Genomic DNA, 72089 nt, shown 5'->3' with positions numbered 1-72089 from the left:
CTTCCACCGTGCCGCATCAAGTCTGCCACTGCCTCCATGACGCACCGAGACGTCTCTTCCTTTTCCGTTATGCGCTGCGGCTCGTCATTCACCACATTGGTCTCCAACAGGTTAGTAGACGGTTAGGGTAGTTATAAGTAAGTTTAATTTTTTCGAATTGAAATTGGGTTTGAATGTAAAGAGGATGTTTATTTTAATTAATAGGCGGATAGTTCTTTTTACAGTAAATTGGATGTTGCATTTTATCATTTTATCGTGAAGAAATGGTCTACAAATGATCTCGGATGTTACTTTTTAGCTTAGATTGATGCTTTATTTGTTCCTGTATATGGATGTTTCCCAAAATTAATTTTTCAAGTTCTTAAAGGTAAATGGATGTTGCTTTTTTGGATGTCTCTCTTAAATCGTTGTAGAAGTTTGTGTTGATTATATGATTTGAACCGACTGCTGCATGTTACTGGTTCTGCCTGAATTGTTGAATTCTACATTGACATATTCTCCTGGTTTCTGTTTTATGTGGTTTGGGAGTTAGGAAAAAGATTAGTTTAAATTTGCTTGAATTGAAGTTGGGTTTGAGTGTAGTTATTTAAACATGGTGCAAGGGTGGAATTTTTCCTAATTTGTTAAATGTTTCTTATCAACTAAAACGGATGTTCATTTTAATTAATAGATGGATGGTTCTTTTCAAATTAAATTGGACGTTGCATTTTATCGTGAATAGATGGAATTTATTTGATTCTGCATGCTGTATGTTTATGTTTTGATGCTATTTTACAGGACTCCATTGTAAAAGAATCATTGGTTATGCAACTATCATACTATCCATAACCGGATATTACAAGCAGGGAGCATGGTAAATCAGCTACAAGCAACAAGTTTCGCTTCACCGATCCAGAATACTGATGAATGATGATCAAGTAGCAAGTGGCTCTTTTATTGTGAACTTGATATATTCATTGCAGAAATAGTATCACAAAATCAAAGAACATGCAAAAATCTACCCTTATGTATGGGCTTCCTATATTGTTGTATATGGTGACTTTAGTCTATGGACTGCATATAGATGGAGAAAGCTTCTAAAAACTAAGGACAGAGTAAGAAAGTTTCAAGAAAAACTATGGAAGCTTGTTGAAACTGAAGAATCTGATCCTTTTACTTCTAAGAATCTCCTCATTTGTCTCTTTTCTGATTTTTTTTTTGGAGTTTGTGCATGTTGGCTTTGAGTTTTAATTATTGTATCTCTGTGCATGTGTTTGAACAATTGTAGATTAGATGCATACTTTTCAGTTTTAAAGCCAAACCAATGGAAGTGATTGTATTTTTCATTGAGTTCAAGAGGAAAGATGAAGAATAAAGAAAATCCTTTTATTTAGATACTAGAAGCCAATTAGTATAGCATGAAGAAATCACTTTTTTTTTTGTTATGATTTTAGTCAATCTCTTGGCTTTTATTTTTTTGATTTGGATGATAATTTCATAACTCAAAAGAATGACTGTCTAGACCCGACTAAAAAATTTAAGATGTTCAAACAAGAAATGCAAAATTAAAATGTTATTTGTGTGGAAGTTGCAAATTACTCTGTCTATTTAAGGTACTAATGTTTGGTATAATATATCTTTAAGTTTAAAAATAAGATATTGTTGTTCCTTTTCTTATTTTTTTTCCTTCCTTAAATTTTTTTAATCAAGCAACAGGATAAATTCAAATTTTTTTCCTTCTTTTGTGATATTTATAATCACTATCAAATGAATCATCTCTACAATAAAATAATTTATGTTAGATACCTAATTATTTTTACAAAGATATAAGTGGATGTTACTTTTATCAAGTATCAAGATGTTCATTTTTCATACTAAATAGATGTTACTTTAATAAAAGTCATGTGAATAAAAAAAAAATATCCTATATAAGTAACTATAAATTTGTTATCATGCTAAGATACAATGAAAGGAATCATAATATTCATTCAACTTATCTATACAATTTGCAACACTGTTAATATAGGAATTCAACATGATCAAAATTAATAAAAAAATCATTCACTTAACATTAAAAAAAACATCTATTTGTTTAACAAAAGAAACATCTAATTGTAATTTTTTAAATTGATAATTAATTTTGACTCATTCAGTTCCAAAAATCTCATATCCCCTTTCTAATTTCTTGCTCTTCCACACCTTTGCAGGTTCCAAAAGCAAGTGATGCTTACAATTTTTACAATCTACAACTAAATTTGTCTTTAAATCAATATATTTAAAGACTCCTTCATCCAAGGATAGGTTTTTTTTACTTCTATCACAGCCATCCATCTTCTTTTTCTGAAGTTTATCTCTGGCCAATTATCTAAATTACTTGCTAACGAGCATAGAAAATATGTATCCCTCATGAATTGTGGGTTGTCCTTTGCTCTTATAAATCTATTTTTTCAATTTACTCTGCAAAGAGAACAACCAAATCAAAATAAAAACACATAATGCCATTCCTAAAAAACATAAAAAATGTATTAAAAAAGAACATCCAAAAAATATATAAATAAATATCAATTATTCAATTTTTCACACTCATCTTTAATTTACAATGGCAGATTTCACCCTAGTCTAATTATATTCCATCAATTAATCAATTTTCACCTAACCCATGACAATGAACATAAGCCTATTATCTATATGTGTTATGCATAGCAAGTTGATTGGTCCATTATTTAAGAGTGTATCTAAGTATATTGGGAGAATGAGAGTTGATGACTATAGTGACCAAACATGAACTTACTCTTTGCAAAGAATTAGATCTTCGCATATATGCTTCTGTTCCTTCCTAAAAGTTGCTTATCTTCCTTTTTAAATTTCTAGAATAATTCATACCAAATTCAACAAATAAAAATATGGAAACCAAGTAAGCACTAGCAATAGTTATGAAATCAAAGAAACCTGCTTATAGAAGACAAGAAAAATAACATGCAAAATTATGAAGTAGCAGTAAATAGCTAGACAGAAACCTTCAATCAGCAACAACGGGGCAATGATTCTTGCAGTGGACCAAGGAAATTTGGTGATGATTCTTGCAGTAAACTACCTATCGGCACGAAATTTGGCGCACCAAGAAGACAACGATACAGTAGTCATGGAGGCGAGACTGGTGGCGCACTGGAGCAGCGACGAATCGGCGCTTTGGACAAGAAAGAAGACCGACGAGATGAGAGGGAATGGTGATGAGGAGGGGCAGTGATCCTGGATGACGAAGCGGCGATGCGATGATGAATCGAAAGAGAGGGGACAATAGAACTTCTTCTGATTTCCTTCGCGGAGGTGAAGAAGTGGCTGTGGGATGTCGCCTAACGGTGCGGTGTTCAGTGTCGGGGCGGCTGCACCAACTGGAGAGGAGTGTAGACAGCGTCACTATGAAAATGGGAGAAGGAGAATGATTTTTGTGGGTAACTATAGGAGTAGGAGCGGGAGAGAAGGGGGGAGCGTTTTTACACTTTTTTTTATTAGGATTAGGTTAATTAGCTTTTAATTATTCAAATTTTGAATTTTAAAAAATTTAATAAATTATTAAATAAAATTGTTTAAAAAATTGGCTGGTTTATCTTGGTTCCTTATACTTTTCCTTTTTAAATTTAATACATGTAGCAATTAATAGTCCAAAGAGGAGTCCACACTGGTTTAGATTTGTCCATACTTCATACTCCCACCTAAAAGAAGTAATAAGTAGTAACTACAATACAATCACTTCATGAGAATTCCAATTTTTTTATTAATATTTATCTACGTTTAATTTTTACTCAACTTTTTTCCTGAAGTATTGGGACGCTTTGCACGATTCGACCATTGGGAAGGGTGACAAAGAATGCATCTTCTCTGTGTGATTTGGCTACACTTTCCACTCTCTCAATCCTCATCAAGCTAGCTACAGTCATCCCATCACTAACTTTATGCGAATCACATGGAAATAACGGGTTACAACCTTCAAATGCCCAATCCTCCTAATAAATGTTTTATTGCATAAACATTGGAAATAACATTAAATCCGAACGAAGGTCTGGCCATTTGCAGGCTATTACTAATGCATAATTGCATTAATTCTTTACGATATAGTTACATGCACATTTAAATACATAAACCACTAAAGCATGCATGCATATTTTTTTATTTATATATAACACTATATAACTGTACATTTGCATAGAATTAATAAAAAAACTGTCCATATGCATAACATTTTATACGTATTGACAAAAGTATATCATTGATAAAATTAACGTGACTGATGTCTTGACAACTTTAATAGTTTTTAGCATTTATTTTAGTAACTAATAGTAGGTTTTTTAGGGTTTAATTGAAATTTTACACAATTAAATTATTTCAATTGGAATTGTTTAAGAGTTGCTGTGTGTTTATGATATTTTTAAAAAAATTAGGTGAAAAAAGTAATCAAGTAAGGTGGACATCCAACGCTTATACACTCGCGCCCAGCACCCATGGAACAACGAAAGAGTCGGCGCCCAGCACCCAAGAAGAAAGAAAGAGTGGGCGCCCAACGTCCAACATCCAACGCTCACTGCTCAAAATTTTTTCACTTTCAAAATCCCAGCGCCAAGCACCCAACCTTGGCATCTAGCGCCTTCGAAGAAAAACAAAGACTAGCTAGCACTCAATGCCCATGACCAGACACATAACAAAAACCTGGCGCCTAGCACCACGGGTTAGTGTCCAGTGCCCAGTGCCCATGAAGAACTAAGGAGGGGTCCCTAGCATCGCACGCCTACCGTCCATGCAAAATCAAGACCCAGTATTCTTTCAAAGATATTTGATTCGGTCCAGACACACTCCAAAATTTTAAGATTTGATTGTACTTAATTTAAATTTAAGATACTGGTAGGTTTATCTTATCCTTTTAGAAAAGATAAGATTAGATTTAGTTTAATTTTAAAATTTTAGGTTAGGATCTAGATTATAAATAAGCTTGGGAGGATCTATCTAGGATTATCCAGCATTCATCGACATATTTCATCTTTTGTTTTCGGTTGTTTTCATGAGTCACTAATTCTTTTGTGTTAGAGTTAGGAGTTCTGTTTAGTTTTATGAATTGCTTATTGATTGTTCTTTTATTTTGATTAATATATTGATACTTTTTAATAATTTTGGGTTTCGTTTTATTCTAAATGATTAGAAGTATTATAAAATATTATAAGTCTGTCTTGGATTCCTTTATTATCTTGGAAAAGTTAGTGTTGAGATTAGTTTGAAACTCATTCTTATAACTTTTCATTTGATTAGGAATAGCTTTGAATGTTATGTGACATTAAATTAAAATTGAGCTTTAACCACTTTCTGCTAACAAATTGACCAAGGAATTGGCGATTAGATAGGATAAAGAGAAATTGATTCGCCAAGGGAATGAGATTTGATTATAAAATATTTGTCGTGAAAATATCTTTGCATGAATCAAGATAATAAATATGAACATTTTCTTTCCTGAGAATTAAACATCTCTGAAACCTTAACATCTTCATTCATTATCTATTTTTCTCATTATTCATAAGCTTTGCATAACAAACTGTTATTGTTTCAAGTTCAATTCATTCTCTTACAAAAGCTTTGTGAATCTAATTAGTAGTTCAATTAAACACTGTTTACTCAATCCTTTAATGGTTGTGGAAACGATACCTACATACCGTGATATTACTTGGAGCGATTTGGTGAACTTGCAAACCCACCATCAATGACCTAGAGTTAGGGTTAACACTTTAGGATTATGGTTACGCATTGACTTTTAATATTTTTGAGTTTTAACTTTTATGGTTAACTTTAACGACTTTAAAATATAGTTTTTAATCTTAAGATTTAAGGTTCAGTTCTTAATGTTAGAGTTTAAAACTATGAAAAAATATTTATGTTTTAGGATTTCGGTTAGGGTTAAGGTTTACATTTCAACTTTAGTATCAACTGTGGTTAAGAGTTCAAAGAGTTGTATCAAGGGGATGCTTAGGATTAAGTATTAACGGCTTAAAGTACATCATATGAATTTTTGAATTTTGACGCCAAAGCTGTGAGTGAAAAGAGACTGCTACAACTCAATGAATTTGATAAGTTCAGGAGTCAAGCATATGACAATACTCATCTATACAAGGAGAGAACCAAAATTTGACATGACAAAAAAATCATCTCAAGAGATTTGAACAGTCAATATTTTTCGTTAACAACATGTTCACGTGGCATTATCATATGTCAGAACATAGTTTGACCATATGTAATAAGTGATAACGTATTAGTTAGAGACACATAGCATGTTGACGCAGACGATGGTCCCACGTTGCATAACATGGTATGTCCGTGTGTCGCTTTGGTGGCATGTATCGTAACATTATTTGTCCATGTGTCAATAACATGTTATTATAGACGAGTCAAATTGGCCCTTAAATTTTACAAGGCGACTTAATTTAGTCCCTAAAATTAAAAGTCACAAAATAAATTAATCCATAGACCAATCTTTTTTCACCATTAGTGGTTAAATGGAGAAGCAATATTATCAAAAGTAATGTCACAAAGGAAAAAAATCGCAGTATGAAAACTTTTCAAAAGAAAAATAGCATCGCAAAAGAAATGAGAAAAGAGAATAGTGATAATGTTGTTGTTGGTACTAATGGTGGTAGAATAAATAATGATAATGACAATATATAATTGAACAATTAAAGTAGTAGAAGTAAACGTTATAATGATAATAATGAGAAAGGTAGAAGTAGTGGTAATAGTTAGTCACTTAGTCCTATTGTTAGAAAGAATTTTGTGGAGGTTTTAAACTCTACAAATTACAAATAAAATTCTTCACAAAATTAATTTCTATTTTTATTTAATGGATTTTTTAACAGAGAATTCATATTATGCTAAAATAATATTGTAAGGGGCGAATTGAAGTATTTTTTTTTTTAACATGAATTGACTTGTCTTTTGAAAAAATAGATAGGGTTGAGTTTTTATTATTCAATCTTTTTTTTTCATGAATTCAAAATTCTTAATATTTTGTGAAAAAAATATTCTTAATATTTTTAAATATATTAGTTTTTTTCTATTGATTACGTATTGTTTAAATTTATAAATATTTTTAAGTCTTAAATTTTGATCATATAAAATCTTTATATTAATTTAATATTAAAAAATTTGACAATATATGATAATGTTAGTTCAATGAAAAAATTATATAATTGACTACATATTTTTTATTTTGACACAAAATATGTATATTTTATAGAAAATAACAACTCAACAAAACTTACTTTAAGTTTTATTTAATTTATTAAGGATCATTACCACTAATTAATTAATAAAAATATGACATATATAAAAATTATTAAAACAAAATTTTTGAAAAATAGTTAAAGAGAGTGACTAAATTTATTTTTAATATAGATATTAGAGTACTACTACACATATAACTCTTTTTGATATATAAGTGATATAAGTCACTTACATAATGCGTGCGTGAAATCACGTTGTTCCTCTCTGTATCTCGCGTTCCTCCTCTTCCTCTTCTTCTCCTTTTTCTTTGCGTTTCTCCTCATTTTTCTTCACATATTTCATCTTTATCGTCGTTTTTTTATTATTGTTGTTATTGGTGTATTTTTTCCCTCCTCTTTTTTTTATTAATTTTACAACATTATGTATTTTTTTCTTCTTTGTTTGATTTTTTCCTCCCAAGAAGAATTATGAAAATATGAAATAAGAAGATGTGAAAGAAGAAAAAGTAGCAGAAGATGAGGAGGAGGAAGAGGAAGAGTTTTGAATTATGTAGAACTTATCAGCACACATACATCGAAAAATCTTAAACAATACACTCGAATATCTTCATGTTACACCCAAATATTTTCATGTTACACCCAAATTTGCTGCAAATATAGAAAAATATTTTCTCTAATGCTGTTTTTTTTTCTTCTTTTTTTTTCTTATTTCTTTCTTTCTTGTAGTTGAATGAATGTAAGTTCATCCTCTTCTAAGTAATTTTGCAGTATTATGTGTTTCTTCTTCTTCTTTGTTTGATTTTTTTGTTTTTATTATTGTTAAAAGAGTAAAACAAGAAAAAACTTGAGAAGATAAAACAAGAAAAAAAAGAAGATGATGATGATGATGATGATGAAAAAGAAGAAGAAGAAACAATAGAAGATAAGGAGGAGGGAGAAAAAGAGTTTTAAATTATGCAAAACTTATTAGCACACATACATCGAAAATTCTTAAACAATACACTCAAATATATTTATGTTACACCCAAATATCTTCGTATTATGCCCAAATTTGCTGCAAATACAGAAAAATATTTTCTTTAGTGCAGAACTTTTACATTACATTCAATTCAAACAATCAACGATGAAACATTATTCACTTATAGAATCATAAACTCCTAACGAAAAAATTAACTAGAATCGAACCACATCTCAGTCACTTGATTGGATTCAAAACAATAATCAATTTTGTTCTGGTTTAATTGACAATCTAAACTTGAATTATTCATTATCTTCAATAATTAGATAACTAATGATGGAGGAGAAGGAGGAAAAGGAAGGAGGAGGAAGAGGAGAAAGAAGTGGTGGTGGTGGTGTTGGTGACGACGATAATGAAAGAGAAAAATAACGAAGAAGAAAAAGAACGTGCAGTAATGGCACGAAGAAGAACATGCGTACGTGAATATAAATGACTTTATATATATATATATATATATATATATATATATATATATATATATATATATATATAACTTATATGAGGAGAATACTTATAGATATTAATACCCTCTATTCTTTTGTCATCACTATCATATTACTTTAAACTTACCTTGATTTAATTGGTGGTCATGTATATTGATTGAAGTGGCATTCAATAGTTTTATATTTGGACAACAATGAAAAATTATTTAGTTAGACGAAAAAGGAAAATAGTAGTTATATAGGAAAAAAAATTTTTCAATATTTTTTAATATATAAATTATTTTATTATTTTTGTTAATAAAATAATCTGTTTTCTCCTAAATTTTTTTAAATAGTTTTCTATCATGTAATGAAAAATATTATTTAAGCTACTTGTGAAAAACAGATGGAAATTAATATTTAAAAAAATAAAAGAATTAATTTGGTGACCACATTGATTCACAACTTTTAATTTTAAAAACTAAATTGAGTTACTTATTAAAATTGAGAGACTAAAATGAGCCATTTGCAAATTGCAGTGAAGTCATAGAAGTGACACATGGACAAATTATGTTGCGACATATAAACAAACGTGTTATGCCACATGACATCACTGTCTACCTCGACATATCACGTATAACTAACTAATACATCATCATTCTATTACATGTGGTCGAATAATGTTCTAACACATGACACTCACAATACATTGCAAAAAATAGTTGAGGGATTACCATGAGCATAGTTATCAAATCCGGCTCGACCCGTCTGGTTCGACGAGAAATCCGGTCACCTGGTCAATTAGCTGGGTCGAGCCACTCGTTGAACCATCATTGCACCAGACCTGGAGAAACTCCGGTTGACTTGTCCATTTTTGTTGAGAATCGGTGACTCGGCCTATTTATAAAACCTAGACCGGATCATGTGTTTTATTTAAAATAAAAAATAGTGAACGGCGTCGTTTCAGTGATTTATAGACTCACACTGAACATCTCTCTCTCTCTCTCTCTCTCTCTCTCTCTAACTCTCTCTTCTTCACTTACACTCACCAGCGTCTCATCGTGGTTCGTGTGTCGCTCTGCCTTCCCTTCGCTCGTTGTCGCTGGCAACAGAAGCAATGCAACCAGCAGCTGGCCCTTGCCGTCTTCTTCCTTTGTCGCCTTCCCCAGGCTCGTCATCTTTTGGCTTCGGGGCCTTGCCATTGCTTCTTTTTGCCAGTCTTGTCGCTGAGTCTCTGTGAACCATAGTGGCTGGTAAGTCCTCTTAACCCTTATTCTCTTTTTTTAGTTTTTTTCCTATTCTAATTGGATTAGTAAAATACTTTTTTTCCTTTTTCTAAATTCTATGTTTATTTTTTTTCTTTTGCTTTGAAAGGAGTTAGATTTTGTTATATATGAGGCTACAAAGTATGGTATAAAGCTAATATTGATTAAGTATGGACTAATTTCTAAATTCAATAAATTAGTTGAATTTATAAATAGTTGCATTTTTATGGACTGTTCTCTTATATTACTTGAATTTATGTAGACTCAATGATATTACAAGTCCTTGTTTTTAATAAAGAGATTTTAGATGTTTACTTTCTAATCTTTTACAATAATTTTTTAATGGTGAATTACTCATGGTGTTGACTTGGATGTCTAAATCTGAGTCTTGGTCTACCTTTAAAAAGAGCCAAGTTGTAATATTATTTTTGAACAATCTTATGTGAAACATGTCCCCGGACAACAAAAGACAATAGAAAATATAATGGGTAATGACTTGGGATTAAAAATATCAAACAGATAAGGTTAATAAAGGGTATATAACAAGTTTTATAAATTAGTTGAATTTATGTTTCGCTATAGATGATTTTAGTATTGGATTGTTTTAATTAGTTTGTTAATCTTTTTTAGAGTTGTTAATCAAGATGAAGACAATGTTGGTTAGGTTCTAAATTTGTCCGATAAAAATATAGATGTTGACTTCGGGATCACTTCTTAAACTTGGTTATCGATTGTGTTATCTTTTGCTCTCTTATTCATATAAATTAAAAAAATACTTCATATTAGTGATTAGTTTATTGTCTATTTTTATATCATTAGTTATGTCTAGATATTGATACTTAATTATTATTAATGTGTTTATAAAAATATGTATTTTAATTTTTAATTTTATTTTTTATAATTTTATATTTTTATTTAAATGTGACTAGATCAATTGGTTCAATTTGTGATTTACCGGTTGAATCAATAATCCAATAATCTAATTATATGACCGAATCAATTATCAATTTGATTCTGATAACTATGATTATATGAGTGCGTTTGTCTAAAATCAGCCCAACTCTTTTGAGCTTATCTAATGCACCATTAAATTTGAAGCGTTATATTAGATTGATAAACAATCTAATGGTTTATATTTAAATTATTATTAATTTATTAAAAATTACACTTAAAGATAATAACTCTTTTGAAATTTTAAGATTGCCCAATATAAAATTTGAGAACCAAGCCCCTGTTTGCTGCAGCGATGAGCCCCCGCCTCTTTCTCCGCCCACTTCCTGTGTCTTCTTCGTCAAATGATGAACCTCCGTTTCTTTTTCTACCCCCTCTCTGTCTGCCTTCTTCCTCTTCGCGATGTCCCTCCGCTTCTTCTTCTACCCAGTGTCCTCTGCCTTCTTCCACAACGAAAATTAGTAGGATTTTGGTCAAACTCTGTTGGTCGTCTTTCATTTTTCTTCTCAAATTTTCTAAACCTTTTTAGGGTTTTGGTCAAAAGAGGTTGACCTTTAATCGAGCCTCAAGTTGGGAGCAAGTTCTATATCGGTCGAAAAATTAGTAATGGATCATTTGGAGAGATCTATCTCGGGAGCTTTATCTCCTCTATCTTTTTATTTTTTGTGCATAATTGAACTTCTAATTTCTAAATTTTTTTATTAAGTTTTTTAGATTAATTTATTTTAAAAGTTTTCGTGTAGGTACCAATATTCAGACAAATGAAGAGGTTGTGATTAAGCTTGTGAGTACTCTGATCTACCTGTGTTAATTTTAAAAACACAATAGTAATAATCAGGAGGGGAAGCTGCGTTGTCAAAGGGGACGAAAAGGGCGGTGGAGGAACCAGTGGACAAGGCCACTCTTCAAAAGTAGAGACGCATTATCAAGAATCGTGAGTCTGCTGCTAGGTCCAAGGAACGCAAACAGGTACTTTCTCCCTTTTTCAAATATTTTTTAATAAAGTTTCAAGAGGTTGCACAACTTTGTGATGCTTTGAAAGATGGGATAGACCCTTTAGAGCACCAAGTTAGGGAAGTGTTTCATAGAATTGTGAGAAGCAGAACAGAAGCGATTGATTCTCTTGGAAAGCAAAACCTTGTTGATTAACTTTTTTATGCATACCCTTTAGTTTTCATTGTTGGATTTTGCTTCCTTAGAAGCTGAGAATGGATATTAGAATTGAAAATTAAGCCAACAATAAAAAACTAAGGGGGAGGATTCTTGTATCTAAGAACTGTGTAAATGTATAAAGCTTAGATTATTTGATGTGGATCCCTTGTGATCTATGCTATTTATTGTCCTCTCCTTGGTTATTTTTTTTTTGTCTTGTGATGTTGCTATTGTATAATCAATTTTCTTTGCAACTTGCTGCATCGTCATTGTAGTAGATTTTGTTAATCGATGTGTGCTAGACACATTTTCCTCTTGGTTCATATGTTCATATGCTTACAATACGCGTTCTTTAATTGTAAGATGAATTGAAGTTGATCAAAACTCAGGAATCACTCTTCTATTCAAGTCAGCAAGTATGCAACAAAACAAACAATCTTTTGTTTCTATTTATCTTTCTCTTATGTGTTATCATTTCTATATTGAGAATGACATTTGATCATTTTTGTTTGTGCAGGTTAGCAGTTGTGGCTATGATAGCACCAGTGATCAACTATAATTGGGCTTCACTGCCTGAGAGTGTGGTGAGATAGGACTACAGAAAGTTACTAATCCAATGGGCACTTTGGCTTGCAAAATATTCTCCAAGACTATTGCGCAGGGATATGAAGACAAGGTTTTTCCCTCTCAAATCCAGAGATTTGGTTCACGATGTACAACCTCCTCCAACACGCAAAGAAGATTCTGCATTATGGGTACTAAGCTGGTTGCATATGGAATATTCGTTCAATCCTAAGATACCACCGAAGGTGACAACGTCAATAATTTTATTTCCTACGTGTTTTAAAAATTTTGTAAGACCTTGTTATTTTCTACTCGTTGGGCTCTCTAGTGACCTCTTGATTTTGGATTTGCTTTTTCTCTTTCTTTTGGTTCTTTTAGATTTCTGAAAATCTGGTGCTAATCACAACTATCATAGACTTGGTTTTGCCGAAATACCCCTTCTCCGCCCTTTTCAACACTATAGAATAAGTTTTGATCCCTTGCTGCTAGTGTTTTCAGGTAAGCCATTGCAAAGGTTAAATCATCATTCTTTGTTTCGCAACTTGATTGTGCATATCTTTAATTGAAAAATTAACATTTTCATACCCACCACACTGGCTAGTTGATGACCCAAACATGTTTGGTATGCTGATCCCCACCTCTTTCATATGGTTCATTTGACTAATGTCAGGCTAAGTCATTTTCTTATGGTATCTTAACATTCTTGCTAACTTTGGAATAACAAGCTCATGGTTGTGTTCATCACAAAATTTTCTCACTAGCTAACTCTCAGTTACCGACTCGAAGAAAACATGAAGTTTACTCATACAACTACATCTTGTCTCTAACTTTTCCAACAACTATTCTACTCCTACTCTTTCGCACACTAAAGCCCCTTGTATTGGCATATGAATTATAAAATTCGAATGCTAAGCTAAGATCAGCAAAGTGCAATTGATAAATATTTTTCATAGATAGACTTGAGAAATTGATCTTACCAATATCTTCCCAAGAGCTTATACGATATTGATCCATATCCATCACATCAGAAGTTGCGTCTTCATCCACATGATCACTAACATTATGCGCATTTTCATCCATTGTGTGTCTTTGACTATTTGATGATTCCTGTAATTTATGGTGACTAACGTTAATTACCCAGCAAAATAGGACAAATTAGGTACAATTTATAATCAAATAAGCAAAACTAACCATTAATAGAAGAAAGTAAAATGAGGAAGTATATGCAGAAATGGAATGATTATCAGAGATAGCTACTACCACTTCTTAATTTCATAATGCCACTACTAGATATAAAAATGTAGCCTAGCTCCAGAGCCAGAACTAAAGATTGTAGATCGCATAAAGGCAGAGAAGGCAAATGCAAAACACATGTGAAGAGCAAAAGAGGGAATATGAAGTGGCAGTATTTTGAGTGACAGAGTGGGCAACTGGGCATATTTCATAGGCAAAATAGAAAAGGATTAATTTTTCAGAAATAGAAATTAAAATTGTAAACCTACCATAGCTGCAATGCAAAATACAAATGAACTACACAATTCTCATAGCATTATTTGTAAAATCTATGAAGCCTCATACCTCACTATGTTAGATACCAATAGAACAATAATGGAGAATTATAATTGCTACATATAATTACCAAATTGGCATGAATCTTAGCTACACCAACATGCTTGTAGCACACCACTTCATTCTTATGTCATGGATCACCACAATAAGCAGCTATAGGGAACTACTTTCATATCATAAATAACTATGTTAGTGTTGCATACGGCATATTGCTCTATGAAATTGAAAGTTAGGGTTTTCTCTATTACTCTATTTCATGTCACTTTGTCCTTCCAACATGAATATAGCATACAATTCCCGAATCAGAACAAATAAACAGAACAAAAAATTGAATGAAATCAATAAAAGAAAGGAATACAACAAATTCATACAAGAGAGTGGAGGAATACAACAAGAACATAAAAGAAACATAAAAAAAATAAAATCAATGAGGCAACTTCATTCCTGAGTCTGAGGCTCCATTGTTACTTTGGAAGTGGAGGATGAAGGGGGAGACGGAGCACAACGGCGCTGACAACCACTCGACGAGAGAAGAGAGAAGAGAAAAGAGAAGACGGGGAGGAAGAGCCTACGAACGACGCTGGGAGATAGATTGGACGGCAACGACGGCTCAACTAGACGGTGAAGGCTAAGACCAGAGGAGAGTAGAGTAGGTGATGGTGAGTCAACAGAAAAAGAAATTAGGAATTCGAGTGATTTTGGAGTTTTTTTCCTGTGTAGTGAGTTTCGGGGTGGGACTAAATTTGGAGTGTGGTGAATTTAGGATTTTATTAGTTGAATTTAAAAAATATTTATGGTAAACATAAAAAATAATAATTATTATTAAATCTCTATGTAAGATATATTTATAATTTATATTTTGTCTACTAAAAAAGTTCAAAAAAACTTAAATTTACTAAAAACAATCATGAGTAACCTATATCAATTTTAAAGACTAAATTGAATAAATTAAAACTTGAGGAAGACCCATTACCCAAATGCCTATTAAGTTCTAAATTGTTGTGATAAGATTTGTTACGTGGATGCCCATTTATGAAGGGCGGTATAGTATTCTCAAGGAAGAATGCTTTTAATAAGCATTTGAAAATCTATCCTATGTACATCTATAAATAGAGGTTCAAGCCTCTGGATGTTACACACAACAATAATAAACAAATACTCTCTCTTTTCTTTCTTACACTACAAAGCAATATAAAAATGTTCTCTTTCTTTCTCTTACTATAAACAAATACAATTCTCTCTCTTTTTACTTTTAATACTTCTTTCTATCTTTATATATATTTATGCAATTATCTATCTCTTTACTTTTTATACTCTTTTCTATCTTTATATATATATATACACATTACAACATATAATATTATTATATATACAAATCATTATTGAGCTAATTATTTTAATGCTAGAGTCTTATATTAATACATCTTTATTTTATATTTAATATATCTTTTATTTATTTCACAACACGTTATCAGCACGAGACTCTGATCAAATTTTTAGGAAGACTCAGGTAACAAATTTTCATTATGTCAAAACTCTCTCATCTTGAATTCAATGCTCTTGATATATCTGGAAACAATTATTTATCATGGATACTAGATGCTGAAATCCATCTTGATTCAATGGATCTTGGAGATACCATTAAGGCTGAAAATAATGCATCCCAGAAGGATAAAGCTAAAGCCATGATTTTTCTTCGTCGTCATCTTGACGAAGGATTGAAAAATGAATATCTTACATTAAAAGATCCTGCAGATCTTTGGAAAGACCTTGAAGAAAGGTATAATCATCAGAAAACGGTGATACTTCCTCAAGCCCGATATGAATGGACGCATTTGCATTTACAAGATTTTAAATCTATAAATGAATATAATTTTGCAATGTTTCGAATCACCTCACGAATGAAATTGTGTGGGAAAAAATAACTGATTATGATATGTTGGAGAAAACTTTCTCAACCTTCCATGCCTCGAATGTGCTCCTGCAACAGCAGTATCGATAGAAAGGGTTTAAAAAATATTCTGAGTTAATTTCTTGCCTTCTTGTTGCTGAACGCAACAATGAGTTGTTATTGAAAAATCATGAAGCGCGCCCAGCTGGCGCTGCCCCATTTCCTGAAGTAAATGTGGCAAATTACCCCAGAAGAGGTAAATGGCAAGGTTTTAATAATAAGAAAAATTATGGAAGGAAAAAGAATTATGTTCAAAAGAGAGGATCTCACCAGAAGTGGGATAAAGAAAGGAATATCGGGCAGAATAAATCAATAGAGGATAAGTGTTTCCGTTGTGGTGGAAAGGGCCATTGGTCACGTACCTGTCGTACCCTAAGGCACCTAGTCGATCTTTACCAGGCATCTTTGAAAAAGGATGACAAAGGAAAGGAAACAAATTTTGTTTCAAATGATGCTGAGAACTCCACCACTTATTATGATGTATCTAATTTCTTTGAGGATCCTGAAGGAAATATTAGTCATTTGATCAATGATGGAATAGTTTAATATGTGGGATTGTGAAGTATCTATGTAAATAAATAATGTAAAGAACTTATTGTTAAGTTTTATTTTCTATGTATTTAATTTTCAAATGTGATGTACATAAATAATGAAATATTAATGTTTATGAATTTTAAAATTATTAAATGTGTCAAATTTTAAAATAAAATTTTAGTATATGACATTATTTTATGTACAGTGTTTCTTAGAAAAATAATTCTGATCAAATATTCAATTTAACTGTGCATACTACTCATTTTATTATTATTTGTTTTTGAAGAGAATGGCAAGGATATGTAATGAAGATGTATGCCTTGCGGATAGTGCAAGTTCGCACACTATTCTCAAAAGTGATATATATTTTACCCATCTTGTGCCAAAAGAGGAATATGTTAATTCTATTATTGGCTCAGGCAATGTGATAGAAGGCTCCGGAAGAGCTATAATTTTGTTTTCTGGAGGAACAAAATTTATAATAAATAATGCACTATTATCTACCAAGTCTCTGAGGAACTTGTTGAGTTTCAAAGATATTCGCCAAAATGGATATCATGTTGAGACGATGAATGAGAAAAATCATGAGTATTTATGTATCACAACTCATGATTCAAATAAGAAAGTTATATTAGAAAAATTACCCTCACTTTCATCTGGGTTGTATTATACCAAGATTAGTGCAATTGAATCACATGCCATTGTAAACCAGAAGTTTACTAACTCAAATGAGTTCATAACTTGGCACGACCGATTGGTTCATCCGAGAACAACCATGATGAGGAGAATTATTGAAAACTCTCATGGACATTCACTAAAGAACCAGAAGATTCTTAAAATTAGTGAATTTTGTTGTGCTGCATGTTTTCAGGGAAAGTTAATTTTAAGGCCATCACCAGTAAAGGTTGGATTTGAGTCCCCTGAATTCCTAGAAAGGATTCAAGATGATATATGTGGACCTATTCATCCACCATGTGGATCTTTTAGATATTTTATGGTCCTAATAGACGCATCTTCGAGATGGTCACATGTGTGCTTATTATCTTCTCGCAACCTGGCGTTTGCAAGATTACTGGCTCAAATTATTCGATTAAAAGCACAATTTTCAGAAAATTCAATCAAAGCAATTCGTCTTGATAATGCTGGTGAATTTACTTACCAAGCCTTTGATGCTTATTGTATGGCTAATGGAATAAGTGTTGAACATCCAGTAGCTTATGTTCACACACAAAATGGATTAGCAGAATCACTTATTAAATGCCTCCAATTAATTGCTAGACCCTTGCTTATGAGAACAAATCTCCCAACCTCGGTTTGGGGGCATGCTATTTTACATGCCGCAGCACTTATTCGTTTGAGGCCAACGAGTTACCATCAGTTCTCTCCTATGCAACTAGCTTTTGGCCAGCAGCCAAATGTTTTCTATTTAAGAATATTTGGGTGTGCGATATATGTTCCCATTGCACCACCTAATCGCACCAAAATGGGACCCCAAAGAAAATTGGGAATATATGTTGGATATGATTCTCCCTCTATAGTGAGGTATCTTGAGATACAAACTGGAGATGTATTTAAAGCCCGGTTTGCGGATTGTCATTTTGATGAATCAAAATTTCCAACATTAGGGGGAGAGAATAAGCTTCCTGAAAAGGAACTTAACTGGAATGCATCATCGTTGATACATTTAGATCCTCGATCAGGACAATGTGAACTGGAAGTTCAAAAGATTATACATTTGCAAAGAATAGCAAATGAATTGCCTGATGCATTTTTCGATACAAAGAGGATAACCAAATCTTATATGCCAGCGGAAAATGTCCCAATTCGAATTGATGTCCCAGTAGGACAAGTAGCCACTGAAGCAAATTCACGCCAGAAGCGTGGCAGGCCTGTCGGTTTCAAAGACAAAAATCCTCGAAAGAAAAAAGAGGTAAATAATATTCCTGTTGAAAAAGACATAGTAGAGACACCTGCAGTTGTCCAAAATTCTGATATAATGCCAGAAGACGTTCAGGTACCTGAAAATTGTGAAAATGACGAGATCTCAATAAATTATGTCTTTACAGGAGATAAATGGGACCGAAATAAGACAATTTTCAATGAAATATTTGCATATAATGTGGCATTAAATATCATGCATGAAAGTAAGGATCTTGAGCCAAGATCAGTCGAAGAATGTCGACAAAGGAATGATTGGCCAAAATGGAAAGAAGCCATGAAGGCTGAATTAGACTCACTTGCAAAACGTGAAGTCTTTGAACCTGTAGTCCGTACACCTGAAGATGTAAAACCTGTTGGATATAAGTGGGTATTTGTGAGAAAACGAAATGAGAAAAATGAAGTTGTGCGCTATAAAGCCCGACTTGTGGCACAAGGTTTTTCACAAAGGCCTGGTATAGATTATGAAGAAACGTATTCCCCTGTAGTGGATGCGATAACATTGCGTTATTTGGTCAGTTTAGCTGCATATCATAAACTGCATATGCATTTAATAGATGTGGTAACAGCCTATTTATACGGCTCATTAGATCGGGATATCTATATGAAAGTCCCTGAAGGATTAAAGATATCTAAACCATCCAATGAATATTCGCAAGGGTTATACTTAATTAAATTGCAAAGATCTTTATATGGTCTAAAGCAATCTGGACGAATGTGGTATAATCGTCTTACTGAGTATCTGGCCAAAAACGGATTCAAGAATGATGATATCTGCCCGTGTGTTTTCATAAAGAAAACTCCATCTGGGTTCATCATAATTGTTGTGTATGTTGATGATTTAAATATCATTGGGACTCCTGAAGAGATTCCAACAATTATAAAAACTCTAAAAGAAGAGTTTGAGATGAAAGATCTTGGAAAGACTAAATTTTGTCTCGGCCTGCAGATCGAGCATATAAAAAATGGGATCTTTATTCATCAAACAACATATACAGAAAAGATCTTGAAAAGATTTTATATGGATAAGTCACATCCATTAAGTGCCCCAATGATCGTAAGATCTTAGGATGTGAAAAAGGATCAATTCCGTCCTAAAGAAGAAAATGAAGATATCCTTAGTCCTGAAGTACCATATCTTAGTGCCATTGGAGCACTAATGTATCTTGCTAATAATACACGACCTGACATATCATTCGCGGTGAATTTACTAGCAAGATATAGTTCCTCTCCAACCAGAAGACATTGGAGTGGAATCAAGCAAATCTTTCGATATCTTCATGGAACGGTTGATATGGGATTATTTTATCCCTATGGATCCAAGTCACAACTAGTTGGCTATGCAGATGCTGGCTACTTGTCTGATCCACATAAAGGGAGATCTCAAACAGGATATTTGTTTACATATGGTGGAACAGCTATATCATGGAGGTCCACGAAACAGACGATTGCTGCAACCTCCTCTAATCATGTTGAAATACTTGCGATACATGAAGCTAGTCGCGAGTGTTTTTGGCTCAGGAGTTTGATCCAATATATCCTGTCATCATGTGGACTGATTGATCATAAGATAGCTCCAACTGTCCTGTTTGAAGATAATACAGCATGCATTGCTCAACTTAAGAGTGGATACATCAAAGGTGATAGAACAAAGCATATCTCTCCCAAATTCTTCTTCACTCATGATCTTCAAAATCAAGGGACAATTGATATTCAACAGATCCGTTCAAGTGATAATCTGGCAGATTTGCTTATAAAGTCACTCCCAAAATCCTCCTTTGAAAGATTGGTAAATGAGATTGGGATGCGCCGATTTCGAGACATTAAATGATGTCGGCAAAAGGGGGGAGACTGTACTCTTTTCCCTTGGTCAGATTTTTTTTCCCATTGGGTTTTTCTTGACAAGGTTTTTAATGAGGCAGTCTCTGTCACAAAGGATATTGTACTCTTTTTCCTTCACTAAAGTTTTTTTCCCTCTGGGTTTTTCTTTAGTAAGGTTTTAATGAGGCATATCCCTAAATGAGCATCCAAGGGGGAGTGCTGTGATAAGATTTGTTACGTGGATGCGCATTTATGAAGGGCATTGTAGTATTCTCAAGGAAGAATGCTTTTAATAAGCATTTGAAAATCTATCCTATGTACATCTATAAATAGAGGTTCAAGCCTCTGGATATTACACACAACAATAATAAACAAATACTCTCTCTTTTCTTTCTTACACTACAAAGCAATATAAAAATGTTCTCTTTCTTTCTCGGGGGAGGATTCAGTGTGCCGAACCGCTTTGGCACACCAGTGCACATGATGTTTATGTTTGGCCGATTGGTGCGCCATTTGAGGATGGCCGTCGGATCTCTCTGTTTTTTTAATCCAATGGTACAGATTACTCTTTCTCTCTCCTCCTATGATTGGTTAGTGGTGTAGGTGTGTCAGAGGGGTTAGTTTACAAATTTAACTTTGTAGGTGGTTATTTTTGTTACAATAAAAAATTAGTTGGGTTTATGTAGAATTAGTTTATCATGTTTTAAGAACTAAATTAATGGATGTTTAGTGAGTCTGTTTAACGCCAAATCAGACATGATAGAGGAGGACTTCGAGGGAAGCAAAGGCGCCGTGGACGTCGTTTGACGCATACAATATAAGCTTCGATCCGTCACTGAGCCGTCAATGGAGTAATGGAGTTGCAGGAAGCTTTCTCTCGCGGAGACACACTGGAAAGCTGCCTGCTCTCCGAAATGCGGCCTCTGTCGTGACTCGTTGGTTCGGAGGATGAAGATCTGCATAGCGTCCTCGCCGGAGCTGGAAACGGTCACCGTCGGATAACAATGAGTGATGTTTCGGCTAGATGCCTGGATTTGCAGGAGACGCCCAACAAGGAAGGATCGAAGCGGCGCGGGAATGGTGGGCGACAGGACGACGAAGGAGAAGCCCCTGGTGTTACGGGTCGGGCGGGTTAGGTTAGAACACAGTTGGTTGAATTTGGGTCAATCGTGATGGGCCTCTGGAGTTTTTTTCCCTGATATGCACATTTCTTCTGAAACCAATGCTGGGCTCAAGTGTTGGGCTATTAAAAGTGTTGTTAAAAGTAGATAAATGGTCTAGTATGGTGGTCCTTTTAACCGCAGGAGCTGGTCCGGTGTCGAAAGAGGCAAAGAAAGGAAACGATGAAAGGGGGTGCAGAGGTGCGGTGTTTGTCGCCAGACAGGGCATGATCGAGTTTCCTGCCACTTAAATCCCAACAGCAGAATGAACACAGAAGAGGGTGCAGCGTACTTTATTGGTGAGGGCGAAGGTGAAACTGGCAGAAGGGAGGACTCGTCTGCGGAGGATGAGGTAAGGCTTTGCCAACAAATTTGTTTAGTCGTCTTTTTCAATTAATGTATTGCTGTTCATCGATTCCTAGTTCATGGCTAACTGAAAGTATCGTTGTAGCTGGCATGAGACGATGCATCGGACGTTGCCTTGGAGGAGGATTATGATTCACATGGCACAATTTGGTAACCAGTCATTATTTTTAGTGCGCTCACAGCTAATTCCAGTGGGGACGTGGGTCTTCAAATTAGGCAAAGGTTTGGTGATGCAGCAGGTGTTTTAGCTTCTTAGAAGATCATGCGTGATGTTCTATGTTTGGACAAACAATAGGTAGCTATAGAAAACTGTTTTGGAGTGTTATAGTTCCAATTTGACCATATCCAGGCCGCCATATGACTTTATTTTGTAACGCGCTATATTTAAAGTGGAAATTATTGTAGAGCATCGATGGTGCTGTATGAATTGAAATTGCAAATTAGTGTAGATAGCATCCATGCTGCTGTGTCAATTGGAATTGTAAAGTAATCTAAGGAACACTGATATTTTGAAAAGTTCTGAACACTGATATTTTGAAAAGTTCTTAGTTACACCGGTCATAAGATTATATCATGTACAAAATGAGTGAAGTCTAGCACTTGCAACACATGAACAATCAGAACACAAAAAGTTGTTGCGAAATCAGAAAAGGCAATCCAAAATAACATGCTCAGCTAGTTCATCAACCCAGTTGGATTCATTCAAAATCAAGAAATTGGACCAACAGCTCCACTTCTGGGTGGGTGCTGGAGATCTCAAAGACGGCCAGCTTGGGCACACTTATGTTACACTTGCGCAAGACACCCACCCACCCTTTGCTAATGGCGCCACAATTGCGCCTTCTCTTGCCCCCGTATTTGTTGTAGACGGCCCGGACGGAGATCTCCTCCGATCTGAGAGTCACCATGACACAATTGTTGACGTCGTCTCCAAAGTGCGGCACATTTGGCTGGGCAAACCAAAATGGAGCAAGGAGATGTAGTTAGTGAGATGTGTAACATGAATGCAATGTGCATGCAGTCAAACAGAATGAAACGACAACTACTGACGATGGCATCATGAACAATCAGCATGCAGAGGAACAACACTTTATGTAGAATGGCACACATGCCTACAAAGTAAGGACCATCGAAAGAACAACACTTTATGTAGAGCAGGTATTGGCCGCCACATTACTTTTAATAGAGGGCACAGCAGGGGAACAAAACAGATAATGCGGTCCCCAAAGTTAAACAACGTAACACGTGTATATACAGTGGAGAGGGAAAGCCATTACCAGGAAGTGGGTGCCCAAGAGCCTTTTCGTGATGTGCATGATGAAGAAGGGGTGCTCGGACCGAAATGTCTGCTCCACCTCAGCTGCAGCTGCGCTCCTGGGGACATTGATGCACCCCGTTCGACGCCGGGGCGCTTCAGGAGCGTGTGTACGGATCCGTCGAACCTTCTGGGGTGTGACGTCGACGACTTCATCACCGGACGTAGCATACGTCCTCTCGAAACCCGGTGACTGAAAGATGCGAACGCTGAAGTCGTCTCTGCCCTTGTGCTTGAAGAGCAGAATGTTAGATGGTTGGAGCTTGTATTCACGATAGAACCTTTGCCATCCTGTGCCGAGAGCGATCTCTTTCCACCCGTTGGGTCTGCATTCAATCTTGTAGGTATGGTTTGACCCATCGGCGACCGTGACGTAGAGATGGTTGCTACCTTTCGGTAGGAGCCGATTCGGAAACGGTAGACGCTGCATATAAGGGCACATGAGGAGTCGGCGTCAGATATAGAACACAATGCGGATAGGAGAGTCAGAAATAATGGAAAGAACAGAAGAGCAAGCTTTAACCTACCATCGGTCGCGACGGATCTCCTGCCGCTTTGATAACCCTAAGGACGTCACCTTTCGCGTGTTCTCGTACCATTTTCTCGTCCAGGCACGAACAGAGAAGAAGGGGATATTCTTAGTTAGGAGAACACGAAGAGAGTGGACAGCGTGTGAATCGAGCGGATATGAAGGCTGAATCCTATCTAATTAAATAATTTAGTCAGAGTTCCACCCCCTTAGCACTGTGCGCCATCACCCTTCCATGAAGTCTTCCTCTAGAAGCCAAAAAGTTTCGTCCCTGAAGAGGATAGGAGCTTCGAGTGGGGTCGGTTATTAGGGGTTGGGTTTCTGGCGAGTTTGGGTTTTCGTTTTTGGGTCGAGTCTATTTCTCTGGCCCAAATACCGGATAAAAAAAATGTTATTTTTCAGGATGACCAAACCCAAAAAAAAAAATTTAAAAACCGTAAATATACAAAATAATAAGTGTAATTATGAACAACTTACCTGCTTCCAAGGACTACATCAATCCGTGCATCCATCAACGGGCCAAGGCTGACAACACGAACGGATTTTTCGCTGACTCACTGAAGTGGAATGATTGATAAGATTTGGTTAAGGCTATAATTTAAATTTTGAATACATTCGGTGGTTATAGCTTTTGTTAGAAATCCGTTTATTGCCGTTGGTAATTGCACCCACATTAATTCCCAATTAATGACCAGTGTAATCAGGTTTAAGGGTTATTTATTAAAAAGATTAAAAAATTTTAAAAGGCGGGAGGTGTTTCGCCAGATTAACGCGCGTACGTTTACGTTTTTCACAACCCCCCCAAAAAAAAAGCGCGTAGTTTTCAAAGAAGGGAATCACACTGAGGTACGTACTTGTATAAACCAGTCCCTTCGTATTCGTAATCTTTGTTGATCCAAGCATCTTAGTTGGAATCATGAGTTGTAAATAGTTGCCGAAATGTTCTGGAATCATGCGTGGTAAACGTTAAATGATAACGGCTCGAGACAATTCCGTAATTTTGTCTAAATCGCTCAAACGACTTGTTTCACTTGGGTGAATTACAGGCATAGGGGCTGAGTTATTGGTAACAACAAACAATTCACGATAAGCAGAGAACGAACCGATGAAAGTAGATATAATAATCGCTACAGAGGTTTAATTAGCTTTTTCATAATGTCAAAAGGACGACGAAACAAACAAACCAGATAGATCATTCAAGGCTTTGGTCATCGACAAAAAACGAAAACAACATAAAGATGTCACCCATGTTAACCAGTTCAAATACCTCCGTCACTGTCTTCACCCTGCTCCGGTCGAACGCCTGCCTGGTGGGACAAAGATTTCTCTTTGGCTGTCAAAACATCGACGACACTGTTTGCCAGGAGTCGCCAATTTGAGCTTTCCGCCATCATTTCGGTTGCTTTGTCATACAGTCGTCGACCGGCCACGTCATAGTGTCGCAAGGTCCTGCGAAGCAACTTTTCATCCCGTCGCCGTGCCTTCTTCTCTTCCTCCACTTGATCCTCCATTTGCTTCAATTTGACCATTAAGTCTATGTTCTTGGCATGGAGCTGGAAGAGTTCCTCTGCCGCCTTTTCACTCCTAGCCTCCCATAACCCCTCCCTCCTGAGAAGTTCGGCCTCAAGGAGGTCAAAATCCGTGGACTGTTCATTTGTACGGAAGATGTTGATCAGATTAGATATCGGTTCTTCCGTGAGGTCGACGGGAGTAAGTGTGGGGTCGGTGACGGTCTCCTTCGACATTTTCTCAGAAGTACACAGTGGAGAGAGCAGTGGAAGGTGGCAGAAATAAGGAAGAGGATAAGGATAGACGCAGAGGTGAGAGAAGGAGGGGGATACGGCAGATAAGAACTGGGAAAGAAGCATTGGGAGGTAGGGTTTGTCGTTAAGGGGCACGTATACATATACCGTGTAAATTAGGAAGCTTCGTCGAATAAACAAGTAATTGATGTACTTGGGTTATTTTTGGGAAAATAAACGATTTATATTTACTTAAAATCGTAATTTACGATTTCTAATAACTTTTTTTAATTTTTCTGACTTACTTAAAATCGTTACACACGATTTCTTCTTATCCCATGACACAGTATTACAGCAAAATGTTATAATATTAATGAAAAACACTAGTAACAATCCAACATAAAAAAAGTTAGCCCTTTTTTTGGATATTGGAAAAAAATTGGTGTAATCCTTGAATTGATACAGAACATCCCAAAAATCGTTAACTCAATGGCGATTCGCCGAAGGGCGTGTTTTGCGTATTTATGGGAAATTATTTCAACTTAAATATACTCAAATTATTACTAACAATACAGGAGATGAGAAGATGTTGATAGTTAACCGCATCTGGATTAAACGAAATTATAATGACTAGAAGCATAGAATATTAATCTACCGAAAACAAGGGCGACCTAAGAAACAAACTAAATAGAAAGTTCAGGGCTTCAGGCTTCGACAGAAACCAACACAACATAGATATGTCACACATGTGCAGCAGGTCAAATTCCTCCGTCCCTGTGTTCACTCTGCTCCGGTTGAACGCGTAATGGAGGGGACAAAGATTTGTCCTCGACCTCCAAAACATCGACGACCCTTTGTGCCAGGTCACGCCACTTTGAGCTTTCGGCCATCATTTCGTTTGCTCTGTCATACATTCGGCGAACGGTCGCATCACACTGTTTCTGCTCCATGCGCAGCAACTTTTCCTCAAGACGCCTTGCCTTCTCATCTTGAGCCAGTTGTTCCTCCATGTTGTTCAACTTGACCATTAACTTCAAGTTCTCGGACCTGACATGGAAGAGTTGCTGTGATATTGTCTCAACGCTAGCCTCCCAAATTTCCTCCCTCCTGAGAAGTTCGGCTTGAACGAAGTCACATACGATGGACTTTTCATCTGTACGGACGACGTCGATCATTCTGGACATGGGCCGTTCCTTGAGGGTGAGGTGCCTGGCGCCGTTGTCGTCGCCGGTCTCCTTCGACATTTTCTCGGTAGTGCACAACGGAGAGAGCAGTGGAGGGTGGCAGAAATAAGGAGGTGGGTAAGGGTAGACGGAGAGGTGAGATAAGGAGAAACGGCAGAGAAGAACTGGGAAAGAAGCAGTGAGAGGGATAGGGTTTGTCATTAACGTGCACGCATACCTATATAGTGTAGGCCTTATAGTGTAAAGTGAGAAGCTGCTTCGAATATTTTTTTTTTTAATTAGAAAATGTGTTATTAATTAATGTAAGTCGTTTGTTTTTTGAAAAAATAAGATATTTATATTTAACGAAAAACAAGGGATAACAAATTTAATGTAGTTTTGAATTTAAATTTAAAGTTATCTTTCAGCGTTCAGGTTCTAAACCGACGTTTAAGATGTCTTCGATTCCCGTGCCAACCCTAAAAACGGAGCATCGGTTACAGACTTACAGCTGGCGTAAATGAAGGCGTGCGTGGCACGGTTCCTGACTTATCTGGTGAGCCGTTTTGCAGTTTATAAGTTCAGTACCCAGTTTTGCTTCCCCTCATCTGGTGATCCATACTAACGACGGTCCTCCTGTAAACTTCCCCTTCCACCACCTATTCATTAAATTTAGATCAAATAGGATGAGATCTAGTGCAACCACCGAGAGAGGCAGAATAGGAGAGAAGGCCGGATATGGTAGAAGGAAAGGAAAAGGGAAAGGGAAAGGGAAAGGGGTCCCACCGCGCGTCTGTCCGCAGACCCTTCTCCCTCGCGAGATATGGGAGAGAATTGCATTAAGGGTTGCGTCGTCGTCCATCCAGGATCTGTTTAACATGCAGGCGACCTGCAAGGTATTTTTGGACATCTGCCGCTCATCTGCGGTGTTGAAGGTGGCCTCCATGGCGGAGATACCCGTCGTGTTCGGTTAAGACTTGGAAGACCGTCCTGAGGATGGGTTCCTTTGTGCCAGCGCGCGCGCAGGAAATCCGGGCGCTATATTCCGTATAGGGATGAGAGAATTCTGCTGGATGGGCCGACACGTCGCTGGGGTCGACACCCTGCTTGAGGCCGCCGATGCGGGTGATGTCCCAGCCCGCTACATTTGTGCGATGCTGCTGCTGACGCCAGGTGTTGGGGACGGGACGGAAGCTGGAAGGGGGGTTGAAATGTTTGAGAACGTGCTGGCTGCTGGAAAAATCGAAATGTGCAGAGAAATCTTCGGGCAGTTGTTCGCAAATCCGCTGATTGGGGTGCACCCGTCGGATCCAGGGAAGCCCGTCGTCTGTCGGTCAACCGTCTGCCCGACCCGAGGAACCATGGGTGCCACCAACGATTCCTCTACTGTGTCCTGCGTCCACTGCCTTGCCGAGTTCGAGGTGTTGCATTTCTTTAGTCTATTTACTTTCAGATGAAGTTTCGCTGTAACCGAAGCTGAACGTATTTCATTGTTAATGAGTCGGGTGTTTAGGGTTGGGTGGCCTTGTAAATCCCCGCTGTTGTGGACCGTATAAGTGACATATTCGAACCGATGCATATCACAGTTTTCAAACATTTAAACGGTCACACACATAACCTACGATAGTATCACTATTTCATTACTTCATTCGCTAATAGGCCAAGCCGAATAAATTATAAAAGAAAAAAAAAACGGGCCATAAAAGTTCAATATTAGCGTTGCGACTAATATGTGCAATAGTAATCCTAAACATACATTGCCGGGGAGGGGAGGCGTCGGTGTATGGTGTCTCCATCCCGTTGTTGCACTGACCAGTAAGACCTTGGACTAAAACGTCGGCCATCTGCCGTATGATTTAATTACGATAAATGCTTCTATAATCAATATAATTATTATAATATATGAATGCATCGGTAAACAAAAACATCTAGGAAAACGTATGCGGTACTGAACCACGGGCAACCCCCCTCCCCCTACCCCCCGAACGGCAGTATATTATATTAAAAGCAAAATGCCAGAAGGGCATCTACAAATTCGTCCATCCTCCTTTTGTAATCTCCAATAATCCGTCCTCGAAGTCCCTCCAAATGGCCGGAAGTTCACAAGAGGGTAAAACGAAACTGGAGGCATCCATTCAGCACGAGTGTCTGCCGAATTTTCTTCCTGTCGAATTATGGTCGAGTATTGCCACGATGGTTGCATCGAATTCGATTGAGGATCTGTTCAACATGCAGGCGAGTTGCAGGTTATTTGCATGTGCATGCAATTTCGACGCCGTGTACAGGCACGCCTTGGTGTCGGTGTTGCCTATCGCTTGCTTCCTGGACTACTCCGGTACGCCTGCAATGACATTTCTTCGTCGATGCGCCATAGCGCGGAATCCGGCCGCTATGCTCCGCGTTGGGATGTCTCATTTATTCTGGTGTGGCCACCGCAGAGGTGGTATGCGGACCCTGACGGAGGCAGCAGAGTTGGGCGATGTGGAGGCCGGCTACATCGCTGCGATGCTGCTTCTGTCGCTCGGCGACAAAACAAATGATGAGGTCAGTCGTGGATTCGAACTTTTTTGCGTCGTTCGTGAGTCCGGCAAAGTCGAAAGGTGCAGGGAGGTCTTCACGCAGGTTTTCGCCGGTCCGTGGTCAGATATACCCCGGCGAACCCAGAAGATTTCGTGTCATGCCGTTCCGGTAGTTGCCATACCTGTGGGACCATGGGTGACGACAGCGATCTGTCCACCGTGGCGTGTGTGCAATGCCTGGCCGAATACGAGGTGCGGAAGTTCTTGGGACTTATTGCGTTTAAGTAGTTTTGTAAACCCCAGCGATGGAGATGCCGATCATGCTAATTGCTATGCGTGCTGATGGTGTATTTTACCTTATTCTTGTAATCGCATAATATAACACCATGTCTGTATTAATTTCTTTTATTAGTTATTATCGTTTGGCTTCGTCGTAAAGTAAATCCCTAATTGTGTTTCAACAAGCTAAGAACACAGAGAAAAGTATGGATAATTGTGTTATCCGTGTTTAAGTTCCGTTGCAGAATATCAAAAGAGCGATAGAACAAACATAGGAAATAAATGGATCACACTGGCCTCGGCGGAAAACTTGACATTCAGACATCTTGCATGTGCAGCCCATCAATTACCTCCGGCCCCGTCTTCATTCTGCCCGGCCGGATGACGACGAGGACGACGACGGAGCAAGAACCTTTGCCTTTCCTCCACAACGTCCAGCCGGCGTTCCAGCTCAGACCACGGAAGAGACTCGACCTCTTGTCGTTCATGGCGCTGGGCAATTTCAGCTTGTAATTCCTTCTCAGTGAGAACCAACTGTTGAAGGAGCGCGTCATTTTTTCGCTTCTCTGTTCTCAATTCTTTTTCAAGCTGTCGCTTCTCCTGCACCTCTTTCTCCAGTTCATCCTTCCTTGCCTCGAAGACGAACTTGGAGGCCATCAGCTCGACCTTTGCCTGCCTCAGTTCTGCATTGGTGGTTACAAGTGTAGCCTTTAAGTTCTCCTCCGTCTGAACCAGTGCCGCCGCAACGAGATCACAATCTGCGGACCTATCATCTACGCGGATGATGTCGATAAGTGCGTCGATGGAGAGTTCCACGAGGTCCTCTGGACTAATGGCGTGTTCTGTGATTGATTGCTCCGACATTTTCTCGGGATAAGACGACGACGACATAGTGGCAGTTATGGAAAAGGGGAGACTGAGAGTTGAGAGAGGGAGTTACGGCAAGGAAGACGTGAATAAGGGTTAGTAGTTACTAGGGTTTGGGGTTGTGAATAACGGGCACGTATACACATATACAGTATAAAGTTGCTTGGATGGGTTTTTTACGCAAATAACGTGTCAGTAATGGGGTTTATTCACGAAAATAAGAGATTACTTTAAGCTATTTCGGTTGAAAAAAAAAAGTTAACCATAACATTAAACATTTCTTCAATAAGCAATTATGGAACGCAATTAAGCTTGTCATGAATATAACACAAGAATCGAATAGTCAACATTAAATTTGTGCGTCGATAAAACCAAATCAGTTGAATTGGAAATCACATTAGTATTTCGTTCGTCCCATATTAATTAATTATGTTATCCTTTCCAGAACCATCCGTAGAGACTTCGAAAGTACATTAGTATTTCTGTCGCGCGGACCCCACGCTCAGGAGTTAACGTGTACTTCAAGCCGAATTAGGTTCATAAGCAGGTGTGCAGGGATGCCAGGGTCAGGTGTAGGGTTGTGGTGTACAGAGATATATGAAGAAAAGAGCTTTCTTTTGTCAAATCAAACATTAAAAAATTATTATTGCAATTTACCGAAAAAAAATTGACCATATTATTCGATAACTTAATCTGATGTGATCACTGAGGATTTTTTTTCGGTTTAATATTCCATATTGTACAGCATGCGACATGTATTTAATTGTTTTATCTGGTGGTTTCCAATAATAACGATTATCGAGGAGCTCCATTAAATTTGCAAACAACAAAAATGCCATTTACGTTTCCCAATTCCCATTTCTCATTTCCGGATATCTACGCAAGCTGGAAAATGTAATCCAGAATGGCCACCGTCGTTTGGCAAAAGGATGCCACTTCTAATTGTACGTATAGGTTAATATGGGTCTAATTACATAAATTAATTGTACTATATCTCCGGTATTAACCATAATTTTGTGCAACGAAACTAGTTACGCGCTAAGCCGTAAAAATTAACTAATGTCAGTGTATATTCTACTGTTGGGCAACGAAACGATTTACGTGTTATACCGTTATTGTCCTTTTTATTTTTCCTTGACCGGCCGGATAGTATCGGTCGCCGTGTTGAAGCAGCCATTAAAGATCCTATGCTCCGACAGGGGTTGACGGAGTGTTTCCGGTTTGCCCGCCTGTGTAGATGGCTTCATCCGAAGATTGAAAGAAAGAAAGAAAAATAACTCAAACGATGCGGTATTTATATAATATATATAATTAAGAAAACCCAGTTTTACTAAGGGGTTACAGAACATGCAAAGAACAGCTAACGAAATAAAGACTCGGACGGTAGATGCCGTGGTTCATATAGCCCCGACATCGTCTCCTTTCTGGCCGGTGGGATCCTGATAGTCAGAGCCGTCTGCCGTTGCCACAGGTTGACCATACAGTTGGCGGACCAATAAACCTACCTTGATCTCCACAACCTCAAGCCTGCCTTCCATTTCACGCCATGGTGCCATCTGTTGATGTTCCCTTCGACGAAGATCGGCAATTTCCGCTTTCAAAGCGTTTGCTTTGTCTTCGAGTTCGCGATCGGTGGTTTGGTGCTGTTCCAACTCCGTGCGCAACTTCTTTTCCAACCGGCGGCCTTGCTCCAGTTGATGCTTCCTGATACTAGCCCTGACTTTGGCGGTGATTGCCTCGATCCTGGCCGTCCTTGCTTCGTCCTGTGACCTACGAAAACCATCACTCAGAAACCTCATCCTCTGTTGGAGGGTGTTGATTAGGTCTGCGGTCGGGTGTTCCTGGAGGTCGCCCGGACTAATGGCGTGGTCGTCGAGGGATTCGTGCGACATTTTGTCGGATGAAGACCGGGAGGTTTGGTAGACGATAACGGCCCTTGAAGCTATGACTTTTCTCCCGGATGTGGTAATGGATAAATATAAGGAATGGTTATGAATTGAGACGGACGTCTGGATTGATCTACATTAATGAAAAACAAATTTTATGTTAATAATAGATAAATTAATACCTTTTATTGTGGTTAATTAATGTGCGTATGGTATTCCATGAGAAAACGAAGATATTAATGCACCTGGTGGTTTTATCGATAAACGAAGAAAAAGCCTGTGAAAACTTCTGCTTCATCGATAACGCGCAATCCGATATGATTGCAAATCTTTGCAATGTGACGTTAGAGTAGACATGAAGGGCTGAAGGTCTATCGACTGCTATGAATAACGTCGCAGACAGGAGTTGCGTTGATCTCGAAAAAAAAAACTTTGTTACTTGGCTATGCAACCAAGTGTAACCGAATGAGAGGTCAGTGAGTGGAAACAATTGTATTTTCAATAACTTAACTTTTTAATACTACGCAGAAAACACAAAAATAAAAAATATGGTAAAACGAGGCAAACAGTACGAAAACGGCAAAACAAGTCAAATAGTTGGAAAAATTATTACATAATAGTGACAATAGATATATTACATTGGATGACCAAAAAAATATTGAGAACCCATTCCTATCCAATCAGTCAAAGAGGTGGACAAAGAGGATCAATTCATAATCAGCCCTACAATGCACGCACGGAATATGAGCAGCACCTCCGTCACCGTCGTTTACGTCCCAGCCTCTTCCATAGCGTTGATGGCGGTAAATGGCACCCATGTTCCCACGGCTTGGACATGCATGCGAAGAACAGACTTGATTCTCTTCGTTTAGCATCGGCACGCGACGCAGGTGTCTCCAAGTCCCCTGTACAATGCCGCGGAACACCAATTTGCAGTTTCTCAGGGCACCGGCCGCCTCAAGCCCACGAAATGTTTGTAAGCCCTTGTTCTTTGACGCGGCGTCGTCGCGTAGCATCAGCATCATCGCCACTATGTACTGGGCTGCGGAATGGCCCTGGGCTGCGACAACGTGCATGGTTTCCATCCCCGCAAAACGACACCCGCCTAGGAAAAGGTCAAACACCGCAGACCGAAACAGAACTTCCACGTGGCCACTCTGCCTGCATCGCGCTAAGAAGTTTCTTCCCGGATGGTGCATGGGACTCACACTCCACCATCGCTGGTCCCAAATTGGAATGTTGGCGCATCTGTAAATGGAATCCTCATCCCCTGCATTACGTGCAGCGGTGCACGACATCCTGAGACTGCACAAGTCCCTGACGGACTGTGCTGCGGTCCTTCCAGCAATTAAGGTCCATACATCGTGGGGAAGGTTGGCCGGGCCTGTGGGACGATACATCTCCTCCCCTTCTATTGAGCGCCCTCACACGATAGATAAATCGTCGTTTATTTGTAAATACTGGATAACTGAAAGGCTCCAATCAGTTATCTCAATGGCTGTTGTTTACGGTGTATATATAGTCACCCGGTGCCGTGTGCGATGGTATCCCATCGGTTGTGTACCGTACATCTACACCTAATCAGCTACAATCACGTCGTCTCGGGAGCCTGCCGATTGAGTTTCCCGTCGGCTCACAGAGGGGTTCCTTAGCCCACACGTTCCTTAAGTTTCTCTTTATGTTTTCTTATATCATAATTTAATATTACTATTTAAGACTAATATTTTAATAATATTAAATAACATGATTCGGACATTGTTCCAAATTCCTGTTGTTTAATTTTAATTATGGGATATTTATATGTAATAAGTATCCGTTTACCTAAATAACATTTACATGATGATAAAGAAGATAACCGTTAATATTATACGTCCACACTAAACCGAAACATAAAATGTCAATAATAAACCTAATACGCATTACAATCCTAAACCCTAGCTATGTCAACGAACCGTTCCACCGTTGCTGGAAATAATGAGAGAGGTGCTCGAGAACACAAAGGTTGGTAACACTTGTTTCACTGTCTGCTCTAACTGAATCGGTTAATCCAACCATCTGACAGATCTGTTTCGACTTTCTATTGAAGAGCGCGCAACGCCGAATGGATAGGGTCGAAGCGGAATTGGTGACGATTCGGTTGTTGGTGGGCGGTCTCAGAGAGCCTGTGAGCCAGAGGCTACAGGAACATGCGGATCAAGTCAACGCAACGTCCGATGGAAACCGGATCGAGAAGCAGAGACAACCTGTTCCCGAAAGGGTACACATGCACAACCCGATGTCACGCACCTCCATTACCAACCGTAGACAGTTGATGCATCCAGGAACGATGAAGAAGAGACATCATCAATCGTCGATGATAAGCGGCGGCGGAGACGTCGAAATGTCTGTTTACGATGAAGAAGACGATCCGAAACGGGCCATGTATCCAAAGATGTGCAGGTCAAATACGCTCGTCGACGAAAATAACTCGAAGGGTGGCTTGGCTACAAACTTCTTCAATCGATTCAAGGAAAAGGTATACGGGGGTAACCGAGGGACTATATCCGCCGAACGGACGAACAATGCAGCCAACCCGACAAGACGCAATGGACTGCAGCCAACGCAAAACAGAAAATGCAGTTTTCCCTTTAACACAATGACGTCATCCGACGAGAGCTCATCGAAGCCTGAAAGCAGCCACGGACGGACAGCCGACACCTACAAGCATATTCCGCGACGACCCCTCTCAAACCTGACCAAGAATGGAACAAACACCGCCAACGCATGGCCCATCTCTCAGCACGCGATGGACATCTGTAGCTACGTCTACGACCATGATTCTGACCCAACGTGGGTATTGTATACGAACATCAACGGCTGAATATGCCGTGCGGCGTCATTAGTGCCGGAAGGCAGTTAAAATTGCCCTCAGAGTGTAACATCTTCCATTTATTGACCGCAGGGAGATCGTTGTACGCATCGGGTCGCAACATGCAACTCGTTCTGACATGGGATGCCTGTTAGACGGGCGGCAACCAACCCAGAAGGCACGTAGCAATCGATCGGACCCTCTTCGAATAAATGGATTTACTTCCGCTGACCCGGGTTTATTACTTCCATGTGAAGTCTGAATTTTTTTTTTCGGATTTCACTTGCAGATAATGGAGATGATCACGATCATGGTTGCATCGGAGGGAGAAACCGATGGAGATCACCGTCGATCCGTGTGGTGCTTGCACCCGAATTTTGCGGTACGACGAAAACAAACTTCCCTACTTCATTTTAATGCATAACTATGATTTAACCGTAGCTGTTATAACACGAACCTTGTACCGTTGACATATGCCGGTCACTTGTTTCAACCTCTGAATACTCGCTGAGTAACCAGTCCGATGTAATGGATGGCGTCCACCCTGAAATTTTGGCACAGCGATACGGGAAAGAACACATGCACCCGACTGAAGACCTGCGCATTGTAAGCTACCGACCAATAAGATTCTTGTACGCATGTTCTGGTCATGGTCAGACTGAATTTTGAGTCTCTTCTGGTTTTCGGCTTTTTCTATCGATCGCAGGTCTATATGCCAGTACTAGAAGAAGACTATGAGAATCACTGGTTCTTGGCCGTGGTTGACCTGTCAGACAAGCAAGTCTATCAATTTGACACGAATGCGACTAAAGAATCAAAGGCAAGAAGGAGACGTGTCATACAATGCATGGTACGCGACCAACATAAGTAAGATCATCGTCCTATCCAAATACGCTAATCTATTTTATGTTTTTGAATATGTGCTAGCTTACTGCCCTGGATGGAATTGTTGCAACTGACGGGTATAAAAACTTACGCTCTAAGGCCGCTCCGGAGTTTGCCAGTATGGAAATCATGTCCGCACCGGGAGTGCCCAAAAACAGCAGCAGTACAGACGCTGGCATTTGGGTTATGCAGTGGATGGCAATGGGACGCAGGTTCACGTACGCGGTGTTGCCAATTGTAAGTTAACGCATGCAAACAGGTAAAATGCATGCAATTGCAGTAAGTGTCTCTAATAAACGCGGTATTGACCATTGTAGCTGGACGAAGAGAAGATCAGGATAAAAATGGCAATTGCACTGCTAACGGGAAGATGCAACGAGGAAAGTGGTGCATTGCTTGCTAAGTCGGCCGCGAAGAAGGGAAAGCGCGAGTAAAATACGTCTGAAGGGGCGGAATTCAACGTCTTTTTTTTTTTGGTTAACTCATGCACTACAGTTTTTTTCGTGGACTGATTATACCATGGGCCATACTTCTTATTACGGTTATGGGCCCCTACTTTTAATCTATACTTATCTTGGGCCCCTTTACGTTATTCGATGTTGGGCGGTTGGACGAGTACGGAATCTGGGTTTTGACTCGACTCGGTTTTTCCGGACCATCACGAACACGGAAGAAAATGTTATCTTCCAGCACGTGCAAACAATTTAAAAAAGGTTTTTTTCAGGGAAAAAAAAGTTAAAAACGGTAAATGTACAAAATGTAAAAAATAACGTGATTATCTGCGTCGTTCGAAAACATCAATCCATCCATCCATCCATCAACAAGTCCAGGCTGACAATACGAACTCATTACTCACTGACCCACGCAATGGAATGAATGATAACACTAGATTAGGCCTAAATTTAAATCCTGTGCTCATGCGGTGGTAATCGAATTTTTTTTTTTAAAATCCGGTAGTTGCCATTGGTAAGTGCAACTATATTAATGCCCCATTAATGTCCACTCTAATCAGTTTTAAGTGTTACTTATTAAAAAAGATAACTTTGAACGGCGGGAGTTGTTTCGCCTGTTTAACGCGCGTAGGTTCGTACGTTACCCAAAAAACAAAAATCACATACTTTTCGAAGAAGGGAAGCCATTGTTGGATACTCAACAGCTTCCGGCAGTTAAGAACCCAAAACCGTCAAAGAAATCGCAGACGAGGTATCACCATGCCGCAGCTCGCTGATTTTCGCTTCTTCAGATTCATAATCCCCAACATGGAGAATCAAATTGTAAGTTTTAACTTTTTATGTTCTACTCACATAACCCCAAGGCCAGCATGCAAGCCCACATCATTATCGATTTTTTGCTCCTGCAGAGATTGCCGGTGCCCTTCTCCAACGTTGTACGGGATAACATGAGGAACCCCGTCGAGGTAATCACCACAAACGGTCAGTCGTGGAGCATCTCGTGGGATGTGGACGAGGAGCATCCGCATCAAATCGTATTCACCGGCGGCTGGCGAGCCTTTTACGAACACTACCACCTGCGAATCGGTGACTCAATGCTGCTATCGTATCACCAACCCAAGTTTTTCTATGCGGCCATCCACGACACAACATACTTCGAGATCAACTACGGAAGGTAACAATATCATTCTAGCGGGTTATTGGTATGCAATCGGCTAACTCGTTTGTTTTATGCTGTTTTACGCCACCAGAAACTTGAGAAACGGAAGTCTTCCGGCAATACCCGCACATGGCAACTATACAGTCCAGTTCTTCACGATAATCCCGGTGAACGCCCCTGATACACTGGTATGGAACCCAATTTCAATTCCTTTAACACCTGCAATCATCAATCCATCCATCTGTGGCACATTGTAACCCTTTTGTTTTTCCACCATCCACTACAGAAGCTCCCGCTACGGTTCTCCCGGGCATATGGCCAGTCCCTACCGCGACCACTGACCCTAACCACGCCTACAGGACATCGTCATCGCGTGGGCTGGAATATGCAACCTAACGGGAGGATCGTGCTTCATGGAGGATGGGAGGTGTCCGGGCATGCTATGGCCTAAGGGATGAGTGGCTTGTGCTGTTCCGTTATCACGCCGTTCAGAACACAATGTACGTCATGTTCTTCAACGGTCAAACAATGGAAATCAACTACTTCGCCCATGACGGCCCCGGGACGGACTCCACTTGTATAACCGAACCGTCGGCCCCCAGGTCAAGGCACATAGCCGATGGGTTCAGATCGACCAATCCGTTCTTTGTAAGTCCAATCGTGCACCGCGTGGCAAACCGTTTTCTCGTAAGTGTGCCGACAATTGTTTTTAAGGCAACTATTTCATATCCTATTGTTCTAGTCAACTATTTTATTGATCTAACCAAAGAGATGTCTTCACTTCCAGCCGAATGTCCCCCCTCTCCCGGGAGTATGCGAGGATAGCCCAATTACGATTACCAACGACAGGGGCGCGTGGACCGTTCGGTATACGCACTATGTCGGGAGGACGAACGGATGCTTTGGAATTGGCTGGTCTGCCTTAGCAATTGCATGCCAACTAAGACACGGCCATGTTTGTGTCTTCGAACGGCTTGCGCCGCAAGAATACCGGCTGCATATATATTGACAACTCCGGTCCCCTAAACCCGAAGCCACCGTCCCCAACCCCATCCAAGTCACTCGGTCAAGTACGGTGGTGCAACCTGCATGTCCAGACATCTGTATCTTGAATCTATATATTATTAGGGCCCAGGAATACAATTCTACCTTCCCGTCATTAGCTTATTTTTTGGATGATAAACACGGTAATCGTTTCTGTCGTTAACGTGCACGTTGCATTGCAAATGGACTGATGTGCCAATATTAGAAATGTATGTCAATTTGTGCCTTTGAACTTTGAATGTTAATTTAAGCTGTGAACCTTGAATGTAATCCGATTCACTTCACCTGCATTTTGTATCTTTGCATTTTTAATTTTGAATCTTCACACTGAGGTGTTAATAACCCCAAAATGCTAATCAGTGGTGGTTGTTTATTGAGTCGAAGTTGTTGCCGTGCTTCATTTAGTGCATTTTACTCCTCACTTCAGGTGTTTTAAGCGTGTGTTTTAAATTACATCAACAAGCAACGACCCCTTACAAAGAACTTCAAGGTCGCGATTGAACCACATGCATTTTCCAACGAGAATTTTTTATGAGACTGAACCACATGCATTTTCCAACGAGATTTTTTAAGATACGTGCATCTGAATATCCACTGAACGTTACTACCAACTACATACAAAATATCTACTTACCATACATACAAAATATCCACTGAACATAGAATGGCTGTAAAAATGCCCCTAACGACCGAATAATAATACATCAAGTTTGACAGTCGATTTGCAGCTACTCGCATGACACCACTTAAACCCTACACATCCTGAATCCCGGTTAAAAACGGTGATATCTATAGAACACTTACATACCAAGGACAGCCAACATACCAACAACTTGTTTTAACGTGGACGACATGAAGACGGTTCTGTACCTATTTGACATGCAGACACCGAACGGTGTGCGGCTACAACCTACCGGAGAACGTCAAAGGGTTCGACCAACCTGCCGTTGCAACACACGGTGGTGACGACTGTAGGCCCCCTTTGCTCAATCGGCGAGAGACATGACTGGCCCGGACGTCTTGGGCCCAGCAAAGTCGCTGTTAGCAAACCCGGCCTGCGTGTCACTATCGGAGCATTGGAACGAAGGAATCTCCGCGGTCGCATACAGATCGCCGGATAGGTTATCATAGACCTAACACCAATGTAAAAAACAAACGATTAGATCCATTTAACAGACCACAAAACTTAACTACATCGTCTATAGAGCGACCAACCCACCATGTCAGTGTCCATCGAATCCATGTCCTCTGCAACTGAGCTGGATGGTTCCATTGTGCGACGCTCCGGACACGTCGTCCTGTTGTGTCCCACCTCCCGGCACAAACGACATCGCTGGGTCTTCTTTCCACCGTGACCACCGTTACCCTTTGTACTGCGCCTGGGTGGATTTCGCGCCGGGGGTCTCCCGCCCTCACTAGGTGGCCCCTCGTGTTGAAAACTGCTGTTCCCTGCATCTTCGTCCTCGAAGTGCTTCAGCATCAGCACAGCTATGTCTCTTGCAAACTGGAACTTCTCGGTGCTGTGACATGCAATCTTGCACACTTTCCGGTACCAATCCATCAGGCACCAGTGTTGCGTCAGTTGTACAGAATCCCAAATCACGCCCATCGACTCCACCGCCACAAGTTTTGCATCCTTCGTCCATCTCGGTAATATCAGAGACCTCGGGATCTCATGAACATTGTTAAGAACAAGCACCGCAATTATATGTTCGCAGGGGACCCCGAAACATTCCATTCTCATGCACGTGCATCGGATCTCCCTCGCATCAGATGTTGCAACAACACGCCACTCCTTCCCCGGAGTGCCGTATCGAGAGACGGTGTGGATAAAATAGGAACCGTTGTCTTCAGAGTCAACCACCCGCATTGCACAGGCCCTGTCAAGAATGGGAACAAACAAATAGAATATCGCACGAGTGTAGTTGTCGGCCGCACTCCGCTCCAGCTGTTTCAGGTTGGTGGTCATAACAGGCTCACCCTTTGCGCACTCGAAATCAGCCTCCACCTCCTTTGCGCGGACGAACATCAAGCATCGATGGAAATGACGTAAAAACTCAGTGTAGCTGTATCGAGACTTAACATACCGTGATATCACAGCGTGCAAGCCCTCGCACCTTGATGTTGTTCGAAATCCGGCAAAGAACTTTCCCCGTATGTGTGCTGTGGCCCAGCTGTGCCTTCTTTCGTACATGTCCTGTACCCATCTTTTATCGGCCACTCCAAATTTCTCAACCATCTCAAACCACTTTCTCTGAAATGTTCGGACCTCGTAGTCGCCGAGCATGCAATCCCTAAACATCCTAGTGAATTTGGGCTTTCCAATGTTGCTCGTGGCGTTTCGGAGTAGATGCCAAGCGCAGAGTCGATGGTGAGCCTCCGGAAAAACTTGCTCGATCGCAGACTTCATTTGCCTGTCACCGTCGGTTATTATGGACACGGGAGCCTTCCCTTTCATTGAAGTTTGCAACTGCTGAAGCAGCCAGACATATGTCTCTTCTTTCTCGTCTGCCACCAATGCAGCGGCAAAGACAACGGTTTGGTTGTGGTGATTCACACCGGAGAATACTACGAGAGGTGAAAGGTAAACGTTTTTCTTGTAAGTTGCATCAAACGCAACCATGTCTCCAAACACCTGGTAATCAATTTGGCTGGTGCCGTCACACCAAAACAAGTGTTGCAGCACGCCCTCACCGTCAACGACTTCCTTGTAGTACAGTGCGGGATCATTTGCCTTGCACTCTCGGAGATACCTCAAGCACGATTCCGCATCTACGCCACCCTCCCTTCGTTGCTTCGCATTTACATTGTGCATGTCCCTTGTTGTGTACGGGACATTATGATACCCGCCGGCCAGGCTCGCCATAAAACCGTGGATTCGGGAGACGCCAATGCCCCCTTTGCGCATATCGTTCATCTGCTGGATGTCCGCTTCGCTCATCCTCCGATGGCCCGGGAGCATGGAAGAAAATCGCAACTCAAGAACGTGATGGTTATGCGCGTCTGAAAAGAACGCAACGTGCCAACGTCCTGATTCATCGTCCATGCGGAGTAACATCCTCGCAGGGCATCCACACCGTGTCTCGGCCCTCGGCCTCTTTTGCCGGTTAGGCATCGAGTAGAACTTCGGGGATCGGAACCCTTGTCGGTGGCACACGAACTCCTGCCGTATCCTTACTTCGCCGCGTTTTTCGCTTCTGGAACGTCTCGCGCCGAATCCATGGTGCTTTGCATATTGCTGATAGAACTCAAATGCAATGTCAACATCTCCGAAATTAAACCGGAGAACATCCTCCGCGCTCAAGTTCAAAAAATCAATCCAACCTATGGACTCGCCGGAATCAACGGCGTAAAACTCGTCTTCCGCATAATTCTCAAACATTCCTCCGGCGCCATCCAAACCGTCTTCCAATTCGACCGCATCCCCATTGTCGACATCGGCCTCTGCATGACGGTCGTGTTCTGTATCGTCTTCCTGAAACTCGTCCATCCCTGCAGAGCCTTCGCCCTCAAACGATCCAACTCCGTCCTCTGCTCCGTCAGACATTTCTGGTTCATCGGCAACGCCGACGCCCCCAGTGGTATCTTCATCCCCGGCAACCCTGTGCCAAACAGCAATAATGCGGTAATTTAGAGAAACACGCAAAATTGGGAGATGTCCTCCAAAGAAAATTCCAGTCCTGTGACGAAGAAAAATGGGGATATTTGTAAATCAAGTGAAGGGTGATAATACAACGGGTACCTTCTTTCCATTGATGGAGACGGCGAAGCCATCAACTGCCGAAGACAACCGACGATGCAGATCAGGCTCCGTCGTCGTCAGAGGTGAGGCTATTTGTGGGCTTGGATCCGCTTGAACAGACGAGTTATCTGAGTGGGAAGGCTTCGGTCGTTCTCGGTGGAAATAGGGAGGGACGGTGCGATTGCGACGGAGGGGAAGGGGAGGAAGAGGCCGCGATTGCGACGGAAGGGAAGGGGAGTAAGAGGACGTTATTGCGACGGGGGGAAAGGGGAGGAAGAGGGTGCGGTTGCGACGGAGGGGAAGGGGAGGAAGAGGTGCGAGTGCGAAGGAGGAAAAGGGGAGGAATAGGGCGGCAGTAATAGTTGATAACCAAATATTGAGTGTCCAGCTAATTCTAACAATTAAGTTAATTGTATGCATTTTAAAATTCGTAAAAATGATCCCTACTTTATATGAATTTGCAAAAAGAACCCACAAAAAACATTAAATTTTATTTTGGCACTTCCTGGCTCACCGATGCGCCAAACTCCAAAATGGCGTTTTGGTGCGCTAACTGGGGCAGCGTACCGAATCCGTCCCCTTCTTTCTCTTACTATAAACAAATGCAATTCTCTCTCTTTTTACTTTTAATACTTCTTTCTATCTTTATATATATATTTATGCAATTATCTCTCTCTTTACATTTTATACTCTTTTCTATCTTTATATATATATACACATTACAACATATAATATTATTATATATATACAAATTATTATTGAGCTAATTATTTTAATGTTAGAGTCTTATATTAATACATCTTTATTTTATATTTAATATATCTTTTATTTATTTCACAACATAATATATAACAATCATTTTTTTTTGTGATTTTCATGGTCAAATTAATTAAAACACTCTCCATCGTGACAGTTCAGAATTGAAAGACCAATTTGATCATCTTATAATAATAATTAACGGACCAACTTTTTGTTCCCTCGTTAATTCATATTGACTCTGTCTCTACTATTATGCTTCATCGCTTCCTATGTAAAAATTGTGCTGCCTAGTAATGTTTATGTAGTTTATGGTTTTGGTCTGTTTTTTTTTTTTTTTAACTCTTGCTCTACAATCATTCGCACCACAAATTAACGTGGAAAGCAGAGCTGCGGACACACACCGTGAACCTGCTTCAGCTCCTCCACCAAATTAATTTTTGTAGAATGCTAACTTCATAACCATAGCGATGAAACTGTGTTCAGAAGTAAACTAACGAAGACATGCGTGACCTCAACATCATGTTGTGGCGTACGCCGTTTTCCGGTAGTATGCGTACGGTTTCAGCAGCAGAGCTCAATTCCATGATAGATGCTTACGTACGCAACAACAACGTACGCCAAGCACGCAAACTGTTTGACGAAAATCCCTCAACCCGCTCCCTTGTTTCCTGGAACATGATGATGATGGCCTACGTTCAACAACATCAAATTCGACATGCCCATGACCTATTCGACCAAATTCCCCAAAGAGATGCCGTTTCGTGGAACATCATGCTCGCTGGTTTTCAGAGAACCATGGACACTCACAGGTCTTTCCAGTGTTTCTTGCAAATGGGAAGAGACGGTATTGGGCCGAATGACTACACACTATCCATATTGCTCAGATCAGTTATGGGTACTCATTTTGATGTTTTGGTGCAGCAGCTTCATGCTCTTGCACTGCATTTGGGACTCAACTTGAATGTGTTTGTTGGGTCTGCTTTGATCAAAGCTTATGGGAGTTTAAGGTTGAAGGTGGCTTTGGGTCGTGTGTTTGATGATATATTGATAAAGGATGTAACATCTTGGAATGCTTTGGTTTCCGGTTACATGGAAATAGGAAGTATGGTCGATGCTCAAAAAGCATTCGACCTCATGCCTGAAAGAAACATCATTTCTTGGACTACTTTGGTCAATGGTTATATCAAGAACAAGAGACTTAACAAAGCAAGGTCTGTATTTAACAGGATGGGGGAGAGAAATGTGGTTTCTTGGACGGTAATGATTAGTGGGTATGTGCAAAACAAGAGATTTATGGATGCATTGAAGCTTTTTCTTTTGATGTTTAAGTCAGGGGCTCGTCCCAATCATTTTACGTTTTCAAGCGTGTTGGATGCATGTGCTGGTTGTCCTTCTCTTCTGATGGGCATGCAAGTCCACCTTTGTCTAATCAAGTCTGGCATAACAGACGATGTAATCTCATTGACATCCCTTGTTGATATGTATGCAAAATGTGGGAATATGGTTGCAGCATTTAGTGTGTTTGAGTCCATTCGAAACAAGAATTTGGTGTCGTGGAACTCGATAATTGGTGGTTATGCCATGCATGGTCTTGCAACTCAAGCACTGGAGCAGTTTGATAGAATGGAAAGAGTTGGTGTCACACCTGATGAAGTTACATTTGTGAATGTGTTATCAGCATGTGTACATGCAGGTCTTGTTGAAGAAGGTGAGAAGCACTTTGCCAACATGGTGGCCAAGTATAGGATCCAAGCAGAGATGGAGCACTATAGTTGCATGGTGGACCTGTATGGAAGAGCAGGGCAATTAGATAAAGCAAAGAAATTGATCAGGACTATGCCCTTTGAACCTGATGTGGTGTTGTGGGGTGCATTACTTTCAGCTTGTGGCCTGCATTCAAATATAGAACTTGGGGAGTATGTTGCGGAAAGAATCCGCAAACTAGAGAGCAATCATCCTGTTTCCTACTCAATGCTTTCAAAGATCCAAGGTGAGAAAGGGACATGGAGCATGGTAAATGAATTAAGGGACATGATGAAGGAGAAACAAATAAAAAAGCAGAAGGCATTTAGCTGGGTTGAGTGATCTCTTGATGTACATTCAGCTAAATTATGAGCAATTTATGGGGGAAGTTGTTGCCAAGAAAAGAGATGTCCCACTCCTTTTTTTGAGAGCCTTTGTTATGGTCATCCTCAAACCACTCCCCATGGAACAAGAATTTATTTCCTTGCTTGGCTTCTGAATAAATCAAATGCTTGTGTTGGGGGGTTTTCAACTGCTGCTGAAACGAATGCCTAGCAAATGATTCGGGTTTGGGTAATTGCTTTGTCTTCATACGCCGTCAATGTTTTATGTGGGGTTGGAGAGGGGAAGTGTCATATGCACAGTTGTATAAAACGAGTTCCCTATGCCTCCCCAGTACATTTCATGTTTGCAGCCAAAGCTGTGTAGCTGGATAAGAAGATTTTGATCTGCAAGAAGTGATAACAGACACAAAATTATGGCGGGGACAATGAATTTTATGAGTGATCATAAAATAAAATGTTTCGCTCTGCTCTTCCTTATAAAAAGTATGAAAGATATATAACTAACTGAAATTCATTTCCCGACCTTGATTACTTCATTCTTCCATTTAATTTCTTCTTATACTCTGAAATTACTATTGTTGTTCATCTTCCTTTGCTATACTACCTCTACATTGTTATGGTTCTTCAATAATAATCCTCGATAGCTTGCAATTGATATCACAGTTGTCATAATTATATGACTACATTTTATGTAGTCCAAATTCTATTTAGACAAATATTCGATAGACTTTTTAATTGTTAAGGAAATAAATCACTGTGCGATCACTATGTCATTTCGTCGGGATCAGTGTGTCATTTTGTCTTGCCTCTTAAGAAGGTTCACCCTCTTCTCTTCACTACTCATCCATTTGGCAGATGTCATTATTTTTTTACATCCATCACTAGGAAGCAAGACAAGTTAGCGCCTAGCGGTGGCAGCTACTAAAACATGAGATAGCACGAGAAATGGGAGAATTAAAAGTCGGCAGTGTACACTGTCAAAGTCATACTCTACCCTAGCTTCTTCCTTCTTTTTGTTTTGTGTAGTGTTTCTTCAACACTTAACTCATGAACATATCCATATTATTCAGTGATTCAGTCTACATATAAAAGGAAACCCTTTTTTTCTATCAGTAAATAAACTCAGAAGGATCCAAAACTGGAATGTGACTATGTGATGAGTACAAGTTTCAGAGCACACAAGGCATTAAAAACAAAGAAACATAAAATTGTTTCAATAATAAGTTCACAAGTGGATGTACCAAACCCTCAATGCATCCAATAATTTTAAGAGTTTTATTTTAGGTTATTAATATCTCTATGTTGATCATATATTAGCTACAAATTTGCGATAGTGGCCGTCCACCAACTCCATTGGGGTATCAACATTACCATCCCTTTGTGATAACATAAACGCACCACAAGTAAAACGTGTAGCTGTTTCCTTGGATAATACACCGTGTTTCACATTGTGAAATCTTCCATTGCTCCATATCTATATAGAGATACAGTTCAATCATGACATAAAAGTTTAATATATACCTTACAAATTAATATTTAAGGCCATAAGATTTATAGATACTTAAATTGGTAGTCAAATTAAAGTTTGAAAAATTATTTATTTCACAAGACTTTGTTTATATATTGCTTGCTCTATGAATGATGATGTGAGTGACTAATGATAATTGAAAGGGAAAGTATGAGGAGCCAATGAAATATTTGTACAATGTGTACAATGGAGGTTTAGAGAGTATTAGAGATATAACCATTAGTGTTACCTTTTCCCATCAGTTGAAACTTTTGGGATGAGTGGTATCATGACATGGTATTAGAGTTCTAGATTCGAAAGGTCAGGAGTTTGATCTTTGGTGAATCCCAAAATCAGTTTAACCTTTTGAGAAGATGTTTATTATCCCTAGTACTCGGATGGTTATTCTAGATAGTATGGGAATGTTCATTTTGTAACTTAATAACCCATTGTAGACATTGTACAAATAAGTCATTATCTCCTTAACGGATTCTAATTGAAATTGCATTATCTAATATCAATCAACAATGATGAAGTTCTCATTATGAATGATGGTGCAACGATTGACGATAAAAGGAAGTCCATTATGATTTAAACAAATGAATTATTGTTAATGATGAACTGATGATGACCGAAAACATAACTAATGAAACTTGAAAGATACGTGGTGGTATGAGCGATTAATAGAGGTCACAATTAATGGTTTTTTTATCTAGAATATTTATGGAGTTCACGATTAATATAAGATCTATTTCATTGTTTTTTATTTCTCATTGGGCACAGGATTCCATTGTCCCATTAAATAGTCCAAACTTTCTAGAACTAGGACCATCAAATCCTGTGCCATGAGATAGCACGAGAAATGGGAGAGAAACAGGCAGTGTATACTTTCACAAACTCATACTCTAGATTAGCTTTTTTTTGTTTAGTGTTTGTTCAAGATCTCAACTCATAAACATGCTCGACTTCTTCAGTCTATATATATAAGAGGACACCATTTGAATAATAAGTTCACAGTTTGATGCACCAAGCCTTCAATGCATCCACTCATTTCACTAATTTTATTTGATGATATTAATATCTCTAATTCACCATATATTAGCTACACATTTGCAACATTGGCCAAGAACTTTGCTAATTCCCCTCGTGCGCTAACTCGAAACTGCCTTAAATCTTCATAGTTGAATGAGCGATATAGCCGTGGGTGATTAAGGTCCACCAACTCTGTTGGGGTATCAATTTTACCATCCCTTGGTGAAAACATAAACACACCAAAACTAAGACGTGTAGTTGCTTCCTTGCATAATACCCGGTGTTTCACATTGTGAAATCTTCCATTGCTCCATATCTATACATATATACATTTCAAATCATTACATAGAAGTTTACAAAAGTGCTATTTGATATCGTACACTAAAATTAGCCGTATTCATATATAAATATATATTATTTAATTTATTTTTAATGAATATTTATATTTTAATATATATTTTATATATTAGTAATTTAGTGGTTAAAAGTTTAATATCTTACAAATTAATACTTAATGGCATAAAGGACATAGATACTTAAATTGGCAGTCTAATTGTTAGTCAAATTAAAGTTTGAAAAATTATATATTCCAACATAATTTATGTCAATTATAAGATAACTTTCTAGGTTATGGGACACTTTTGGCCAAGTCATATAATAAAAATGCCTTTTGAGCTGAGATTTCGCGAGACCTTGTTTATATATCGCTCGCTTTACAGAGGATGATGTGAATGACTAATTATAAAAGGATGATAGGTTGCTTTTGATTTTAAGAACATAATAGATAGAACACTAAAAACAGAATATAAAGAATAGAAATATTTCCTCAGATTTGATATTTAAAATTAAAATACCTAAAATTATGATATACTTGAAATATTTCCTAAGATTTGATATTTAAATTAATTGTTGAGTTAGAAAAAATAATAACAATAATTTGATAATATTCAAACATATAATATTGGGCCAAAAGTCTAAAATTGAGTGAATAATTTTTTCGGCTAGTGTGCAGGCCAAATTTAAATAAAAGAGCAACAAGCAACTAAAAATAAAAGGTTTGTTCTGTTTCTTGTTTCTGATCATTTATGAAGAGATAAAATAAAATTGTCTTTTGAAATATTAACTTGACATTCACTAGCAAAGAAGTTTCATATCCAATTCGAAATTAAAATAAATTTAAAAAAAATCATAGATTCAACTCATCTTTTTTAAGTCATTAACAAACCTTCATCAGTGTTAAGACATCATGTTTGAGTGAATTTAGTTCTATAAAAGATTTGACATTTTAATTTGGTTTTTAAAAATGATCAAAATAAGTTAAGTTGGTTATTTTTTTAATTCACGATGTTTAAGGATGACAAGTGAACAAGAAATTAAAAGTATAATCAGCTTAACTCACATTGATAGCTTTTAAGGACCAGACATTAAATATATAAAAGACCAAATTAATTGATGCAAAATCTTTGCAAAAGCATTTTAAGCATTAACTCAATAATATAGCGAAGAGTTTAATTTTAATACACTGATAACGTAAAACGTTTTACAGAGTTGTATAATCATAATCATTCTTTTGAATGGTCATTTACGCAGTTAATGTAAAAAAGTTATTTTTGTTAATATAGAGTTATATAATTAAATACAGGTGTAAAACGATTTTACAATGACAATGCCTCAAAATTAAATTCTATAACTAGAAGGATATGGTATGTTGGATTTCCAACGAATAATGTCTAATTATTTTTAAACTAATAAAATTTTAAAAGTGAAATTTTTTTTATGAAGCATATAAACCCTAAGATATTTATCAACTAGAAATCAATGACTTGAAGTTTACTTCTCATGATTAAGTGAATAATAATTTAAAAATAATGAAAATAATTTAGTTCCAAATTTGTTTCAGCCAAATTAAAAGACTATTGAAATTATGCATACTTACATGTCCAACATCTCCAATAATACAAAGGAAGGATCCAGATTGGGGAGGGACTGCCTTAAATGATCCAGAGTGGTCCATAATTTCAAGACCTCCAACTTTATCATCATCTTGAAGTAAGGTCACAAAGCTTGTATCCGTATGGATTGGTATTCCTACGGAGCCTATGCTTTCTGCATTGAAGCTATACTTGATAACCCTAAATAGCAATGGCCAGTCCTTAAAATCAGTACTCACTACGTCCAAAGACTCGGCCATTTTTTGTGATACACTTGTTGCCAAGTCATTAACAGCTTCACCATATGCCTCAATTGTTTTCCTGTGAAACAAACAAAGTCACAACCTTATAAACTGAGAAGACGCAACTACCAATGTGAAAACTCATGCTGTTAGGGTAGAGTTGGTTGAGGTGAGTGAGAAGAGTTGAGAGACAATATGCACAACTAGCAAAGAAAAGAAAATGACAGTGTGAAAAATATTGATGAATCTCATTCAATTAAGCTGCAGAATTAAGTTTATCTACATAACGGAAATTCTAACTAACATCGAACTCTAGCTAACTAACTTAGGTTGACTTCTAACTCAAATTTTCTTTAACTCACTCTTAAATACCTAGTTATAACAACTAACTTCAGCAACTAGTAGCCAGCATAATTAACTTTGCATACATGACAGTTAGTTATGCATGCATGCATTGACCTACGTTTTTTGCTTTGATTGGCTGAGTGCTATCCTCCTGAACTAATATAAAACTATCATGATATGCAAGACAATTTTGATTTCATATATTTTAGTCTTTAGGATTTTGATCAATTTCGGACAAAAATACCCTTCTTTCTTCTCCTCTTCGCTAACCTTTTCCACTCTTGTCCTACTCTCGTCACCAACACCTTTCATCCCTCATTTCTACCGCCTCCATCACCTCTCCCCCTCACACCATCGACACCTTCACTAGCACCCCTTCTTACCTGGCCCACAGCAACAGCAACAACAATCATAACAATAACAACAATACGAATAATATTTAATTTTTAAAAAATTCAAAGAACAGCAAAGACACATAGAGGGGACGGGAAGCTGAGGATCGTGAGATCAAGGAAGCAGCAGAGCGCAGTGTACATCGAGATGTCCGCCGGGAGGGAGCAATCATGTGCCATATTCTTCCGCGGAGCTCTAGCGAGGTGGAAAAGGAAAAGATAAATTGACATTGGATGTTTTCGGCGATCTATTCTTCGGCCCCGGGCTCCATATGCAGCAGTGACAACGACCATAGCGGCAGTGCTTCCATCAATGTTGCTGCCTCCTTCCTCTTTCTCTCTCTCTTTATCTTTCTCTAATTGGTTCTGTCTTTCCGCTTCTCCTTTTCTATTGTTCTCTCTTTATTTCTCTCTGTTTTGTACTCTCTAGATGACGGGTGTTGGTGACGATTGGAGCAAAAGTAAAAAACGTAGTGAATTTAAATTCGGGTGATGAACAAATCGAATCTTAAGTATCGTGTGATTAGATTTTTTTTTTTTTTTGAATTTTAGAGCACATGGTAGATCAATTTTATGGTTAAAAACTCAAAATCCGATCTTGGAATTTGTTGATTTGATAGTCATCTTTCACATCTTTGGATAATACATAAAGTTCCAATAACCATGAATAACTTTACTGTTTTCTCAATATAAAAATTAAAAAGCGAAAAATTAATCATTATCTTATTATTAATTAATAATGATTGGTATAAATGTGAAATTAGTATGTTTTAACTTTTTATCAATAATTTACGTTAATTTAGTATGTTTTCTCTTTCTCGCTTCACTATCTCCAATTCTCGATCTCTCCTGGCCCCTAGTCACTCTCCAACCCCACACCTCCTCGTACTTCTCTGCTCTGCGATTTGCCTTCCTTCACCGCCGAGGCTCATTCCTCGATGTGTCACCGCTGGTTTCTGGTAGCTTCCGCCGTTGCCTCTGTTCGAGTTCTGCTCCTTCTGTTGTCACCTCAGTTCGATCTGCCCGTTCTGCCTCCGGTCCCTCTAGGCTCGGCACTACTTGGCCTCTGGGCCTGACACGCACGGCCGGTCGTTTTCTTTTATTTGACTTTTGCTTTAAAAAAATAATTTTGTTACAAGCATGATTGGAAATTTCTTTAAAGAAATAATATTATCTTTTTCTGCAATTTATTTTTCTATTTTATCTTTGTTTTTAAGTATAAATTTCCGGTCCGGTTTTGATAGTGTCGGATCGGATTGGATTGACTTCTCCAAAAGTCTGAAAAAATTTGTAATCGGTTCCGTTACCTTTGGTTGTAGGAGTCTCTGGCTCTGGATCCATTCAATGTGAATGATTGAACTTTGAACCTCAAATAAGAAAAAAAATAAAATAAAATAAAAAATAACAATAATAACAAACAACTGAGTACTGACCTCTGCTTTGGTGGCACACCCAATTGAGAGCAGAATTGGTCCACAGCCTGCGGCGATTTGTGAATGTCATAGAGTGCCAATCCCTCATAGAAAGGACTTATTTCAGATGGTGGCCTGTAGCCAGATTCAGGGATCACTGGCTTGTTCTTCGTCTTGATCTCCACGGGGAGGTCGTGAAGATACTTTGCCACTGATTTCATATCCGCCATGAGTGTTTCTGGAACCGTGTGGTTGATGATCCTGAAGCACCCACATCTCTCACATGCCTCTCTTAGCTTCTTCAACTCCTCCTCTTTGTTCCTGAGTTGCTGAAAATCTACTACAGGAACCTCCATTGTGTTTTCTTTGTCTTTGCTTTTGGTTTTATGTGTGGGTAGTTTGCACATGAATATAACAGCTCATTCCCGTAAAAGTTGGGTTAGTGCCACTTGGTTATTAAAAATAATCTCAATTATACTGATTGTATACCAAAAATATAACAATTTGGTGATTGCTACAGTACGATAATAAATTCATACGTACCGATACATTTAAAATGTGGACAAATAACAATAAGACGAGTGAAATTTATTTTTCACGTCAGCATTTAATTTTTTCTTTTTTAAATATATAATATATCACCACTTTTACTAAAACACCCTTTTAATTAAATAAAAATAAAAAATAAATTTTATTCAATTTTAATGAAAAGACTTAAACATCCTTCCTTTATTTGATTAGACAAAAATACCCTTTGAATACCCCTATCTTAACAGTTTCTCTCTTAAACCCTAGCTTCTCCACCACCGCCGCAAGGACTGCCGCCGTCCGTCGCTCTCAGGCACTACCATCGTCGTCTGGTCGTCCGTGCTTCTTCCTCCTTCAAGAATCGCATCTTCTTCTTCCTCGACCTCGGCGCGTCAGTTCCTGGTATTCATCTGCTCCATCGCGCTCCTGCCGCCGTCCGTCGGGCGTTCAGTCACCATCGTCTTCGTCTGGTCATCGCAGATTCTTCCAACCCACCACCATCTTCTGAGTTGTGTTCGTTGCCTGGCCTCTGTCTCCGTCATGATTCTGCCCCCCTCTTCTCAGACTGCTCAGTAGAAAAATCCATCTCTATTCTAGTTTTCTTCCTTCGAGTTCAGAGAACAGAAGCTCAACCAAGAACAAAACCTTAGACTTCGACGGTCAGTATGTACCCGAAGTCATGCATCATATCCCTCCAACTCCTTCCATGGCTGCTGCAAGAGAAGAATCTGAGAATGTTATGTTTGGTGCTTTGGATAATCTCTTTGCTAATACAAAGATTAAGCCTAAGGATATTGGTGTTCTTGTTGTGAATTATAGTTTGTTTAACCCAACTCCTTCACTTTCTGCAATGATTGTGAACAAGTACAAGCTTAGGGGTAACATTAGAAGCTTCAATTTGGGTGGTATGGGTTGTAGTGTAGGAGTTATAGCCATTGATCTTGCTAAGGACATGCTTCAAGTTCATAGGAACACTTATGTTGTTGTTGTTAACACTGAGAACATTACTCAGAATTGGTACTTTGGGAACAAAAAATCTATGCTGATCCCAAATTGTTTGTTCTGTATTGGTGGTTCTGCTGTTTTGTTGTCCAACAAAGGCTCTGTTAAGAGAAGAGCAAAGTACAAGCTTGTTCATGTTGTGAGGACTCATAAGGGTGCTGATGATAAAGCTTTCAGGTGTGTGTATCAAGAACAAGATGATGATGGCAAAACTGGTGTTTCTCTCTCAAAGGATCTTATGGCTATTGCTGGTGGGGCTTTAAAGACTAACATCACAACTTTGGGGTCTCTTGTTCTTCCAATAAGTGAACAGCTTCTGTTCTTTGCTACTTTGGTTGAAGCTTCTGAATGCAAAAGTGAAGCCTTATATACCTAATTTCAAGCTTGCATTTGATCATTTCTGCATTCATGCTGATGGGAGAGCTGTAATTGATGAGCTTGCGAAGAATCTTCAGCTTCTGCCTATGCATGTTGAGGAAGGGGAATAGGGTGTGGCAGATTGCATTTGGAAGTGGATTTAAGTGTAACAGGGCAGTGTGGCAGGCACTTAGGCATGTCAAGGCTTCACCCAAGTCTCCTTGGGAAGATTGCATTCATAGGTATCCAGTGCAGGTTGTTACATAGCTTTAATTTCTGCTATTCTCTCTAGTACACATAGCATAAGCCAATAATCAATCCTATTCAAGGAGATATTAGATAATGTCTCAACTGTTCAATCATCACTTTAGAAGCCTATTTTTGTTGTTATTTTTAATTATTCTAATGCTTCTATTTTAGTTACTTAATCCTTAAATTAATATTTATGTATTTGTCACTTAATCCTTTATTTCACTTGGTTGCATAAAGACTAATGTTAGATTTATATCAGCAATATAATGACTTTTGCTTTGCCTTGCTATCACGTATGAGATGCTACTAAGTTTGGTTAATCACTGTAGTCATCAAACATTTTGCTAAGTTAGGCATCGTTTTTCCTTCTGGTAATTTTTTGTGTTGTGCCAACTGGAAGAAAACCTGTCTCTGTTCCTGAGGTAACAAGTTCTGGATATGTTCTTGTGCTGAAATTAATTCTTGTTTCCTTCTGGACTATGCTTATGCTTAGAAACAAACTTTGTTCTGCCCTTCCAGTGTTTTTATGTTTTGTTTGTGTTTTTTTTTTTAAAGAAAAAGAGCAGCAGCTTTGTTTTTGGTATGCTTGGAAACCAAAATTTATAGTGTGCCAGTAACTTTGTTTTTGTAAGAAATTGCATCTTCCCAGAATCCTATAAGCTGTTGAAAATGGTTGGACTATTTTAATTATAGTGTAGGAATTTTTTGTTATAACTAGTGATGTAAGTTTATCCCATTTTTGCTTTATTAATTGCCTGTAGCTTCTGGAGAGTAAGATACAGGAGGCGAGATCAAAGGAGGATACTCTGAAAGCAAGAGCTCAATCTGCAAAATTTGTCCAAACCATTTTCTGATTGACTCGCATTTTATTACAGTCTATTCCTAATCCCTTTTAATCCTGGTTTTTTATTTATGTAATAAATGTAACTCTCTGATTTTGTTCTAGAACAATTCATTTTTTCATTGAATTTCTTGTCATTTGTTGAAAGAAAGTGAAAGAAGTTTTGTGGTCAAATATTAACTGTAGAATAGTTAGATCTCTTACGAAGAATTCTGGTGTTGGAAAGTTATGGCATTAGCATTTTTTTATTCTTCAGCTATGTTTTGTTACTATTATTTTCATATAAAACACTGAATTTTTAGCATCAATGGCCTTGTTACAACGTTTCTACTCATTGATAAAGCTAACATAGACTTCACTTATGCAATTTATAAATTTCATTGTGGATATTAATGTACAAGGAATCAAATCAAGGAATGTTACAAGCAATTGTTAAAATATGAAACTGTTATGAATATGAATATGCTTGTTGAAATTGTTAAGCTGAATATCCTTGTTGAAAGCTTGAAATATGAAACTGTTGAATATGCTTGTTGAAATTGTTAAGCTGAATATCCTTGCTGACTTGTAAGTTGTAAATTTGTTGTTTTGTTGATTTGTAATGGAAATATGAAACTGTTATGAATATGAATATGCTTGTTGAAATTGTTAAGCTGAATATCCTTGTTGAAAGCTTGAAATATGAAACTGTTGAATATGCTTGTTGAAACTGGATTTTTTGTACGAAAAAAGAAAAGAAAAGAATAATCAGTTACACAAGTAGTAAACCGTAACTGGGAAACACATGATAAAGGAATTAACTTTATAAGAAACTAATGGGAAATTGAGAGCAGAAAAGGAAAAATCAATCACACACAGAAATTCAGAAGGAAATTGAATTGAACCTGTTGAGAAAATGCAAGGGATGACTAAGAAAACTGTGAAATCACCTAGAAGTTGAGCTTAGACTTCCACGTGTTTAATCGAATTTTTTTAAGTATGAAAAACTGTTTCAACACTCTTATGCACTAATAGCTCTTAGGTTTCATAGAATTTGATTGACCAATAATTTTAATTAAAAAAAAAAGTTTAGTTCATTTTGCCTATTCCATTCTCCTAGCATTTAGTTAGTACCTAACATGTTAAAATTTTAAGTTCAGTCATGGAGAATGATGGCAAAGAGTCGTATAAGGATGGTGATCAATCTGAGAATTTAAGTGTTGAGTATGAGTGTAGTTCCGATGAAAGTGATGATATGGTGGATGTAATTGTAGATGAAGCAGAGGCAGATATAATTAATGCTGGTGGTTTGGAAAAGTTGATAACTGATTTGACCATCGAAGACATATGGGGACTGGTGTTTGATACAGAATCTCAAGTTTGTGAATTTTATGCCAAATATGCCAAGTGCTATGGATTTGTGTCCCGAAAAGACTTGAAGACGGTGGATGCTAATGGCAACATTAATACAAGCCAGTTGGTTTGCAATAAAGCAGGAGAAAGACATTGGAAGCACCTTAAAAGGGACAATCGACAAAGGGAGCATAGGGCAATTACTCGTGTCAACTGCAAGGCGAGGATTCGGTTCATTCGTCACTATAGAACGGGTAAGTGGAAAGTCAGTGTCTTTGAGAGTGAACACAATCATCCACTGTGTCCACCTAAGTACAGACATCTTATTGCCGCGAATCGTGGGCTTGATGAGGCCGATAAAACACAAGCAGATAGCTTGCGAGCATGTGGTGTTAAAACTTGCCACATAATGGGTTACATGGTTTCCCAAAAAGGTGGATATGATAAAGTGGGTTTTACTAGCAAAGACTTACATAACCACATTAGTAAGACTAGGCGTGGCAAAGTGAAAGACGGTGATGCATTTGCTGCGTTGGCCTATCTGTTTTCTAAAGTAGATAGTGACCCGTTATTTCTAGGAAAGTTCACCTTAAAGGATAGTAGGTTGGATAATTTGGTGTGGGCTGATGGAGAAAGCGTTGTTGATTACGAATGTTTTGGCGATGTACTGGCTTTTGACACCGCTTACAAGAAAAATATATACAACAAGCCCTTAGTCATATTTTCAGGGACCAACCACCATGGCCAGACGACTATCTTTGGATGCGCTCTGCTCTCAGATGAAAAGTCCGAAACTTTGAAGTGGGCACTGAAGGAATTTTTGGAAATCATGTCAGGAAAACTACCCGGAGGCATTGTGACAGACGGAGACCGTGCTACGAGAGAGGCTATTTTAGAAGTATTTCCTGGTATACCACACCGCCTTTGTGCATGGCATCTCCATCGTAATGCGGTACAGAATATAAAAAACAAGCATTTTTGGGACGATTTTAGTGTATTATTGTATGGACAATTTACCGTACAAATATTTGAACAGAGATGGAACGAGATCATATCCAAATACGGACTTGCCGAGAATGAATGGGTCCAGGTAATTTATAATGACAGAATGAAGTGGGCTACCACATATTTGAGGGAGCACTTCTTTGGCCGCATAAGAACTACTTCACAGTGTGAGGGAATTCATTCATTATTGAAGAACTATGTTGACAGTAAAATCAGTCTCCTTGAATTCATGCATAAATTTAGTGAAGTACTAAGGCATTACCGAAACAACCATCTTACTGCTGACTTTGACACCTTTTATAAGTTTCCTGTTTTGACTACGTGCTTAAAAATTTTTGAGAAACAAACTGCTGAATTTTATACTATAAATATTTTTAAACTTGTGAAAGATGAGATAGAAGCAGTAGGTGCTTTAAATGTGACTGAATGCCCAAACAGTGAATACATTGTTGAGTACAGCACGAGTGAGTATTTTAATCAGCAATGGGAATTTAAAGTATCTTACAATAAAGACAAGGACCTGTTTGTGTGTGAGTGCAGGCTATTTGAGACTCGTGGACTACCGTGCTCCCACATATTTGGGGTCTTGAAGCACCGCAATGCAAATTGCGTCCCTACATATCTTATCCTGAAAAGATGGACAAGAGATGCAAAGAGTAATTTTATATGCTCAATTGGCGAGCAAGACGCCGCTGATGATATAGCGCCCACACTTAGACGCGGTGCAATGGCATCTATTTGTTGGAAGCTTTGTGATATTTCTTCCAAAAATTCAGCAGACTATAGGGAAATCTCAGGTGAGTTACTTAAGCTAATTTCGAAGGTGCAAAATAAAGGTGATGCACAAGCAAGGCTTTCCCACACTTCAGCACTAATCGGTGATCCAGCTGTTGTGAAGTCAAAAGGGACTCCAAGAAAGGTTCCAAAAGGCCAAAAGAGGCGAAGATGTTCGCATTGTAAGTCAGGCAGGCATTTCGTTAGGACATGTCCATTACTCGCCAAGGAGGACTCCCCCGCCAAATACTCAAATGCTGAAGATGAACCAATGGTATTAATATAATGCCTTGCTTAAGGATATACTTTATGCTTACCTATTATTTTAGTGTCTTTCGCATAACTATTAAATAATGCTATATTTTGAGCAATTTTTAAAATTTTTTTTAGCAGGTTGAAGAATGTGATGCCAATAAACAGACTCCCTCTCAGAACACAAAATCAGTAAAAAATACACCCGTGCACAATAAAAATAATTTTAAAGTAAGCACTTGTCCATGGTATACCATCTATCAAATTTATTGTCATTTCAATTCAAATTTGCAACATATTATTCTCGTAGTGCTTATATTATTTCTTATTATTCTGTTACAAAAAATTCAAGGGTTGTGGAAGCAAGAAGTCTGTATCTAAATTGACAGAAACACCGAAGATTAGAGCAAATGGCAAAAAAAGTTGACAGAAGGTAACATTTTGCATATCTAATAATTTATATTAGATAATTCAAGAAGGAAAATTAAAGTATTAGTTTGAATTTAAATTATATTAATCCAATACCATAAGTGCAACCGAGAGTTTAAGGGCGAGTGAGACAAACACTTTGCATAAATTCTGTATCGTAATTATTTAAAAATTGTGATTTATGTTTAGATCGAAGAAATCAGTCTAAGTGAAGAGACATTAAAAGCTAAGACCAACACATCAGGAATAGAAGCGACCGAAGTTCCAGATGTAGCCACAACCAAGATACCAGGATTGCCACAGTATCCTATGCATCATTATCCAGTGGTCCTTCCTTATCAACCTTATGGTGGAGTCCTCCCTATTCCTTTTCATCCTGTTCCAAATGGCATGGCGTACTTCAATCAATATCCTTCTACTGCCAGAATTACATCATATCCTCAGTTTTCGCATGTCTCGTCGTATTCTAGTGGACCCCGTGATAGCAATACATGGGCTGGACTTTTGAATGAAGTCATCAACAACAAAAAGCCATAGAGTTATAATCTATATATTATATTTTTAATTTATGCAATTTGAAGTTCCAATTGAGTTATTTACTTATCAAATTCTCTGCTAGCTTCATGTCAAAGAAAGCTCTATAGCAATTCTATGCAGTTATTGAGAGAAATAACTGCCAAGAAGTTGAATATTTTGGTTAACAAAGTTAAATTTCTTGCCACTTTCTCATATAACTCAAGCTGTTTCATGAGTTGTAAAGATTCTTTAAATGATTAAGGCTCAAATATTTATTTATCATCACATGACTTGTACTGGTTTAGGCTTATAAACAATGCTTGCCTGTTTCCTTGCATAAGAAGGTGGTTGTGAATTTTCTGTCTTTATGCTGTTTAGTCCATTCACTTGCCGTTATTTTTTATTTCAGTTGAAAAATCTTTTGTTTTGTTACCAAAATGCTAAGAGTTTATTGCCTTTTGTTACTAAAATGCTAAGTGGTTATTGCCTTTTTCATTGTTACCAAAATCTTTTGCATTTTGATCATTCCCTCTTGATGCGGGAGTTTTAGTGCAACTCTGATTTTCCCTTTTTTCTGGGGTTTGAAGTGGAAGTGGGAGTTCGGGTGATTTGGATTACACTCGAGAGAAGGGGCTGGTTGATGCAGCTTTTGGTTAAATAATTAAAGGTTCATTTATGCTCAGTTTTAAAGATGCTATCTGATCAGAGAAAAAAGGTAAACTTACTCGGCTCATATGTCTATTTAGATTCACATGTATATCTTAATATGTTTTGGATTGGTTTTGACTTTAGAAAAGTCAAATAATGCGATTAATGTGAATGTGATGCTATTGATATGTTTTTTTTCATGTAGTTATGCTTTGAAGCATTACTTTAGTGCTTGTGAAATGTAGGGCATGGATTGAATTTATGTGTAGTTTGAACTAGCCCTACTTGAGCATTTCCTTTGGATGGTAAATAACTGGTTTTGTTTATCAGTTTATAAGAGTTTATCAATTAAAAATATTATCAGTTGGCATCACTTTTGGCGGTCCGGCAATACTCCGCTATAAGGATCAATTTAAAGAAGCTGTCTTCTTAGCTTTTGACTCACCATCCTGGAAGGTTTTATTCTCTCTCAACCTTGTTGATAATGTTCTACTAGTACATATCTGACCTTGGTTATTCTTATTCTCAATGACAGGTCAATGGGGCTGCTGATCATGTTCTACGATCCCTTCTTGGAAGTCAGGTTCATTATTATCCAATAGATCAGTACAGGTATGTATATAGCTGGTTGTGTGAGTTTTGTTGTGTTTTATTAGGGTGTGTTTGCGAATTCTAAGGGAAGAAAAGTGCATGTTTGGTTGGCATTTCTGTTTCTATTTTCAGTTTTCATTTTTAATCTTCTTTATTTTTAAGATTTGTGAAGGAAAAAATGAAATAAGAAAACAGGATTTTAGGGCCTGTTTGGTTGCAATTTCAATTCTATTTTCATTTTCTGTTACATTTTGAGTGTTTTTTTTTTGTTTAGAATTTTGTGAAGAAAAAATGAAAGCATGAAATGGGTTTTATTGGTTGCAATCTTCTTTATTGTTTTCATTTAACATTTTGTTCATTCACTACTAACTAGCCTTTAGAAAGTTTTACAATGTCTATCATGGGTGCTTAGTATGATGTCTTCACTATTCATGTTGTTGTTTCCTTATCTTCTCTGTTAAAATTGTGGTCTACCAAAAGTAATATAGAAAAGAATATTATGCACAATGACATCATCGTAAAATTCAAAGTATGTTTTGATGAGCTTGTTAATGTTTAACTTGATCTAAAACTTTAGTCCAACAATTTTTTACTGTTACTTGATGTCACTAGTGTTTTTGTGGCTGATTTAATTTGATATATGGTGCTAGGCTTGCAGGAAAAGCTCTAGTGAAGCTAATCAAGAGATGGCCGTCTGTGATCTCTAAGTGTGTTATCACCCTTACCAACAAGTTGCAGGATTTCAATGCCGAGGAATATGCAGTGCTGGGTTCTTGTTCGGTCCTTGCCTCACAAACGGTTCTTAAACAGTTTACTACGGTGATGATCAAGCATTTTGTTTAAATTGTCTTTCTGGGTGGTTATTAGTTTCATGTCTCTTATATGCTTTATTTGATTCCAGGATCTGAAGTCATTCTCTTCATTTATCATGGCTATTCTCTCAAGGTATTTCCATTTTCATTGTTTCCCATTGTAGTTAGAAATTGTTGTGCTATGGGTAATTTGAGAGACCAATACGTTGCTGGTTTCTCCTTGAAGTTCTGATCATGAATCCTTGAAAGCTTAGAAAGCAATTAATGAGGTAGACTTATCCCCTTCATATGATTGTTGACTTGTATTGTAGTTTTATTGTCTTGATATAATTTAATAGTTCCTGATTTTCAACAGCTTTTTGTAAAGTACAATATCCAATTTTCTGGAGTATCTAAAAGCTTTTTTAGGATATCAGACAAAGACAACCATACTTGTGGACTGGATTTTCAGATTTGGTTTCTCAAGTTGGCTCCATGAGTTTTGATTCCACTGGCTTGCATTGGCGGTAAATGGCAATTCATTTGGCCTTCTTTCTTTTTATATTTGACTAGGTTTTAAAGTTGTTTCACACTCACTATAGATTGAGATGGCCTGACACATGCTTTAGGATCTGTTTCTTCACTACTTTTGTTTTATGTTATTCATCCTTGTTTTGCTTTCTGCTTTACATCTTTTTGACTTGCATATGCTTTTTATTTTATAATTTTGCACATTCAAAGCCTTAGCTCAATAAAATACTTTTCTCTTTCAGGTATAATTTAATGGCTAACAGAGTTTTGCACTTGCTAGCTTTGGCTTCTCGGAACCACCCAAATTCATCAACTAGACTCCTGAGTGAAACAGCTGGTTTGTATTGCTTGTTATATATTTTTGAATCCTCCTTTGTGCTATCTTTTGTGCATTGTGTTTACTATTTATGCTTTTGCTCGTATAGGCCGCTTTTTGAAGAATTTGAAAAGTCAACTTCCTCAGACAAGGATACTTGCAATTTCGGCTTTGAATACACTCTTAAAGAAATCACCGTACAAGCTGTCACATGGTGAAAAATCTGCTATACTCGAGGATTTGCAAGGCAATGCCAAGTCATCCCTTGAAGAAGCTTTAACTCACACCTTTCAGGAAGAAGGTTTCTTCAACGGGACACTCAATAGTCTTTCTCATGTTCATATCATAAGTGATTCTGAAAGTGCTTCTAGAGGAGGTCATGGAGGTCATAAGTGATTCTGAAAGTGCTTCAGGATGTTTTTCTGCTATAAAGCTTTTTACATTTTTGAAAGAAGCAACCTTGATATATATACACCAACATCACATGTAAAATTTTGCCGGAGACATTCGTGGTTACACTTTGAGAATGACGAATGCGGAGGAGTCACATTGAACTGGTCGCATCATGTTCATATAATGTACTAGTAAGATGTTAAGTGTATCTTCTAATGACCCTGTAAGCTAGAGGAAGTTCATTGTAAGTCTATGACTCTTCATTAAGAAATGAAGGTCTATTTCTACAGTTTTTGCCATATATAGCATGTAAGTGACAAATATTTCCGAATGTGGTTTATGAAACACACCCGCAAGGAGTGTTGCTTCACTTCACACAATCTTTGTGTAGTTTTATGTTTTTTGTTTTATTGCATTTGATCTGATAGTTTCTTTTTCTATATATTATGATAACTTAGTAGGCGGTAGTTTTAATTAAGAACTATGTGAAGATGCTTTTAATTATAGGTTATTCTGAATTTATTAGATGAACATTTTGTTTCTCTTTATTTGTAAGAAGGGAGACTAAGGATAATCAACATCATTTCACTTGTGATATTGCTTCTTTAATTTGTTATAGATTAGTTATAAATAACTAAAGTTGTGATCAAACAATATACAGTGGTTTCATAATCCTGGTTGTCACTTGAAATAGGTATGTAGCTCAAAAAATGGTATAACTATGAAATATGTTCTCCATCTCACTAGACCAAAATAAATACTGATGACAGTAAAGATTAATTTTCAGAGAATGGTCAAAAAGGAAAATTCAGTCACTATTACTTAAATACTTCATACTCAAGCATGCAAACTTGGTACGTTAGTACTTGCTCAATAATCCCAGACTAACCCAAAATATCCAGACTTATTTCCATGTGTATTATGCATCTTGAATGTAGCAGTGGCTAACCATACTCTGAATGCATAAGTTATTTGCATGATGATGCAACCTTGATTGAACATAGGACAAAAATATAATTTCTATGTAACATATAACACAACACTGATCCCAACCATAACAAATGTGGAAGTATAAGGGACTCAGCGAAAGGAAACGATGGATTCCAATATTTGTGCCTCAAGATTAGCTTCATCGATCCACTTTGAGCTTTGTTGACGCAATAACTCTTTCTTTTCTGCCATCTTCTCACCATGATTTTTGACCTTCATCCTCCAATTTTCAAGTTTCTCAGCTCTTTCTTTAATTTTAACTGGATTCATAAGAATGACACATCAGTAAGCGCATCAAAAGACTGTAAGAGGTTTAACTTAAACATATGAAATCAAGGCTGTGTGCAACAATAGGTCGAAGTATCTCTTTAGCGCGCCTGAAAGATTCGAAAACTAGACTTCCAAAATATAAAAACTATACCTCCAAACTCCATGTCAGCTGATTATTGACTTATTTTTATTGTTTCTACATGTTGCATAATCAAATATGAAACTAGTTCCTATTTTATTACTGGATTTTTTGACAGATTAGCAATGTAAAGTATAAACCAGAATGAACCAACTGACAGCTAAATACAAAACAAAGACCATAAAGGCAATAATATTAGAAATATTGATTACGTAGTTAAGTAATGAACAATGACAATGAACAAGGGTCAATTAATAGTGTGGTATACAAATGCAAAAGATAAAATCTAACCCTTTACATTTGGCCCAAGCAAAAGAATATCACAGAAAGGAACATCAAAGCCAGATTGAGGCTTAGTCAATTTTCAAAAAAAAAAAAAAACAAGCCATTATGGCTCCAAAGAAAGAAAACAACACTTATTTCAAAAGTAGTTCAGTCATTAGATCAAGCACCTCGTCTGCACGAACACAACATTGAGCACATATATCTACCTAATTATCCATTGAGACTAATTAACAAACATTTGACGTGCATATTAGCTCAAACCAACAAATAAGCAAACCATCGAACACTTGGTGTGCACAGCGAAATTCATAGAAGGGAGGGAAGAAGAAAAAGAAAAATGCACGAGTGTTTCTCTGAATTCTTGTTGTGCGATCTTGCGCTCCTGAGCCATGATTTGCGCAGTTTCGGCCTTGAGCTTCTTGCGCTCCTCATTGGCAACTCTAAGGGCTTCTCTGCGAGCTTCGTCCTTGCGCTGCTTCTCGATCTGAAGCAACTCCATAGCAAAGTCATTAATAATCACCAAAGCCACAAGGCCCTTCAATTCAGCACCAGATGCACCACCACTCCTCATCAAAGCTTCTTTTCCAGAAATAAGCTCATATAGAACAACTCCGAAAGCATATACATCTATTTTGGGAGAAACACTTACATATACATATCTGCAAATAAGAGAATCCTATTATTAAATCTAAAAAGCTCACTTTCCTTTCTAGAATGTGAATGTGTGAAGTTAATACTAAAAACTTCTACTTTTATTGCTTCTTATTGGAAACAAGGAGATGAAGATCAAGGAATACTCTTTCAACATTCATAAATTCATAACTATGTACTAAATTAATGGGGAAAAAATGAACTACCAACACTTTGCAAGTTTAGTTAATGTATAATAGTTAGCAGACTTTAATCCTTAGTTTTCCAAAAGAAACTGAATAGAGAGAAAATAGTTCATCATACTCTAACAGTATTATCATACATAAAACTTGACTATGCATGCAGCATCTATTCAACTAAAAGAACTGCAATTTAGTTTCTCATTAATAAAAAAATATATGCAACTTTTCTTTCAAATACTTGTAATAAAAACTAGTAACACAGAGAAATTATGAACCTCGCCATTGAGCTCTCCATAATAGACTTCACCAAAACCACCTTTACCAATCTTTTTAGCCAAACTGAAGTTATTTGTGGTATTGGCTAGTTCCTCATACGAAAACTCTGCTAAGTTTTCTACCTTAACACCCATAATACTAGTATCATCTGAAGCTAAAGTTCTGTTTTTGGCATTATGAGAGGTTTCGCCAAAAAGAGGGACAATGTATAAGAGTTACTAATCCAAGCATGCTATTAGATAAAATATAAGTCGAAATCCATATACCTTGGCGAACAAAGTTCTCGCTGGAATCTTTAGCTACCAATTTTTTGTTCCACATCTTCTTTCTTCTGTAACATTTAACATAAACACAAAATATATATAATATCCATGCAATATATATATAATATCCATGCTATATATATATATATATATATATATATATATATATATATATATATATGAAAAAGTTTGGTAACCAAAAATTTTCAGTTATAATTAGCTAAAATTTTTCATAATTTATTTCATTTATATAATTTAATAATATTTTAATTTTCTATCTCACTCTCTTATCAATCTACTTATCATATTCTTATCAGCCCCACTTATTATTAATGATATTAATTATAATATTATATCCCTAACTATTAGACATTCTTGTAATCACTATTTAATATTTTCTTTTATAATTTGAATGTTATAATATCATATGATTCTCTCTCCCATGCTTAATAAATAGACACCAACAAAATGACATCTTTGGAGAGAGATCCAAATCTTAGATTTAAGAATACAATAATCACTAATAACAATTAAAAATGGTAATAATATTAATTAAATAATTTTAATTGTAATTGATTTTTATTTTTTTAACTCATTTATTATTATTGCAAACGTTGACAAATGTGAAAGCTTAGTTTAATAGGTTTTTTATTGTTGATTTAGATCATAAAGGTTGTTTAATCTCTCCAGCTAAAAATCACAACTCTATTTCAATTACAAGCACAATTAGAATTGAAAAAAAAAAATTTACAAGAAGAAATTGAATAATAATTTGAACAACAGACAAATTTACCCAATGAGATTATTGTCTGTCAATCAATTTTCGAGAATATGAAAAACTACACTAGTTTTGATGAGGTATGATAATAAACTGATTTAATTTTTTTTTTATGTGTATCTATAATTATACTGTACTAACTAAGTTCATACACATAACATTCAAAAGTTCATATACATAACATCCATAATTACATACAACTAACATCTAAAAATTAAATTTATGTTTATTAGATATTACATCCATACACATATTATTTTTTAGTTATTGCATAAGTAACTATCAAATAAACACAGATGTTTTTAAATTTTTTCATAATTGAATTTGAAAAAATGTCAAATTCTTAAATAAATTTATTCAATTGATAAATTTACTCATAACATCCATAATTCATACGCATAACATCGATAATTTCATATTAATAACATCTATAATTTTGTACTCATAATATTCATAATTTCATACATATGATGTCTATAATTAATAAATTTTTATAATTAATATTATCAAATTTTAAACTATGTGCCTTATTGTATTTTTCAAATGATCTCATATGTGCATTAATAGGTCATGATTTTAATTATTTTAATATTTTTTATTTAATATTCATATGTATGTTTATTTATTAATTTTAATATGATGAGTTAATAATTATTTTTAAAAATTTATTTTTAATTTTTTTATATCTTATCTTTTATTTTTTATTTTTTAATAATTTATATGTAAAATATGAGTTATGCAGTAGAAGTTGTTAAAATTTTTAAATTTAACCTCCATAATTTTTGCAGAAAAATTGCATTTTAATGAGTAATAGTGTGAGTGAGGAATTTTAAGAATTTGATTTGGAAGAAATTGAAATTGATTTTGGAAGAATATTAGAAAGCAATCTAATCCTGCCTTAAAATAAAAACATAATAAATATAAGATTTTGTCATTTTCTTAATAATAATTCCCAACAATTAACCATTCGCTTATATATTAAACATAAAATGAAACTAAAAGAAACAATAGTCAAGACTAATTAAGATTATTATAGCATTTTTATTCAAAGAAAAAAGTTATGAATTGTAAGTATGATTATGATATGTGACTAATGATTGATATATAAATAATTATGCTTTACAAATTATGAATTATAAATTTTAGAAGGCATTTAAGTTTATTATTTTGAGTTCAAATTTATGAAATAAACTTTTTAAATAGGCTTGTGAGTTTGTTGAACTTTAAACATGCCAAACTTGAGCTTGAAATAAAAAAATCCTATGTGAAATAACAAGCATAGACTTAGCCATCTATTTATAATATGGGTCAGACTCGTCAAAACTAAAACTGTTTATTATGATGGTTTGTTAGCAAAGATGGAATAGTATTGAGAACTAATAGATGCATCATGTATGGTTAATTAATGACTTTTATTAAAAGATACTTATGTAGGATATAATATTTTGATTTTTCGTAATTTATTAGTAATAAACTTTAAGTGGTCTCATGCATATTTTGATATAGGTATGTTTAATTTAGTGTGAGATGTATGAATCTTCAGAATTATGTTCATTCCAATACTTTTGATTCATTATAAATATATTTTGTTGAAAAATTATTTTTGTTATTTAAAGAAATTATTTAATATTATTATGTATTTATTCTTATTTTATAATATTTAACTAATTTAATTAAAAATACATAATTATATATGCAATCATATTACAAAATATTAAATTGTAAAACATGGTAAGTTAATAAATAATTAACTAATAAATTAATTATGAGTTAAAGGGATTAGAAAATTAATTTTTTTAATTTGAAGAAGTTAAAATATTTAAAATATGAATTAAAACACTAATTTTTAAGATTTTGACACAAAATTAAACCAACAGACTAAATCGAGTGAACTAAGTCCAAATGAGCCTAAGCCCACTCACCTAACCCCACATATAAGCTTAACAAGAAGTTTTCTTCCTCATTCTTGCTCATTCCATGCTGAACTCAAGAGAGAATGAAGAAAACCTAAAACTCTTTTCTCTTCCAAATTTCAATTACTCATAACTTTTAATTCGGAAGTCCGAACCCCACACTATTTGCGATCACGCATTCGCCTCGTTGAGCTCTTCAATTCTATCTAAGCAAAGTGATAACAAAATTCTAAATTTCTTATTCAGTTCTCCTTCTCCTCATTTGCACAAATTTAGGTTTTGTGCGTTGGAGAGATTTTGTGATTTTGATGGCTTAGGAGTTCTCTAATATGAGCTATTATCGGGTTTCATCCATATGAGCAGTGGGTAAGGTATCGCTAACCCTTGAGATTTGTTGAATTAACAAACTCTAGTATTGATTATGGTGAAATTATATGGAATTAGATTGAATTAATGTTAATGAAAGTCAAATTAGTGAAGTGAAGTGTTTGAATTGGAACTCTGGTGGCTAAAAATTTGTTGAGTTGGCTTGAAGGCTTGTAAAGTGGAGGGTTTTTGAGGTGTTTTAAGCTTGGAAAGAAACCAGCCAAGGTATAATTTCAGTTTCTGGTAGATAATATATAATATTGTGTGAAACTTCGGCTAGTGGACCTTAAGATAAGTTGAATTACATGAATTGGTTGTTTGAATAAAGGTTTGATTTAGTACGTGGATAAAATGTGATTAAATAATGATTTTTGATATTGTAGAATGTAAGTTAATTATTGTTGTTGATAATGAATGAGTTTGTATGATAGAGGTGGTGGTGATGTTATGGAATGAATGGTACTTAATGATTTGTGATGATCATTGATGGTATTGTGGACTTAAGAGTAGGAAGTTGTTGAATAAGTTGAGAAAATGGAAATTTGAATAATATAGGTATTGAAATGATTGAGAGGTAATTGAGGAATAATTGGTAATGTGTAGTAGTGTTTTGATATTGATTTTTGGTTGAGGTTGATTTGGCTTTGTTTAGAGAGTTTTGAAAACTAGAGGAATTGTCAACTTTCGGTAAAAAATCTTGTTTTTAACTAACTTCGACGGGCTATAACTTAGCTTCTAGAATCTTAAATCTTGTGAAACTTATTTTGAATCAAAATTGGATTCATGAAGTTTATAACGTTTGAAGAATGGATAGAAAATCATTTTTAACAAAAAAATTATGCGTGTTTGAAGTTTGGTATGAAAAATTGATTTATGAACTTAACAGCTTTTTAGACATATTGATACGCGTGTGTACGGGGCATTGGTTCGCATACACGATATTAGTCTTTTTGACATACTCGCATACGTAGTACTGGTTCACGTACACGACACCCTATTTTGGCTGAAATAAAATTTGTGTGCTTTCAATCATTCCTCTAGCATTTTTAAACCCTGTTATAAGTCTAATACCAGTGTACTAAAGGGTAGAAGGGTTAGGGAGAAAATTTAATGGGTTGAGATGATAAATTGAAGAGTAAAGTTTATTATGTATGGTATTGTGAGATAATGATGATGAGGATGTGAATTATATGAATAAATATATTTTTGAATGATGATACTTTGAGAGATGATTGATGGCGATGATGATATTGATAGATTTTGATAGTGACTATGGACGGAGTGAGATAAGATTAAGAATGAAATGGATAAAAAGACAATGAATGTGATAAGTGTGGTAAGGACGGTGGTTGATCCCACTTGTCTATGATTTCTCACTGGTTGTATGTGACATGGCACGTATTTCCTTTATTGGTGACACGGCACGTATTCCCTCTAATAGTAACAAGGCACATATTCCTTCTAATGGTGATAGGACACTATCCCTCTAATGGCCAGTTGATGTGCTGAGGTGTTAGTGTGCAACAGTGAGACAATATCCGGGTTAGCTACCGGACATGTTGAATTTTGGTTGTATAACCGACAAATGAGACTCATCAGCCATAAGGCAGACATATATCATATGCACTTCTATGTTTTGTTTGAGTGTGCATTTTTTTGGCTTGCCTATATGCTTAATTGTAATTAACTGCTACTTGATCTATTTGCTATATCTCACAACTAGAAAATGGATTAATACAGACAGATTTACAGACGGATTTAGTCTTTATTACAGACGGATTTTTGGTTACCGACAAAATTACCGACGGATTTTGTCCCTCTGTAAAAGCCCCGTCGGAAATTATTTACCGACGGAATTTTTTTCCGTCAGAAAATTACAGACGGATTTTTACCAGTTACCGACGGATTTTTTCTCTGTAAATTCTGCATCCATTTTTTCGAAGGTGACGAACTTTTCGACGGATTTTTCGTCTGTAATTACAGACGGATTTTCAGACGGATTTTCCGTCTGTAATTACAAATAGATTTTCCAATGGATTTTTCGTCTGTAATTACAGACGGATTTTCAGACGGATTTTTCGTCTGTAATTTGAACTTTGGAAAATTATCTACACTCTGATTACAGACAGAAAATCCGTCTATAAATCCGTCGGTAAGGTAAAATATTTTTTTTTATTTTTCTATTACAAAAATAAACCTGTTTTCATACAAAATAAATATAAATTTAATAAATACAATTTTTTATCTATTTTGTATTCGAATATTTATAATATTTCAAAAAAAAAATAAATTCATCGTATTATCAAACTAAAAGAAAAGTACCATAAACAAACAAATTAATATAATTCAAAACATTAACAAAGTATATTAATACATCAACTATAATATTAAGTAACAACTATACATCAAAGTGTGTTGATACATCAACTATAATTCATCACAAATAAATATTTAATTAAAAGAGTATGTAGTCAAATCTTATGGAATAAAAAATCTCTTGGCGTGTATATTTGCCAAGTCAAGCCAAGCTAAACAGATCATGCTGGAACTGCATAGGTTCTTCCTCTAAATGAGACAGTAGCATCGGTGGTAGTGTTGGCATTGGTCAAGAAGCAACTTGATGATTTGTTTGAGGCATACACAATGGCCTGAAATAATTATTTTTGAAAAGTAATTATTCATTATTGCTCTAATTCAATTAGAGAAAAAAAATAATGCAGAGTTGTAATTTTGTTTTCATGTATTTTGGTACCGTGAATTTGGGAAACGTTCCCGTTTGTAAGACTCTCTTCCATTGACTTCAAAATCCTGTGGAGTTCTTTGAGGTGACCCCATTTTGGTTGAGCTTTGTTGCCTACATACAATAATTAATTAATTACTCAATGATCATTTATGAAAAATATTAGAAATAGAGATTCTTCTTGATCAATGTAATTTTACCATATTCATCAAGAGGATCATCATAATCGTATGAAGTGGCAATGTATGGTCCACCAGCGGTTCTATCAAAGTTAGTCCCACCATGATACTGACCAAAAATAAATATACACATTTAGCATGAAATTAACTAAAACAATTTATATATATAAAATTTTATGATTAATATAATAATTTACCATGTCATAGTTCTTTCTCTTTGATGGTTCTTCTCTAATACTCTTCTTTTCAAGTGAGCTTACGGAACCGGTTTCTGGTGGGATTACATCAAACTGCAGCCAATGAAAGCAACATATGGTGCCATGTAAGAAAATGGAACACACAAAAGCACCAGGGATGTAATGTCTGACAAAGAAAGCACATTAATACCAAAAGTAAGTTGAATTTTTTTAAAAAAA

The 72089-nt window shown here is 37.1% G+C and overlaps 5 protein-coding genes and 1 pseudogene across 5 annotated transcripts; 3 read left to right on the top strand and 3 right to left on the bottom strand.

Annotated features, from left to right (window-relative positions):
* Positions 1-22644: 22644 nt before the first annotated feature.
* LOC130963101 (uncharacterized) lies at positions 22645-23860 on the bottom strand. The gene is made up of 3 exons (XM_057889253.1): positions 23789-23860; positions 23224-23685; positions 22645-22896 (listed from the first exon to the last, which is right to left on the bottom strand). Exons 1-3 carry the CDS (start codon positions 23858-23860, stop codon positions 22645-22647), a joined length of 786 nt encoding a protein of 261 aa, XP_057745236.1.
* A 9066-nt stretch (positions 23861-32926) lies between these two features.
* On the bottom strand, positions 32927-33646 carry LOC130963100 (uncharacterized). The gene has a single exon (XM_057889252.1). It carries the CDS (start codon positions 33644-33646, stop codon positions 32927-32929), a length of 720 nt encoding a protein of 239 aa, XP_057745235.1.
* Positions 33647-43491: 9845 nt separating this feature from the next.
* On the top strand, positions 43492-45739 carry LOC130962047 (pentatricopeptide repeat-containing protein At4g02750-like). The gene has a single exon (XM_057888134.1). It carries the CDS (start codon positions 43637-43639, stop codon positions 45218-45220), a length of 1584 nt encoding a protein of 527 aa, XP_057744117.1. The 5' UTR covers positions 43492-43636; the 3' UTR covers positions 45221-45739.
* Positions 45740-47617: 1878 nt separating this feature from the next.
* Positions 47618-52491, bottom strand: LOC130960557 (2-oxoglutarate-dependent dioxygenase DAO-like). Its single transcript, XM_057885978.1, has 3 exons — positions 52105-52491; positions 49698-50013; positions 47618-48077 (listed from the first exon to the last, which is right to left on the bottom strand). The coding sequence occupies exons 1-3, from the start codon at positions 52488-52490 to the stop codon at positions 47832-47834; spliced, it is 948 nt and encodes a 315-aa protein (XP_057741961.1). The 5' UTR covers position 52491; the 3' UTR covers positions 47618-47831.
* A 790-nt stretch (positions 52492-53281) lies between these two features.
* On the top strand, positions 53282-54237 carry LOC130962195 (3-ketoacyl-CoA synthase 4-like; annotated as a pseudogene).
* A 1967-nt stretch (positions 54238-56204) lies between these two features.
* LOC130963099 (protein FAR1-RELATED SEQUENCE 5-like) lies at positions 56205-59392 on the top strand. The gene is made up of 4 exons (XM_057889250.1): positions 56205-57347; positions 57432-58448; positions 58568-58618; positions 59045-59392. The coding sequence occupies exons 1-4, from the start codon at positions 56205-56207 to the stop codon at positions 59390-59392; spliced, it is 2559 nt and encodes an 852-aa protein (XP_057745233.1).
* Positions 59393-72089: the final 12697 nt, after the last annotated feature.

Source organism: Arachis stenosperma, chromosome 2, assembly GCF_014773155.1.
Source record: "Arachis stenosperma cultivar V10309 chromosome 2, arast.V10309.gnm1.PFL2, whole genome shotgun sequence".
Taxonomy (NCBI): domain Eukaryota; kingdom Viridiplantae; phylum Streptophyta; class Magnoliopsida; order Fabales; family Fabaceae; genus Arachis; species Arachis stenosperma.
The sequence above is the reverse complement of the archived record's forward strand: the minus strand, read 5'-3'. Positions and strand labels throughout refer to the sequence as shown.

What these genes read in the sequence shown, in the direction of transcription:
- LOC130963101 (XM_057889253.1), bottom strand. Translation starts at nt 23,860, where the DNA reads ATGGTACGAGAACACGCGAAAGGTGACGTCCTTAGGGTTATCAAAGCG. An exon ending in GAGATCCGTCGCGACCGATG is followed by an intron (nt 23,686 to 23,788) that starts GTAGGTTAAAGC and finishes CCTTATATGCAG; the next exon opens with CGTCTACCGTTTCCGAATCG. An exon ending in TCTTGGGCACCCACTTCCTG is followed by an intron (nt 22,897 to 23,223) that starts GTAATGGCTTTC and finishes TGGTTTGCCCAG; the next exon opens with CCAAATGTGCCGCACTTTGG.
- LOC130963100 (XM_057889252.1), bottom strand. Translation starts at nt 33,646, where the DNA reads ATGTATCGTCCCACAGGCCCGGCCAACCTTCCCCACGATGTATGGACC.
- LOC130963099 (XM_057889250.1), top strand. Translation starts at nt 56,205, where the DNA reads ATGGAGAATGATGGCAAAGAGTCGTATAAGGATGGTGATCAATCTGAG. An exon ending in ATGCTGAAGATGAACCAATG is followed by an intron (nt 58,449 to 58,567) that starts GTATTAATATAA and finishes TTTTTTTAGCAG; the next exon opens with GTTGAAGAATGTGATGCCAA. An exon ending in CCTCTCAGAACACAAAATCA is followed by an intron (nt 58,619 to 59,044) that starts GTAAAAAATACA and finishes ATTTATGTTTAG; the next exon opens with ATCGAAGAAATCAGTCTAAG.
- LOC130960557 (XM_057885978.1), bottom strand. Translation starts at nt 52,490, where the DNA reads ATGTGCAAACTACCCACACATAAAACCAAAAGCAAAGACAAAGAAAAC. An exon ending in GGTGTGCCACCAAAGCAGAG is followed by an intron (nt 50,014 to 52,104) that starts GTCAGTACTCAG and finishes TTTGTTTCACAG; the next exon opens with GAAAACAATTGAGGCATATG. An exon ending in TTATTGGAGATGTTGGACAT is followed by an intron (nt 48,078 to 49,697) that starts GTAAGTATGCAT and finishes ATATATGTATAG; the next exon opens with ATATGGAGCAATGGAAGATT.
- LOC130962047 (XM_057888134.1), top strand. Translation starts at nt 43,637, where the DNA reads ATGCGTGACCTCAACATCATGTTGTGGCGTACGCCGTTTTCCGGTAGT.